This window comes from Aphelocoma coerulescens, chromosome 3 (genome assembly GCF_041296385.1).
Source record: "Aphelocoma coerulescens isolate FSJ_1873_10779 chromosome 3, UR_Acoe_1.0, whole genome shotgun sequence".
In the NCBI taxonomy this organism is placed as follows: Eukaryota; Metazoa; Chordata; class Aves; order Passeriformes; family Corvidae; genus Aphelocoma; species Aphelocoma coerulescens.
The window spans coordinates 40,122,672-40,194,214 of NC_091016.1; the positions used below are offsets into that span (position 1 = coordinate 40,122,672).

Genomic DNA, 71,543 nt, shown 5'->3' on the forward strand with positions numbered 1-71,543 from the left:
TCTGTCACGGGAAAGGCTGAAAGCAGCCAGAATATACCTGTGAATCCTGCCTCTAATTATTTAGAGCAAAACACACTGTGCTCCTGGTTTTCCCTCATCTGTGTACCTTGCATACACATGAAAAATAACAGCCAATAACCAGAACAGAATTTCCCCTTTATGCCTTACTGAAATCCTGCTCAATAAACAGGCTTATACTTGAAATAGGCTATGGGAGAATACAAGGAAAGACACACAGATGCCCACATGTCTTTTCATGAAGAAACTTGCTAATCAGCCAACTGGATTTTTCTACTTCTGCTTAACCTCAGCTGCCTCTACAGCCCCTATTTAAAATATTTTGCCTCTTTACAGGATCTGTCTGGCAGCCCTCCATCACTGCCTAATTGTGCTGGGGTGGGATGCGAAACAGCCTGATGAGAGAACATAACATTTTTCCCTTAATTTCACCAAAGCCAAGATTTCCCCTCCTTGCTGAGGGTGGCTTGGTGTTAGCAAGAATGCCAGCAGTGAACTTCCTGTGAACTGATGGGAACAGCCCTTCCCCTGGAGCAAGGAGACAATATCTGAGAGCTGTGGATGGAAAAACGAGGTAGTCAGCTAATAAAGAAAATTAACCCAGTGGACATGATTTGCCCACATTCTCCAAAGCTGGAGTTCTTTTATAAGGCTTGCCGCAGAAAGCTCTTAAGGATAACAACTAATCCCTGGATAAGGGTCAAAGTTCTTGTTGGGCATTAAAACTTGGTGATGTGATTAAAGAAAAAGTGAAAACTCGCTGCTCAGAGCAGAGCCTCCAATGAGGAAGCTGCAGGGTGCCAGCGCTCTGGTCGGTTCTGAGTGATCCCAGGACACTGGGGATGAGGAGCTAATGGGTTTGGCTCATGGTGCTGGGATGTCTGGGGTGCCTGAAGGGGATGTAAAGATACTTTGGCGTGAAGCAGTGTAACGGCCCTCTGAAATGGCCCCCGGATAGGCAGCAGGTGATGTACCCTGGCACAGAACAGCCGAAACGTCACCTCTTCACCAACGTTTCTTGAAGGTCCCCTCTGGAAAAAAATATTTAGCAGTTGCTGTGGATACCCCTGATTGGATGTCTGGGGTTTGTGTGTATCTACAACCCAAGAGGCAAATAGAGCTCAAGTGACTTAAAACTGGGTGAGAAACTGCAAGATATCCACAGCGAGGCAAGGACGTATATACAGCTCCCTTCCAGGCTTAGGAAAGGTCTGAGATTGACAACACCAGAAGATGGAGAGTGGATTAAAAATAGGGTGGAACCTGGATGTAAAGGGATATGGCAAGAGCCTGAACAGCAGAGTCTGAAGCATGCCCGAGGGGACTCACTGGCAGGATTTAAGGCTAGGAAGAAAAGTCATTGCTGGCAAACCACCTGCCCAGCTGAACTTCACAGCAGTTTGAAAACTAATGCAATCTGGGCACATTTGCCTTCTGAGCTTTTTAGTATACTTGGGTCATGTTGGATTTCATGTTTTCAGGAGCATGAAGGACCAAAATGTTTTTGGTTTGGCTAAAAGCAGGTAGTCTTTCACACCACACTGGTCTCGTGCTGGTGTAAGCAGCACAAGATTCTCAGCGTTGGCCATCCTGGGCTCTAGCAGGTGCCTCTTCACCTGCATAGCCAAGAGCCACTGGATCTCACGACCCCCTGTCCGGAGCAGGGCTCTCTGTGGCAGGGCTTGGCCAGGGGAAGGTTCATTAGGTGCTGGAGAGGATGGAAGCTCAGGCCCTTCTGCAAACCCTCACCATGAGTCTTCCGCCACTCAAAGCAATTCACACCAGTGAGAAATGTGTCCATGGGAGTGCTGGATATTTCATAACTGGGAGGGTTCCCTGCACCTGGGGCTGCCAGATAATCTCAGACCTGCCCCACCCCACTCCTGAGACACAGCCAGCCTACTCCTCCTCATCTTCCCACCTCACCTCACAAGGCATCCCTTACCTTCCATCCTCATTGGCCTTGAACTATGTCCTACCTCTCCCAGCCAACAAAGCCCCTCCTGAGCTGTGCTTTGTTGTTCCCCCTCCACTCCACCCCCCTACCCTGTTTGCTCCTGTCTCCTTCTAAAGAGCAGGTGAAGGAGATGCTGTTGGTACCCAAATACCTGTTGAGGTTCTCTTTCAAATGATGGAGAAGAGCAGGAGATGTGACTGCCACTGGGACTGCGTGGTGAGGGGCCAATGACTTACCTGCTTTGGGCAAGGTATACAGAGAACCCTAACAATTTCAGCATGATGGAAGCCTTCTGCTAACTGGAAATAAAATAAGAAGTAGTAAATGGCACTTGGTGTCTGTCAAGGGTCCCAAAAAGGAGGATGGGGTTTGTCTTATGCATGGAGAAATCAAGGCAAGGGAGGGAAAGCGAAGTATCAGTGATCCAACTGGGAGCTGAATCCAGCTCCCTCTCTTCCCACACCTCTGCTCTGTTCTACAGACCAGGACTCGCTGACTCCCACGGTTCCTTCAGCTGTGCTAGGCAATCCCTATCTGATGGTGAGGCAGAAACACGGCTCACCAGATGATTGAGCATAGCTACGTGCAGGACCGCACTGCATCCACTCCGTGGGCACCACCACCACTGGCAGCCACAGCACCCTCCTGACTCAGCAGCACCAAGGAGAAGGTTCTCCCATGAACTCCCTGAGCTGGCACCTCAGTGCAGTTCCGCAGAAGTGATTGCAAATTCCAGAGCAAACTGAGAAATCCTCCAAAAGGATTTAGAGAGATTAGAAATGAGCAGGAAACAAAATGAGATTTAACTTGAAAAAAGATAAGCTAATGTATCTGGGGCAAAGCTGCTTTGCAGTGGGAGGGGACACCCTGGAAAGCAGAACTGCCAGAAGAGGTTGAGAAAGAGCAGCCACGGAGAGATGCATCTAGAGAGAGACATAAGGGGATATATTCAGAGCCAGCTGCCTCTTCTCTGATTTTGGGGTGATCCACCTTTGAGCGTATTCAGCAGTAAACAACTTTTGAGGGGAAAGGAGTATTATTTTCATATATGAAAGGTGTTGGGATATAAGAAAGAGGAATGATTAAGGGCAGGACTCGATGAGCTGACACCATGGGCTTTGAAGATCCATTTTATGTCACTGGCCAAGAAATTACTCCAGAGGAGACATAATCAGACTCCACAAGCATATGAGGGGTCTACATCAGAGAGAAAGGGAACACACCTACTGACACATTTGCCAACTTAAGGGTGACATCAAGTCAGAGAAAACAGAGGGTAAAGATAAGGACAGAGTCCAGGCAGTGCAACAGGTTAGGCTGTTCAGGACAGCAGCCCATGGTTAACAAGATGACCTAAACCCACAAATTGTTCCTCTTGGGATGTCTCTGAGTCCGTGACTGGTCCCAACAATTCAGCAAGGGTGTGGATTACACTCAGTCCCACAAAGTGACTCACAAAAGTCACAGCCACTTGCACTGTACATCCGGCCACCTCAGTGGGGTACTGGTGCAGAGGGCAGTGCCACTCCCTGACTCATCAGCACCTCCTCCGGCAGCTCAGCCAGTTCTCCCAGGTGCTGTGTATCAACTAAGTCTACACTGCACATCCACAACACAGAGCTCTGGGAAGCCAATCTTGCAACAAGAAATTGGCCCTCGGCCTCAAGACCAGACTCAGATTAGTCACTAAGTAACTCAGGATGATCCTATGACTCAATTTATTATGCCCATGAAGACTGGAAACAATCATACGCTGTGCTGTTGACCCCCATTCACCACACTTCCAGTAGGGAGATAAATCAAACTAAGTAGGAGTTAGCTTCTTATCCCCAGGAGCCTTCAAACAAACATGATCTGCTCAGGAGTCTCCAGGCTGCTTCTCCCAAATGTGAGACTTGAACCTTCCTGCAAACTGCCCAACGTAAGGAAAGGGACTTGGAGGGGGAATGGGCAAATCGGAGCTGGGAAGAAAAAAAGTAGAGATGATCAACAGGAAGTTGCATTTCCAGAAGTTAGTATCTGCACAGGCCTCTGAGCAACAAGGTGAGGGGTTTCTTTGAAAGGAATGAGTTCATCATAAATCTCTGTTGGGGCTTTTGCTTCTGCACTCATGGCATCAGATCTGAGCAGAGGACGGGCAGGGAGGGATGCTGGTGGGAGCCTTGCTTCTGGAGAAGAGGCCAATGACACAAACATCTACTCCCTGGTATCCATATGTTAGTGGCAGCTTGGACACTTTTCCAAAGTGTACACCATGGCTCAGGTAGGAGTTATGGGCAAACGAAGGTGATGGGCTCAGGCCTTAAGATCTTAGAAGAGGTGATGGAACGGAATTACTTGCATAAGTTGATCATTTTACTCATCTTGTGCTGCCTCTCTTGAGCTGTCAGTAAGGCTTGCAGCTCAGTGGTGAGGTCTCTCCCCTTTTTATCTCCCTTTAGATAATGCTCCCACTGAACAGGGTTGCAGGGGCTCAAGGGCTTGCATCAATCACACCCTTCATTCTCCATAGACGCATTTGACCAAGATTCAGAGGTAATGCCATCTGCGGCCAAAGCTTTTCACCTCCAACTTACCACACAGGCTGGGAGCAAGGCATCCTGACCTGCATCCAGATTGTTTTGGGATCACGTGAGTCCCCGTGGGGAATGTTCAGCAGGAAGCGACACTCATTACCAGTCCTGCAGGGGGCTAAGCAGAGCCAGGCACCCTCCCTAGCCTGGGTCCCACCACGCAACACACTCCAAGCATGGAGCACACCAACAGCTCTCAGAATAGCTGTCAAAGGAGGTGTCAAAGCAAGCCCCAAAGTAAGGGCCTGCCGTGCTGGCATCAGGCTTGCAGGATGCCTTCCCCCTGCTGCATGCACCAGGCTTGGCCAGGAGATGGGCAGTGTGGTGGGGTGGGCAGCAGAGGCGCCTGGGTGCTAAACACACAGAGAACCCCACGGCAGCTGGCTGCAGTGGGCAGCCCTGATGCCTAAAGAGATGCTTGGGCACACGCAGGGTAGGGAGGGATGGGGCTTTTTTTTTCATTCCCAAAGAAGTGTTTGGGGCATCTGAAAAAGGTAAAAATACAGAGCAGGAAACAGAAAGATTAGCCCTGTGTCACATGGTACAGATATAGCCCAGAACTGCAGATATTTCCGACATGTCTCTCCGTTGTGGATGGGCAGCATCGCTCACCTGGATGTATGGAGGCAGCTCAGGCAGCAAATTTAAAGAAATCCTTATGGAAAGGCTTTTTTGGCCTCGGGAAGCCAGTCTGGGGCGAGTAAACAGGTGGCACTTGCCCAACAAGCCCACTTCCCTTTGTATGTCTGTAATGACCTCACACAGACAGCGAGTTGCACCTCGAGACATACTGTCCTGATGTAGGCAGCCAGCAAACCTCTGACATTTGAAGGGGAACCTGACCCTTCTCCCCTTCATGATGTAAAGCCCCTGGGGTCCTCCCACCTCCCCACACCGAAGGGCAAGCCTTCCCCAAAGCTGTGGCCAGGCACTCTTTGCACTCCTTTCGCATCCTCCTTCACTGCTGTGCAGGGGATATCGCCTCCCTGCTCTTATCCACAGCTCACCACCTCTTACGAGATATGGGGTACTTGGCTGGAGGTCCAGGCATGAGTGCCTGGTTGCTCTGGGATGGCCAACAGCTCAGCCACTCCATGATGCAGGGTGTCAGGCGCTGTGGGGCACAGCAGGGGCCAGCAGCTGCTTGTGGGGTGGCACAGTGCCACCAGGGCCACACTGGCCTGGCCCCAAATGGGGAGCTGGGAGCAAGCACGGTGCATCACAGAGCAGGACTGCAGACCTTGTGCTGGATGATGGGGATTAGCCTTGAATTTCAGCCATCCCAAACACAGAAAGACTGCCTGCACACTCACCACATGGACTACTATAAAAATACCCATCTCTCACTACCAAAGGTCCCACGGGCAGACAGTGGAGGGCATGGCCTGTGAAATTAATTTCCTTTGGGCTCCCAAGGTCCTTTGTGGGACCATGCTGAAGGACAGGAGCTTTATAGGCATTTCTAATACAGCCACTGTAGGTGGTGGTGGGGCCCAAGCACAGCCTGTCTGACTTACAGACCTGAAGAGCGGCACAAGACATCATCAACAAGGGGTTAAACCACCTAGCAGGTGCCAAAAGGGAGAGACAGACAGGGTTTCCAACCAAAAGCACCCTTTATTCCATTGCCAGTGGGGTTTTCTGTTGTGTCTGCCCAGGGCACCCTTTTCTGCTTTTCATGGTGCCTCCGCTCTCTGAATCCCACAGAATAAATGCAGCAGGCACGAGGAAAGCATCAGCTGGCTGCCTGAAGATAGCATTTTAATTAGCCAGCAACCAAAACGTGGACGTGACCAGAAGCCTTTCAGGGAAAATTCTCGTGCACAGGGTGAAAGGCTGTATGACAAGATCAGAGTGCCAGCCTGAAAACCTGGCCTCCCTCCACGTGTCCTCGCCTCACCTCGGGCCAGGGCACAGGCGAGCCAGGTGTGAGCTCTGGGCAGGGTGAGGGGCAACTGTGCTCCTGTGTCCCAGCCTCTCCAAAGGCAGGGTTCTCAATCATGTACAGCCTCTCCAACCAGCCTGAGCTTGCTTCCAACACCAAGCTATGATGACTTTCCTCACAAGAGATGACAGCCCAGTCACACCCACCCTGGAGAATAAAGAAGGGTTGGACTGCTTCCAGAGCCACAAGTACCCCTGTCAGAGCTGGCTTGGGCAGGGCAGGGTCTTGCTGCAGTTGTTTGAGGCAGCTACTTTGGCTCTGCTGCCTCCACCCAAACAAATTCTGTCAGTTGTCCCATCTGAAATATGCCATCCAGCCACTGTCTCATGAAATAGGTGGCTACCAGGTCACCTGGCTCTGCAGATATCCTACTTCTCCTGAGCCCTTAGAGGTAGGAAAGGAGAAGGGCACCAGGAGCAGCCAGCCCAGCTTGCCATTGGTGGGACAGGGTTTGATGTGTTGTGACTGACAGCAGGAACATGCTGACTCATCCATCCGGGAGACCTGGATCCCCTTACGCTGAGATTTCACATCCACCTCAGCTCAGGGGAGAAGCACTTACCTGCTGGCTTCCATTTTTCCAATTTAATGACTTGTAAACATTTCCCAGGTCTCAAAGAGGTAGAGTAGGTCTCCTGAGGATAGGCTTGCTGTCTTCATCACCTTGCACAGCCACAGGCGAAATAGCCCATAGATCCACAAAGAACAAAAGCCAGTGGTGAATACACAAGGGAAGCAACTTCTTGGGTTCCTCATGCAGAAACATCCAGATGGCTCACCTTCTCACCTCACTGCTGCAGTCCACAAGACGTTACTGAACACAAGGAACCAAAGCATCCTCAGGTACTCATCCTCTTTCCTCCACTTCACCCTCTGCTGAGGCAGCGACTGCAGGTCCACCTGCTGAGCTACCTGAGTCCATCCTAAATAGAAGCCAGAATCTTTACCTCTGCAAGAGCAGGAATGATGCAGCCATGAACTCAGTGGTCTGTATTACCCTAAGTGAGTCACCTCCCAGACATCCAGGAAACATCCTGCATGCTCCTTTCCAGTGTGGCCAGATGACTGACACATGACACATTCATCTCCATGGATGACGAGGAAATTACACCACTGCCAAAGTTTTTCCTCCTAAAGACCCCAAAGCACATCACAAAAAATGCAATGGTATCAAGATCCCTCATGAAGTGATGAGCACTGTCAGAGCTGAACAGTTTTGTTCAATGTCGTCCAGGATGGCAAGGTCTGGCTGAGCCACCACTGATAGCGAGTTACATACACACAGGTCCAACTGCAAACACCAAGTCCATTACCAGAAAGGGCAGGCTCAGAGCATTACTTTCACCTTGGATTGTAAACTCCACCAGGATTGCATCTACTCATGCCTGTACAGTACCCAGCTCACAGGACTTGGCTCCTGATAGGAGAGAGGCAGGGTTGGGACCATCACCACACTGCTTGGCATCAGGCTGGGAAGAACCCAGGAGTCCTGCCCCCTTGGTCCTGCCCATCACACCACCCTCTTCTCACCAGGCAGGGAACTCGGGCTGAGCTCCACACAAAGATTCTGGTGCCTACCTCCCACTCGTTTCAACGGGTTTTAGGTACCTAGATGCTTTTGGAGGCGCTGGGCCCAAATCCGAGAGTCCAGCTGGTAGGTTGCTGATGCTCTGTAGCCTCCAGAGGCAATGCTGGAGAAACTGTTACACAATGAAAGAAAACCAGGATGTAAAGCAGAAGGAGAAGGCAAAGGAAATCAAGGTCAGAATTAAATTCTTTAATACAAAAAAAGTTTGTTTGTCGTCGTCGTTGCTGTTTTTTAAGATATATCTGTAATTTCTTTGTTTAAAAATAAATATGTACTAAGGAATATCTTGAAAAAATTCACTAGACACAATATGTAGTGTTAATATCTTTTTTCCCCGCAATTATTACAGATAAACAGTAGCACCAATAAATAAAATGATAACAAATATTAAAATTAAAAAGGAGAGAGATTCAAGATGTAGAATTTTCTATTTTTTCCTGTTTCTTCTTTTTACATATATAAAAAAATCGTAGTGTCTATTTAATCCGAATCACACATATACATAAACATATATATATATACAAACACATAGCCAAATATATATATAGTATGTAGATGTATATCTAACCGTTGTCTCAATAGGAATGTGTAGGGGTAGGTGTTAGAGAAATTAATTAAATAACTGCCCATAACATGCTACTGACTCTGCCAACAATTGGGGAGAGACGGGATGGGACAACAGGAAGGTTAAATTTATACACAACAAGTACAAAAAAAAAAAAAAAGAAAAAAAAAAAAGAAAAAAAAGGAGGTACGGCTTATAAATAGTTGAAATTAAATATTAACAAAGAATACTGAAAAATCCCTACTCTTTAATTAAATTATCTGTTTAATTTCTAATTTAAAAAGGGATATTAAATAAGTATATAAAACACTTTCTCTTCCCTCCCCCAATCGGAAGCCTCTGTCTTGCACACGATGCAGCATGAATATTCTACATTGCAGATGCAAGCACCCACCCGTGTGTTTTCTCTCCTTCTGAAAGCCATCAGTCGGATGGGGAGATCCTAGTGGTTAGTAGTCACTTGTTGTGAGTCTGTTTTTAGACTGTCTTGTCTTTTTGGAAGCTTTCCGTGTTGTACATTATCAGGCGTTGAAAATTCAATTGCAGATGATGTTTGGCAGCATTCTGACACAGACCGAGTACCTTTTTGATTATTATTATTATTAATAATAATTTTAATCACAGAACTAGATTATATATATCCACATAGATGTACAAACACACTTTCAGGGGGGTGTGTGTGTGCGCGCGTGTGTAAGGTGGGTTTCACATACACCACAGCCTACACTGCAGATACACACATAGCCAAGAACCTGACGACACAGCTAAGGGACTCCAGCTGCCTTCACATTTGATTCCCCAGCCCAAGACATGGAAAACGGGCCTGATATTTACAGTATGTCATTTTCAAAAAAAAAATCTTGACATTCTTAAGGGTCATTCACACTGGGCACGCAAACTGAAGGCAGCAAAAGTTGCTTTCTTTTTTCCCCCCTTCAATCTTGGCATACATATATATTATTTTTTTATATATATATATGTATAAAAATAAATATATATATATAAAAAAGAGAGAAAAACACATACATACATACATACATACACACAAATGCATACATTCACATACATACACACACACACCCCCACTACTGTGTATATACTTTTGATTAATATCCCTTTCCAGAAATGTTCCATAAGCATCTTGGATGCTCTTGAGTGGCAGCTCTGTGCATGAAGAAAGCAGACAGTGCTGAACAACTGTGTGGCTATGCACCGGTCCCCATTCTTGCTTCAGCACACTGTAGACCTTGTGTCCTTCTGCAGCCACCAAGGGCAGGAAATCTAGACTCCTGTGATACTTCCTTGAACGGAAAGTTAGTGCGCATCAGCTGCCCACCATCCTTAAGAGAAGCCAGCAGGTTTCTCTGGCAAAGGTTCTACAGCAAATAAAGTCAACGCAAAATGTACACTGACATCCCATGTCCCAGCAAGGCAGGCAGGTTATGAGACGAGGAAGGGCGAAGGTTGGGGGAAGAGAGGGGAGGAGGAATCCTTGATCACGGAGATGGCCATTTCCTTGGCCTTTGACCCATCGCACCCTAGGATGCCGCTCTTTGGAACTCCCTGCCCATCCTCTCCATCACCTCTCCTCCCTGTCCCAGGCAAGGAGAAGGTGGTTTGTGGTACAGCACACTCTACAGAGAAACAGCGGAGGCCGCACAAGTCAGTTAGAGTTAAGAAGTTTACACCCAGCGCTTCTACTCAAGTCCAGTCTTAGCTTGTTTCTTATGCCCCAAGTAGCCCGCTTGTGTCCACAGCAGTCGAGTATTATCCAGTGAAGACACCAATAACATTAGCAATGTTAAAAAAAATAATCAGTATATATATATATATATTATATATATGTGTGTGTGTGTGTGTGTGGTTAAGATATACATATATGTATATATAGATGTGGTTAAAATATATATACATATATATATATGTATATGCATGTATACACACATATATATGTATGCATGGGAAAACCCATCAAATACACCCCTATAAGTCTTCCTGGCTCTGTTATTTAGCAGCATAAAAAGAAAAATAAAATAAAACAGTTCAAAACCCATAGGTGAATTCTGTGCGGCGGGTGCCTTGGGGAATGTTCCTTCCGGAGTCCATCGTCCGTACTGAAAGTGCTGTGCTCTACCGATCCTTCATTTTTAGGGTTCATTTGGATTAGTGTTTTGTTTTGTTTTATTCTGTCCAGGCGAGAAATCAGGCTCCAGAAACAGGGCTGTTCCCCCTTCTTTTCCGCTGCTCACCGTCTCGGTTTTTCACATCTGTCAAAGAGGAGAAGGAAGGAAAAAAAAGAGAACAGGGGTTAATGTTTCTGATGGGGGTGCAAGTAGGGCAGGGAAGGTAAGGAAGGGTGGTGGCTAATGTGTTTAAGAGCACACGGTGTTAAGGCATGGCATGACATCACTGGTGGGGTGAAGTGCTGTGCAGATGGGGCAAATCAGCTGAGAATCTTGACCCCACAAACGAGTCGATGAATTCTATTCCCCCAGGCTCACTGAGACAGAGCAGGGGGGATACTCAAACAGGGCTAAATTTAGGAGCAGAATCAGTGGCTTCCTCACAGATAAGCCGAGTGTCTTGTTTGCACCTTTGCACACCATACACACAAACACAAACACAGAAAAACAAGGCTAAGCAATGCATGCAGAAAGACACACACCCTCGGCTCTCCACCTAGCCTCTTGTTTGGGTTGGAAGCAGTGCAGACAACAAGGCCTCATGCAGGCAAGAGAGTGAAAAGTGAGTGCTTTTCATTCCAGTAGCTGCTGTGAGTGGGGGTTAGCACCAGAGAACAGCAGTGGCCTGAAGAAGCAGCAGGAGAAATGAGAATTTACCCTCCCCTGTAGGTCCCAATTCTAATTCTACAAGAAAGAGCATGAGAAACTTCAGCTTAACCAGCTTTTTATCTGGAAACTGATAAGCTAACCACTCCTATGACTCCTTCCCATTTTTCTGGCCAACACACCGCCTCGGGAAACCTCCCTTAGTGCTAATTATGCCACCACAGAGAGGGACTAGTAAGAGAAACTAGTAAACCCCTTCTGCCATCATGACTTCTTTGGGGTATTGTTTGGTTTTTCATTGTATTTGTTACCATTTCTCACCCTTCAAACTTTGTGGGGTAATTATCAGTTACTCTGGACTTTGGGAACAGGAACAGAGAGGAAAAGGCCAACATTAAGTCTGGTCTCAGACTTCAGGGGTTTTGCTCACTAGGAGAAGTTTAACTCCAGAAGTTGCTCTCTTCTGGCCCCTCCATTAATTACTTTCCCACTGACATTACAGCACCCCAGAAAAATTCTCTGTATACAGAGCAGTTTCCACCTGCTGGCAGTGCCAATGCCTCTCTGGCTTGGACACAAAGCATTTTCACACCCAAAGGAAGCACTTGTTACTTTTATCAGCCTTAGCCACCTAGCCAATGGATGTCTCCTCTTTTTAAGACATAGCCACAGAGGACCCTGGATCTCCCTTATTTTCTCCCCCTGAGCCACTGCCACTGCAATACTCTCTTAACAGGAACAATCTCCTAGATCTCTGGGAAAGGGGTCTGAGTTCAGAGTCACAGCCAAGTGCTCATTAGCAACCCCATTTCTGTCTCCCTCTAGACAGGTAGGATGACCCCACACCAGAGGTGCACATATAGCTTGTGCGAGTTAAGATACCCCACTGAGTTCACCAAAGTGCTCAGGTGAGAAACTGAAGAATCAGTTTCTTTACATGTCTGTGCCACAGATGGTGTGTGACAGCACTCAGATGACACACGGATCTCTGAACTAACAGCATGGATCTCTGAACTATCACTAACCCCACAGTGCCTTTGTGTCCCACCTCACACCTGAAATATGCACCTCTGCCTTCACCCAGGGTCAGACTTAAACCTGTTGTATTCCATTCACAGTCCAGAGTGCAGCCCCTCAAACCACAACTCTGGACAGGACACGGACGGGGAATTGTGAGCACAGTATAAGAGGACAGGGTGCTCTCCCTGGCTTTTAGAAGAACAAAAAGGCAAAGGAGAATGTAGGCTCAGCCTTGAGCGGTGCTCCTAATGGCTTTCCTCATTCTGCACACAGCAGAGCATCTACAAGCCACAGAAAAAGGGCTTGGAAGACAGGGGTGGTCAAATCCTAGTCAGTTAAGGATTTATCTTTGTCCAACAGTATGCTCAGAGTTGCACACAGATACTGTACAGAGGGATACAGACCCTCCCCTGCCTACCTCAGCAACATGAACTCCATAATCCTATTCTATGATAAAGAATACCTGAGATACAAACGCCCTGTCTCTGGGAGCCATCCCCATCCAAGTCCTGAGAGCACACCTGAAATGCACAGCTGCCCTCTGACACAGGGAAACTGTCCTCACCCCAGTTAGCCCCTCTGCCCTCTGGCCCACATAGGACAGAGAAAAGAAGTAATCAAATAGCACTGGTGCCAGAAGTCAGCAGGAAGCAAGCTCCCCCCCTTTCTCTTTCTCTCTCTTTCTCTTTGTGTTTTTCATCCTTCAGGACACAAACCTGCAAGTGCGCTCGTTTAACTCAAGCTGCCTCGACTTGCAACGTGAGTCTGTGAATTTGCAGGAACATTTACAGGTCTGGGGATCTTGTACAAACAAGTGCTTTCTCCTCTCTGAGCAAGGCTCACAGTGACTGCAAAAAGGCAAAAGGAAAGATGTCTAAGCTACAGCGCTTCAGCAGAAAGAATATACACATGCAACACCCTAAACATCAAAGCAATCCCCTTGCCCCCTCCCGCAGCCCCCAAGCTGCCCACTGGAGTGTCACAGGCTGATGGATTTTCCAGCAGCACCCTGACAGCCCCAGGACAGCAACCCCTTGCATTAGCGTAGAGAAAGAAAACAGGCCTTCTGCACAGTATTCACAAATGCTGCATTGGATCCATTGGCTCAGGCCAGAGGGAAGAAGAAGGGGAAAGCAAGGATGGGAAGGTGAGAGGTCCCAGCCAGCTATTGACACATCAATGAAAGGAGTCCTCTGAAGTGGACTATTGGAGTAGAAAGAGGCCAGCAGCTAAACGAGTTAAATACACAGGGTCTCTCCTCCCTTGGAAAGCAGCTGGGCTCCAGCATCACATGCTTACCCCTGCAGCCAGCACTGCCCTCTTTTCTGTAAGCCCCATCCCAAACTTGCCGCCTAGGAGTCTCCTATGGAGGGGCCGTGAATTTACAATGCAGAATTTTGTGAACTACCATGAGAGAGGCAGAGCAAAAGAGACACCAAATCCAGCAGAAAGAGAGAAGAAAAAACAGACAGAGAGCCCCCCCCGGCTCCCCAGCGCCCCCTCTCTGGCTTCCCACAGTCCCACCTCTCCTCTCCGCCTGTGACTCCACCAGACACACACGCACATGTGCACACGCACACACACACACACACATGCATGCATGGCAGATGCCAGCCTGCCTGTCACCAGTCATCATAGCAGTGAGGGCACGAGACAAGTGGGGGAAAGCAGATGACAGAGTTACAACAAGAAGGTGTGAAGAGGTGCAGGGTACTCATCCACCCGCCACACTCTTGTGCCTTGGGAAAATGGTTGCCACTGATGATTAGAGAGCCAAGCAAGCTAAAGCCACCTTCCCTGAGATAGCCTTAGTGCCAGAGCAGTGCCACCACCAGTGCTGCCCCTGCAGGATCTGCAGCCCACCAGTGACTGGGAGGGGAGGGTGAGATTTGAGCGAGCAGCAAGCAGGCAGATTGGTTTGGGGAGAGGGAGGGAAGAGAGTCTACAAGCAGAGGACACAAACGTACAAGCTGAGTGGTTTGTACCGGCCTTTCTTGCGCTTTCTCTTTTGACCCTTCCCCTTTCCTCGCTTTGATTTTCTGGAAGAAAAACAAAAAAAAAAAAAAAAAAAGAGAAAGAGAGAGAGGGGGAAAGAAAGGGAGAGGTAGAGAGAAAACGGAAGAAAACGCAAGGAAGAAGAGAAAAAAAATACAGCCATGTGCCTTGCTGGGAGGGGAGAAGCACATGAGGCAGGACTGGAGGATAAATCCCAGGGCCGAAGCACAGATCTCCACCTCACATACGCATTCACCGGCTCCGGCGCTCCTGTCAGCTCTGCAACCAGCCTCCCCACAGCCAAGCCAACACCAGGGAACTCAGCAGAGACCAGCTCCTGCAACGCTGCTGCGAGCAGAGGTGGATCTGCTGGAGCCTCAGAGGGGCACCTGCCCCCTCCAGAAAGGGGCAGTGGGAAAGGGACACAGGGTGAGAGGGAGAAGGAACAGAAAGCTTTGTGAAAGCATCACACCACCGCAGTGAGTGCAGACAACCATTCCAGGCGACAAGCACAGGCGCACAACGACTGACAAGAGGCAACCTGAGTGACAGGGCTCTCTGCAGGGAAGAGGAAATCACTCTGACCTGATGCACTGCCCAGCACTGGGCCTAGGAGGGGGCAGCTGAGCTCCAAGAGCTCTGCTGCAGGGCTGGTGGCAATCCTGCCTTGGGATGGGAGCACTCCACAGACAAAGGAAGAGATCTGATCTACACAGCACTGTTGTGTGGGAGAGGGCTATCCAACCTGAAGGCTTTGGTCATCCACCTCACCTCCTGCCTGTGGTTCAGAGGATTCCAGGAAACCTTACTTGAATGTCTGTAACTCCTCTGGCAGCCTCCATCCTGAGTACTGAAGAGTAAAGAGGGAGAAGAGGAAGGCCTGACCTAGTTATTTTACCCGGGAGATAACCAGCAAGCAGCTTTCAGATCTTCCCTCCTTTCCCTCCTGTCACCTTCCACGTGGATCTGCCAGACAGACTAGCAGACGGAGCCAAGGCACTGACTCCATTCTGAAAAATTCACCAGTTGCCTCTGATTCTTGGGCAGGAGCTGAGGCAGGCAGAGGCTAGGACATGCAGTCCTGGACATTAACCATGGATCCCTATGGGCCATTGAGAGCACAGGGAGGAGGGAGGCTGGAGCCTGTACTGCTCCTTGAGCCACATTAGCACAGGAGCAAGGGAGAGACACGCAAGGAGAAGGCCCTAGGCAAAGCACCAGGGCTTGTCAGGCAAATGAGTCCCAGCTCTGAGGCAGTTCAGCAAAGGCTCCCTTGTTCCCTGGTGCAGCCCACCTCGGGAGAGAGCTATCAAAGGGAACTGAGGGGACAGAAGAGAAAGCACCATAGGTGTCTCCTAGGCCCTGTTCAAGTTGTCTCACTGGAACGAGTGTCAGAGCATCAGCTCAGTCCCGGTTCTGCCCTACATGTCAGGCAGGAGTCACAGGGAGACGGTGAGGGGAAGAAAATCAACCTGAGGGGAGGAGAGGGGTACCAATATAACAAGACTTTCAATCAAGCACAAATCAAAGCACACCAGTCTCTCCCATCCCTTCCCTTCCTTCCCTGGGGAGTGCAGAACCAGCAAAGAGCAGGCAAGGTGCTGTTAGAAGAGGAAAGTGAATGCAACACAGTCCGAGCTGGCTGCTACACCCACACCCCATCCTCACCAGAGCTCACACAGACCAAACTCTCACACACCTTCAAACTACAGAGCCACACAGACCAACCATCCCCGACATGGCCCTGTGCAGAGAGCACCGTTGGCTGCACGCAGTCTGATGCAGCTAGGAGCAGATTTCCAGGGGGAGGAGGAGAGGCTGGAAGGCAGCTAGAAATATACAACCACCAGGAGAGGGGTGAAAGAAGCTCCCTCACTCTCCTGTTTGCTCCCTCTGTCTCAGATTCAGCCTCATCTCCAAATATTCACTCCTTCCTCTCCAACTCCACACCTCTAAACGGCAGAGTTGCTTTCCCAGTCATGCACAGTCCAGCTGATCCTCTCGCTCAGAGAGATCACTCACTCTTTTCAACATTGTTTCACATTTTATGCTCGTCCCTGCAACTACTGCAGGATTAGAGCTTATTCTTCTGCTTTCCACAACCTTTTTACTTTGGGAAGGAAGTAAAGGGAAGGTTGTGACTTAACCTCCCTCAGGCCACCGAAGCAAATCCATCAGATTAAAAAAAACCCTCGTGAAAGCCTTCACTGAGATCCAGCTAGGACATCCACCTCCCTTTACACCCTCCCAGATCCCCACCCAACCAAAACCAGTGTCACATCCTGCACGGCATCAGTCCTGCCTCCACCAGGCCTCTATTTCCACCTCTCCCTGTAGCCAGCAGTTCCTACCCAAGCTGCTGTGAAAGAAGCCAGCAAATACTCACTCAAGCAGCAAGAAAAAAATTAATAATAAAGAAAGGCAGCAATTTGCAGTAACCAGAAACACCCCAGGAAGAGGGAAGGGGAGAATGGGGGCTGCACCTTGAATCCATTCTGGCAGGACAGACACGATGGGACTTCCCTGACTCGGGAAAAAGCATTAGGATTGATTGCCATGGCCATGGGTCATGCAAGGTCCATATCTGGGGTATGAAGGAAGGACCATCAGATCTGGGGTTTTGTGCCCACCTGGAATGGATTCAGAGCGTCGCCCCATGCACTACTACCATATGCCATTTCCAAAAACACCTTCTTGAAGTGAGTGTATCCAACCAAAGAAAAGGGCAAGGGGCAGTGGGGAGAGGAAATGCCAACCAACCACCAAAAGAGAAAGGAGGAAAGGCTTGTCACTTACTTTTCTTGTTTGTTTTTGACATCTTTCTTTGGTCTGTGGGGAAAGACAGAACAAAGGCCTCATTAGAAGAGAGCTTATACTTCCAGTATTCTCCCCAGCTCCCACCAAGTCCAGGGAAAGACCTGTACAGACAGCATTGCAGGATGCCCATGGCACAGGTCAAGTGGTCCATCCCAAAGTGGTTTTGCTCTCCTGTTGCACCTTGCTGGTAGCCAGTGCCATAAGATCCCAAGTTGCAGGCTAGCACTGTCCACCTGTGATAGCTAGAGACAGAAGAGCCCTGACAGCACAGGGCTTCTTTTCCCAGGCTCAGCCATCCCACTGCAAACCAACCGAGGACACTGCATAAGTGTCTGAACAAGAGTCCCAACCCAATGGCAGAAAAAAGGAAAGGCTCAAAGTTGATTGCAAGAGGAACCAGTGCTGCTCCATTCTCACCTGCAGTCACATTTACTGTGCTGTAAGAAGCTCATGTGTGCTATGTGCTGACTCTGATGGGGTTTAATTCTCATGATCTGGAATGAAAGAAACAGAGAGGGTCACCGCCTGTTCACTCTTCATACTCACAGCTCCAAATCAGGCCGCTGTGCACCAAAGCACTCGCACCCCAGCTGCTCCTGGGAAGAGCAGGGCAGAGTTCGAGCTAGCTCTGAGGCCCCATTCTCCCAGTCAGGGAAGGCCTTTGATCACAAGCAAGCAGCAACACCAGACTCGTGCCAAAGCTCTGTTTGCTCCTGCATGCCCAGTGCCAGCACTGGTGAATTGCCTTGGAGACAGGCATGGGAGAGGGCATACCACCACAGCAAGGTTCTCAATGAGCCCTCCCTGGCTGATGCTGGACTGACAGTAGCTGAACATCCAGCCTGCTCGTGCAGAAGCAATGCTATAGTCTCACACGAAGATCCAAATCAAAAATTCCATATCCAACTCCTTTTCCTTAAGCCACCATTCCTTCCCAGCTGACATCTCACTTTCTCAGTGACTCGACACAGAAAATAAATCTGGAGATCTATGTTTGTAAGAGCCCTGCAAAGCTCACCTGCATCACGCAGGCCCCAGCCCCAGGTACCTCCAGAGAAGTTAATATGGAATATTGTCACATTCTCTTAACCCAGAACATGACTGGACCACTAGCTCTAGTGATCTGCTTAAGTGCCTCTGACCCCTTACAGGCATGTGGGCATACCAGCCAAGAACTGTAGTTCAGCAAGGAATGGTAGGAAGAAAACCACCCCTAGCTACACCAAGCTAGTATGTTCTGGTACCCAGGCTGGAGCCTGCAAGAGGAAAAGCAGTATGGGGAACCATGAAAGGGCACAGACAGGTTTTCCAACAGAGTTCAAACACAGCCCAAATAACAGGTAAAAGGACCTGCTGCTTAATCACTTAGCACTGCACATCTCTCATCGATATTAAAAGGTGACAGCAATATTTACAGTGGCCATGCAAAAGGCTGAGGGACAGAAGTAGGTGAGGAAGCTATGGGTACGGGTAATGGGCACCAGCATGATTTTGGACATGACCTGGGATCCAGCCTGACAGATGAGGGCAGTAACAAAGCTCTCTAAAGCAATTTGCATCTTCCCCATAGGCCCAGCCTTTGCTATCACGGCCACCTCTGTCTCTTCCAAGAAATGAATTCAGCAGCCTCCAAACAAAGGAGGAAGACGCCCAGAGGCAGAAAGGCTTTTCCAGCTGACACAGAAGCAGTTTGTTTCTTAGAGCCCCTTTCACCCCTGCTGTGCCAGGGTAGCTATGACCCAAATTCCCTGCTCTGTTGGTACAGGCTGACCTCACAGGAGAGAGTACTGACAGGTTCTCCCCTTTCACCCTACTCAGCTACCTTCAGAACAACAGCTGTGTGTAGAGTTAAGGTGGAGCAAGGGCCCAAGGAGTATCTTCTCTGGGAACTTGGAGATAATACCATCGGAAATGCTCCTTTGTATTCTCTAAGCACAAAGTGCTTCTTTGCAGAAACGCTTCTTTGCATGCTCCTACCTACTGTATCTGGGCAAGAGCCAAAAAACAGACTCTCCTCTTAGCCTTAAATAGACATAGGCAACTCATCTTTTAACCCTGCATGGTGGAACACTGAGCATCAGAGTCAGAAGAGAGGTTCCCTGGGGTAGGTTGCCCTTCCTCTGAATTAGCTGGGACTTGGGGTGGCTGTGATGGCTGACTTGCTTCCTTCCAACCAAGGATGGCAGATTGCAAGCTGGACCCTCACCTCCATTGTGACGTTGTACACATCCACAGGGACACATTCTAGGCCCTCATCGCCGCAGCAACCCGCACATCTCATCAGAGGCACACAGGATGGCTTGAATATGTACTCCACCTCATCAGGGTACTCCTGAAAAATGTCCACCAGGGTCTCAATAGTCCTGCAGAAGCTGCGCTCGTAGACTTCCAGGAATTTGATAACTAGAAGAGGAATGGAGGGAATAAGTTAATGCAAACTTAGCTCAAGAATGTCTAGTGCTTTGCCCCTTAAAGTGAGCCAGATAGTTGCAACACAACTACCCTATGCTCTTCACTAACAGTCTTGCAGGCCTAAGTCCTTTGTCTGTGCTCTACGTACACACACATCAAAGTAGGAAGGGAAAAACACCATCTCTTCCTACGGCTGCTTCAGGACAAAGGCAAGATGGACAAGAGAGCCTCATTATTTGCCTCCCTGGTACCATGATGCACAGCTGACTCTTCCCCAAACCCCTTCTCTGCTATTTCCCATACTCCTGGGTATGCTGCCACCAAGAGTATCAGCTCAGCCAAAAAAAACCCTGAAGCTGTAGCAGGTAATCTGCACTCTGGATTAAGGCCCTTCACCGTTTGCCCTTTACCCCCTTTCAAAACAGCCAGTGGATGCCTCAGTGGGTTTTAAAGCCAGAAGCCTCCTTTGTACAGACCTCAGCACACAGACACTTCTAAGAGCAAGCAGAGGCTCTGAACCATGGAGCTATGTATCTTCACCCTTCCTGTCATCTACCTCTTCTGGCCATGCAGAACATCCACCTCAGCAGGTCACCACAGAACCATGACAGCATCCACTACAAGTCACAGCCTTGGTGTCTCCACACTGACCACTTTCCCAGACCAAGGAACCAAGCCACCCACTGAAAGATTCAAAGTAAGCTCACAGCACCCTCAGGATTAACCAGACGATATATTTGGCTACTGAACCACAAAGAGACAGTGTGGGAGGGGGAACAGGGTGGATCTGCCATTATCCCATGCCTTCCCTACGAATGGAGCAAACACTAACTGCTTGCGATCTGCACTGATTTCACAAGCATTTCTCAATGTTTCCCAGTCTCTTGCCAAAGCTTCATTTTGCTGCTTGGTCAAGGGTTGGAGAGATTTAAAGAGATGAGAGATAGTATAGATAAGTACACACACACAAACCCCAGGCACTAGTAGAGTACTGCAAACAGTGAGTACCTGGAGCCCTCCAGGCTTCCTAGCACTAGCACCACACTGGCAACGGAGGACGTCTCACATGGAGCAGAGGATAAGAGTATGCACAAGGAGATAGTACCTGCCCCATGCTGTTATGCACTACAATGATCCACCTGTACAGTATGCAGAGTCCTCCAGCAGCAAGGTTGATAACTCAGAGTGATAAGAGCAAACTGCTTGCATCATGGAAAATAATGGTCTCCCGTAAGCGTTTCTATAGTGCCCTGAACTTGTGACAAACTGGCATAAAGGTTACTTTGCCACAAAAATGCAAAAGCTGCAGGGCTTGGAGCTCACAGCCCGCAGTTAATTGTTGAAAGTTAATTCTAGGTCATGCAGGGCTGACAGTGCCATAGTACTGAAGTGCTGAGATCGGGTACAAGAGGGGAGGAGCTTCCATCCAAGGAGTTTGAAGTGTCAGAGAGCGTGAGCAGCTATTAAAAGAGAAAGCGGCTTGTGAAAGGGAAATGCAGCCTGGCAGGCATGGACTGCTTGTTGGTATTCCTTGTCTAGAAGACAGTATGTTTCTGTTCCTTGTTCCTTCCCTTCCTCTTCCCTCCTCTCCTAACTGCCGTATGTCTCCTGTCTCTTCTCCTATCTTGTCTGTGACTACCTCCTTCTTCCTGTTCCCCTTTGGAGTGACCTTAGTCGCCGCCTATGTTCCAGCAAGTTGAACAATTTAATATGTGGGAAATTCTGCAGGCACAGTGATAATCGCTGAACTGCACTGTTGATTATTCACACTGTGCCAGACACAGGATCTGAGAACTCTGGCAGTAAAGGCATAGTTCAGGATAAAAATGCTTACAGACCTACGTCAAGGGGAGGGATGGAAGGTAAGAGGGAGGGAAAGCAGCAGTTACCTGTGCAGATGAAATGCTGCTCACCACACCAGTCTGGGGCATAAAGGAGGCAGAAACCGAAACAGAGTAGAAACGTGAAGTGAAACTGACTGACATCTGCCATGCTTTCCTAAATGTTTGCCCTACCCAAGCATTTGGATTACACCAGAGAATCCAAATTACAGATTGGTCCCAGAACAGCACACTCAACTTCTTTTGCAGGGTCTTTACTTTCACAGCTGCACCCTGACAACTATACTTGAGATCTGGGAGATTTGACAGGACTAAATCCTTCCCACGAAGAATCTGGGAGTTTCTACCTTTAATTTAACACATGATGGTTTTCCGAAGTCTGAATCAGCCTCTGAAAAGGAACCAGGGAATCTTTCCCTAGCTGGCAGTCAGAAAATCCTGCCACAAAAGGCACATTGCCGTATTTTGCTGGACGCAGAGCATTCACATGGAGACTGTGCAACACTCTGTATTTCATTTGCACAGTTACCACCCAAACCAAACTGGAGTGCATGACTGAGGTACAGTCATCCTCACAGCAAAATCCTGCCCCTTCTACCATACCTATGCTTACTCCTATGTACTGGGAGTTAGTTAGATTCCATGCTTTGCTGCGATGATTCTGTCTGTGCTTCCTTTCCATTGGTTGTGTCATGAATGGAAGGTCTCTTTCAGGGGAAGCACAGGAAGGTCACCAAAGGACTAACACCACCAGCTCTGCTCCCTTCCTGCAATTTGGACTTCAGCCCAAATTAGAAGTTAATCCCACAATTAACTCACACTCCTACCCTGCAACACACCTCCAGATTTGAGTCAGAGCTTCTTAATTGTAAACGGAGGGGGAAGAAAGGTTAAAACGCAGACAGGACCCACATTAACTCTTCAAGGCAGAGTTTAAGTTCAAATTTGGAGCAGTCAAGTGAGAACATGCTGGACTACAAAAGGAGAAAGTCTATGATCATTTTGTCTCCCTCCCCATCAATGGCTTAGCAGCAATAGAGACACACTGTTATTTTAAAAATAAAAGTGCAGCCACAAGTGCTGGTGGTTTCCTTTATTTATACCAGAAAATCTTTTCCCGTGGAACAAAGAGTGTTTGTCTGACTCCTCTACAACTTCCTGTCCCACAAAACATGTGGAAGCCTCTCTTGAGCACAAAAGGGTAGGGGCTGATACTAAAATTACAGTCTCCAATCAGAGTTAAGTCCATTCCAAATAAAAACCCATCACAGCTTGACATCTCACAGAAAGCATAAAATGGCCAAAGACACAAACCCACCTTTCACCCCAAGCCCCCAAGAGCTTCAGTGGAAGGAACTACAGGACTGCCCTTGGGTAACAGAGGCCTGCCATCATCTCCTCTTCACACAGGAAAAATTGAGGTGTAGAGAGCGGACCTCTAAGGTCAAACCACGGGACAAAAGTAGAGCCAGGAAGGTAATGCCAGGAGTCCTGACTTCTAGTTCACATATATATCTACATTACAGAACCTGAAATAGCACCAGGACAGTAACATCAAAGTCTCACCACTTATACTGCCAGACCAGCTTCTCCTGCAATCCCATCAGCCTTCTTGTGACAGAAGTTAATTCTGTTTGATTCTTTCCCTCCCCAGGAAGGATTTGTTGGACACAACAAATGGCACAGATGAGGACACTAGCTCTTTTCTACCAACAGCAGAGAACTGGTTACCAAAATAAGCCTCACAGCAGGCTCCATCTTGATCCCTCTGGAGTCACTGAACCTTCTTCTGTTGACTTCAGCAGGAGCAAGGGTCAAGCACAACAGGCGGCAGCCCGCCAGCAAATCAGAAATTTTGCCCATGCAAAATGGACACCTATCCCAAGCACAGCCTGCTACAAACCTCTGGCAACACCCATGGAGTCTGTCACACCAATAAAGTTACAGAAATTGAAACTGACTGCTACCAAAAAAAAAAAAAAAAAAAGAAAAGAAAGAAAGAAAAAAAAATCAAACAAAAAAAAACAATCTGGGCCCACACTGCTGGAGCCCTCTGCTGACCTCCGGCTGGAATAACGCTGAAGGTCACAGCCCGTGGGGACCCTGCAAGGCGTCTGCCAGACAGACCCTGCCATGCAACAAGTGATCTGCTCTGCTATGCACGTAAGGGAAAAACACGGTCAGGATGGTCTTAAAGCAGGTGATGATCACCTCAGCCTGAACGTTCCAAAGTCCACAGCCCTTTTATCCCACTGCTGAACTGAGGACTGCGGACAGAAGCCAACCACCTGACATGCACAGGGCTTCACCAGACAGGGCGCTCACAGGACGCGTCTCTGACTAACCCAGGGGCTGAATGCCCTTCTGGTCTACACTTACTTGCATGAACCAACGAGGCAGAGGACACTGCCATAGCCTGGCCTTTGGGGAACTGGAAAGACACAAAATCACAGCAGCTGCAGAGGCACCACATTGTTTCCTCACCAGGAAATGGTCCAGTCCATACTGGACCATCAGGAACAAATTAAGTAGAACCTATCAGATCATAGTGCTGTTCCCTGAATCTGCAAAGTCTGCTAGCCCAAACCAGAATAAAAGGTGTATTTTTCAAGCCTGACTCTGTACAGTGCTCAGCAATCTCCTGACTGGGGGGGTACCTGGGACTGCTGGGAGGCATAAGCCCAGAAAATCATCCTGGACTGTCCTTTTCTCCTTCTCTTCCCCAGAGACCTGCCGTCTGGGGGCCCCTCCGGCCTTTGTTCGGGGATCAGACGTGGCCACCCAGCCGGGCATCACCAGCACCGCTGAGAAAGAGGCGAGCAGCAAAATTTGACAAATCCCTTCCTACAACACTGTGGCGAATCCCCAGCAAACTGCTCGCCGCTATTCAGCTCTTTGTGTGCGCCCGTGTCTGTGTAGAGATATATATATATTTATATATATAAATGAGCGTGCGTATGTGCACTGGCGCACGCACGCAGTTTCCCTCTGAGCTGCGGTAAGCCAGGGGCGGGCTGGGCCAGCCCTGCTGCCCGCCCTGGCACCGCGGCCACCCCCGGCCTCACGGCTCGGCCCGGGCCCGCGGCGTGGGGCGGGGGCGCTGCGGCCGCCACGAAGGGGCTGATGGCGGCGGCGCCTCCCGCCGGCAGCCCCCGGCCCCGCTGCCCGGGAGGTGGCGGTGTTGGCCGCCCGCGGCTCCGGGGGCTCCTTCACCCCAGCACCCGCCCGCCGGGAAGCCGCCTAGCGCTTACCTTCATTGGGTTTCCGCTCCCCATCCCCCAGGGCAGGCGCAGCCTTCGACAACTGCAAAGACAACAGAAAATCAGTCACAACACGGCACCATGACGTGATCCCGGGGCGCGGGGGGGTCCCGGGGGTCCCGGTCCCGTCGCCGACGCTCCGCCGGGCAGGGGGCGGAGGAAGCCCCCGCGGGAGGGGGCGCCCCCGAGGCGGAGCTGCTCCCCGCAGGCCGCCCCGGCGGGCACAGAGGGACCTTTTGTTCCCCCGGCCCCCGGGGGAGCCGAGAGGGGCACGGGCGGGACGGCCCCGGGCTGGGGGACGGGGCTGGCAGGGCCGTGTGGCGGGCCCGGGAGAGGCCCTAAAGGGAGAAACGCGTCCCCGGGGGATCTGCTGTCAGTGACCGCGGGCAAACACCGGGAACAAATCCGAGCCCGGCGGAGAACAGTAACGGGGTGGCCTGCTGCTGCCGACACGACCCGATGGACCTGGGCACCGCTTCTCTCCGTAAAGGTGAATCTGGCCCGGGAGGGCAGAAGGGGGAGGAGGGCCGCCAGGCACGGAAGGGCATTGCTGCCCTCTCAATGTCACAGATGCCTGTCACCCAGCAGTGGTGGCCACGGAGGTGTCGGCATCTGGCCGGGTGTCAGGGCGATTAACTGTGACAGCACCACTTTGCCGACGGACGCCGCCAAACCGCCCAGGTCTTCTTCCTCCCTGACGGAAGGGAGGGCGACGCGCGCCCTCACCTAACGGTCCCCAGTCCGCAGCCCCTGCATGGATCCCATTCCTGCGCTCCACAGCTTCCCCTGGGCCAAGAACGAAAAGGCTGCAAGCTCTGCAGTCACTCCTGCTGCCTTTTGGGACTAGGGACATTTCCAAAGCACTGATGCAGGCAGGATTGGTGACAGGTAACCCACCCCTAAAATGGTATGGAGAAATATTACACCACTTTACTAAGGAAGCCTTTTTAATTCCAGGTGAAACAAGAACGCCACTCTTCCTGCTCTTCGTGAGGGCTTTAGCTCTGACGTAACTTTCCAGCCAAGTCAGGCTTCCCCCTGCCGTTCTGTTCTGAACCAAAATGGAAAAGGCCCAGCTTTCTTCACTTCTCTGAGGTATGTTGCCACCTGTGTGATCCACCCCAGAACCTGCTGCCTTTCAGCAGAGGCCCATAAGGAGCATGGTGATCCATACAAAATACTGCTTTGTCAGCAATATGCTGTGTTTAGGCTTAGAAAAAGGCACTCTGATCTTGTAGCTGAAGATAGAACAGAATTAAGGCCACGTCCACCCTAAGCTCACAATAGGAATATGCCACCTATGGTCTTCTAGGCAGCCCTGGGGAAGCACCACCATCCAAGCAGCCAAAAGTGTCAGCTTTTAAAAGGAGGGGGCCAGAAAGCCAGCTAGAAGCCCCTCTCCCAGACATTCCTTTGTGTCTGTGCATAGTTCCCTTTGTCTAAGGTCCCCCTAACCGAACTTCTTTCTCATTTCAACCAAAGTCTTTCTGTATTTGGGCATAACTTACCAGCCCAGACCTGAGCTGCCCCATGTGTGGATCTAATTCTTCTCTGGGGAGGAGGCAGCTGTGTGCCCAGTCTCAGTGCTGTGACAACACTTGAAAAAGCAGGTTCCTAGAAACAGTTTCATTCATGAAGTGTGAAGGTCACTGCAACAGCAGAAACAAAATGGAGGCAGCGGAGGCTGCAGTGGCCTTCCAAAGCCACTCAGTGCCTGACAATCTATGGGTAAAAAGAAAACTGCATCAAGGGCAGAAAAGCCTCAATCTGCTATGGCACAGGAAGAGGATCACGAGCCAAGTCAGTTTATTCAAGTCACAACACCCCCAAGACTTTTCACGCGGGGATTTCTGGTTCACACACAAAATGACCATGACAGACTGAGTAAAATGAGCTTGGAGACACCTTGAGGATCATTTTTACCCATTCTCTATGCAAAACTGCCCTGCCAGCTGCCAAGCCCACTGCCTCTTCGCATGCAAGCACACAGGCTGCACAAGTGATGAGAAGCAGAAGCAGGCCACAGGCTTTCGCTACTCACCTACGCCTAGCCAGCACCTCGCCCTGCCCCTGATGTAGTGGAGCAGGAGCCAGAACACTCTCGCAGTGCTCACCTGGACCTGGGATGTGATCCGACCCCAAAGATGGCAAATGAGATCGGTGCAAAGTGGGCAAAGAGCTTCTGAGCTTTCCCAGGGGAGCTCTCAGCAGAAACTAGAAAGGTTTCCCAGAACTATCAGTAACACGCTCTCTGCTCACTATTCCAAGAAACTTTTCTGCCCTTTCAGCAGTGCCTTTCACCTGTGCCTAGTGGCCTCAAAGCACGTCCACTAGAATAGCAGGTGAGGCAGGGACTTGTGCCTCACTTCAAAACAGTCTGCTATATATCAGACATGGGGAACCAAAAACATTCCTCAGGACAAGCAGGCCAACCGTGCCCTTCGGTAGGAGCCTGAAGGTCATGCTCTCCTCTGCTGGCTTTTGGCATTACCCAACAGTTCTGTATAACACAATTTCCTTCCAACAGATTTTCAACATTTCACAGTAGAGTGGAAGCAACCCCTGGCTTGGCCTTGAGAGTAGGATAAATGAGCCCAGAATAGGGCTGACAGAGGGAAGCTCCTTTCTGTGCTCTTTGCAGGTTGTAGCAAATGCACATCCCTCCCTTCCCGAACAAATAAACCCACTTCACACCATCCATGTGTCTGCACCTTCCCTGTCTCCGTTCTCCCCCAGTCCCTGTCCAAAGCAAGCTTTTCTCTGAAGGGAGAGAAAAGGTTAATCAAGTCACTCCTCTCTAACCATCACCCCCCTCACCACCACCACCAGCACTCTTTCTCTCTCTTCCCCTCCCCCTAATCTGTGCAGCCTCATTAAAAGAGCTTTGTAACTGTTTAGGACTGGAACAAACAATCCATCCACTTTGAGAGGGACTCTGGGACAGGAGTTAAGGCACTTTTCGTCTTAGGCACTAGAAATTCTCAGCGTTTTCTACTTAGGAGAGGGGGGGAATGGGACTCACTGCACTCCTTCTCCATTGTACATGCAGACAGAGGTCAGTAATCCTGCAAGCTGCCAGCACAGCCAAGGCACCTCTGACAGAACAGATGGGAGAATGGATTTGGGGTTGCTCAGGAATCAGTGAGCCCCTCAGACATCCCTCTCCCCTGCTCCCAAAGGAGTGCTCCTCTTTCCAGCCTGTCCTCAGAGCACAGGAACTGGGGAAGGTTGACCTGCTGCATCCCAGCTGCCTATGGGCTGTGGAAGCAGGTTCTGGTGGCTCCCCATCGTGGCGTGGTGCAGAGGCACACCAAAGGCAGGCAGCCTGGCGGGTGTGCGATCATTAACAGTCTAGTCACAGGCTTGTTCTCCCTCCCTCAGTGTCTGATCACTGCCTGTTCCCTATGGCAGTACAGCTGGTATATCCAGGTCCTGCTGCTGTTCAGGGCAGGAAAGGAAGAGCTCCCAGACCGTCATCAGGGGTGACCTGTCACCAGGCTGCCAGCAAGACCTGCAGATGAAGGAAGATGGGGAATAACCACCTGTCCCCCATTCTCTAAGAAAGGTAGGACTGGAAGGGGACAACAGTGCAACCTCTCTAATCCCGTGGTGCGTGAGGACTGTGCACACCGCCCAGCACAATCAATCAGCTGGGGAGGGTGGCACTGCAAAAGCACCTTTCCCTCCCTTGCCTGCATGGAAAGGCTGTTGCCACCAGTGGAGGCAGACACCTGTGGCATCAGTGCTGCCCAGACCCAACCATGAAGCAATTTCCCACCATCCCAGTCTTGCTGTAGGAGCAACTGTAACAGCTAGCTCAGTAAGGAGTCATCCCCCTGAACCTTCACCAGAGGAGCACCGTGATTCCTTCATCCCTTCTCCTTCACTTCCAGGAAGCTGCCTGACACATGCTGGACTCTGCTTCCCCAACTCAGACTCTGTCAGGGCTTTTATTTAATGCTCTCTCTCATGTGCCTGGCTTGCTAGATAGATCAGCCTGACAGCCAGATAAATATTATCATCAAAGCACAAACCCTAGTCCCGTGTGAAGAGTCATGCCTTCTGCCATGCTCAGAGTCATCATCAAGCTGCCTACGTGAGATCTGCTGGTATTTCTAACGTTCCCATCACCGTAGTGCCCGGACAACCAACGGACAAATAAGGACAGAACCGAAGGGCAGATCTCACTGTCGATCTGCCTGAGCACTTATATGGCCCACATCACCCAGGTACCTGAATCTCTAGCCATCTCTTGTGTCTGTCCCTGCAACATTTCCCCTCAAACTCCTGTAATTCTTCCCTACCATTTTTTCCATTGTTGTGCTATTTTCTCATTTGCACCATCCTCCAGCCTAGGAGAAAAGGCAGCATGAGGCTTTTTATGCAGCTCCTGAGGACAGACAGATCTCACTCTACCTGATCTGCTGTTTCCTCTTCTGGGGAAGAGGAAGGGGAGGGGAGAAGGAACAAGGGGAGGGTTAAAGGGTGTTATCACTGGACACCAATAAAGAGTTGTCTCACCTAGAGGTGGGGAACAGATGCTACTGTACAAGTTTAGTGAGGAGCTGGGAGGCAAAGAAACCCCTGTTTTGGGTGATGGTGGAAAAACTCCTGGAGAGCAGAAAGAATTGTCCCACCAGCCAAACCTGGCAGGAAAGCAGCAGGGAGCTGCTCTGTGCCACACTCAAGTGAGAGTGCGCCTCAGTTCCCATTGAGCACAGCCGAGCACAGCCTAATGTGCGGCTGTCACTGGTTAAAGTAGAGATATAACAGGCTAGAAACAAAGCGTGCAGTGCTTGCATGACTTCAGTTACAGCTGAAATGGCTCCTAATTGGGGAGTTGCCTTCCAGCATCGGTGCTGAACAAACAATGTGAATAACTGATTAGTTTGCAAGCGACGTTTATTTTCACGATTGTGGGAGATGATCTGGCCCGCACTCTTTCCAGGTGCCGAGCAGAAATGGCAGGAGAGAACTAACCTGTTATAACCTTTAAAACGTAATCCATGCCTGCCTCCCGAACAGCCACTTTCACGTGGGCACTCTGTCTAAACCCCTTAATATCTCTTGGCAACACAACCCTCTTGACTCTTTAGAAAACAGATTTATAGGACAGGTTTGCAAAGAAAGCTGCCTTTCTTTCTTCTTTTTTTCTTTAAAAAGAGGAAAGGAGGAAGAGTTGATTTGTAATTCCTCAAGAATGACAATGAGGTAAAAGTGACTGAAGAGGAAGAGAAAAATCCTTGGTTTTGTAATCTCGGTGCAGGAGATCTGCATTTTGGTTAATTTTTTTCCCAATCTAGAAGAAATTCAGGATCCATTTTGTCCTCTTTGATCTCTATTTGTTTTTCCAGCTAGGTATTTTGAACTCCACTCGGCGGCACGAACCCGAGCTGGGACCCAAGGCAAATATCGCCGAAACAGCCTTTTGCAATGTCAGGAGACCCGAGGCTGATGCAAGAAGGCAGCGCGCTGCCTCCCTGCTCGCGCCCCGTCGACCGCAGCGCCCCGGCCCCGGCGGGACCCCACGGTCGCGCCGCACCGGGAGCCCCGCGCCGAGGCGCGCTCATGTGCGCGGGCACTCCGCACGGCGCTGCCGCTGTCCCGGGACCCCGCGGAGCTCCGGGCAGCGCTGTCCTCCGCTGCAGCACCACGCACGCCCGCACACGTGTCTGTGCTGCGGGCACCCACCCGCACCCGGCGCCAGTGGCGCGGCCGCACCGCACCGAGCAGGTGGGAGGCAAAGAGAGGGGGGCGAAAAAGCAAAAAAGGGGGGGAAAAGTATTTTCGGCCGTCTGCCTTCCCTCCCCCTCCGCTACGCGGGGCACAAAAGCCCCAGTCCCGCCGCTTACCTCCGCGCTCTGCAGATAGAGCAGCGCCGCCAGCCCCCAGTGGATCCAAGTGAGCAGAAAGTTCATGGTTGCCGGCGCACGCCGCGAAGCGGGGCCCGCCGTGCTCCGCCTCGCTGCCGCTGCCCCGCCGCCGCCGCCCCGCCGCACTCTCGTCCGCGCCTCCTCCGTGCCCGCCGCCGCCTCCTGGGGTGCCGCCGGCCGGGCGCTGCGAAGGGTTCCGGGGTAAGGGGGGTTCCTCTTCGGGGTCTCCGGTTTCACCCCTCCATAAACCCGGCTCTCCGCCGGCCCCCGCTGCTGCTTTCCGTGGGCGCTCCGCCGGGCCGAGCGTAGGCTCCGCGGCCGCCCTGCCGCCGCCCGGCCCCCGCCGCCGGGCAGTCCGTGCTCCACAGCGGCGCCCGTCCGCGGCGCTCTCCCCGCGTCGGGGCAGGCAGGCACCCGCGCCGCACTCGCTCGGTTTCGCGCACTCACGGCAAAGTTTGCGCGGAAACTTTCAATGCATCTCTTTTCCTGCGCCCCCTCTTCGCGGCGGCTGCCTCCGGCGGCTCCCCGAGCCGGGGTCGCCTCCCCGGGGAAAAGGGGCTGATTCCGCCGCCGCTCGGCCCGACCCCTCTCCGCAAGTCGGGGTGGTGGTGGCGGAAAGGACGAACAGAGCGTTTTCCTCCTGCCCTCTCTGTTACTGTCTCTCCCTTTCTCTGTCCACCGCTTAAAAAAAAAAAATCAAAATAGTAATATATGAATAAAAAAAAAAAAAGAAAAAAGAAAAAATCCAAGCTGGATAGAGAGGGAGGGAACTGGGGCGTGGGAAGGCTCTGTAGGAAAGGGAGGAAAAAAAAATCCCAGTGGATCAAAGTATAGGTGGGGAAAAAATAAATTAAACGAGAGGATAAAGCAAGGCGGCAAGCTAACAGCAGGTCCCGGTGCCCGGGGAGGGCTGCTCTCGCGGCGCGCTGTCCCCCGCCGGCGCGGCGTGCGCTCCTCGCCCCCGGCGCGGCAGCAGCCCCGCTCCGCGCACTCCAGCGGCGGCTCCGCGCAGCGCCCGCTCTCCGCGCAGCGCCCGCCCCACCGCCCGCCGCTCGTCAGCACTCTGCAACTGATCGCAGCGGCCACGGGGAGAGACGCTCCGCGAAGTCCCACCTCCTCAGCGATGGCCCGGCCTTCCTCCTCGCTCTCCAATCCCGTCGCGGAGTAGCCCCGCGGCTCGTGCATTTCGAATCCAGCTCCCTGCCCTGCCTTCCCGTCGCGCTTTCTGCGATGCCGATGGATACATGTTCGGGTCAAAATTCACTTTGCCCGTGGGAATTGTTCCAAAGTCCAGCAGAGCCATTTGGGGAGAGGGGCGGCGGGGGACAAATTGTAACCACAGCCGTCATCTGACCACCCCGCAGGACTTGGCTTTTCAGATACAGTGATTTCTTAGCACCTATGTGTTAAAGGGCTGAAGGAGCGTTATCCTCAGGTGGGTTTTATTTCTCTTAACCCAGTGCTATTCTCCCGTGGCTCAGGGAGCCTGTGCTGGCTGAGTGGTGCCCTGGTGTTCAGAAGGGGTGTCATACTGAAGGGGTGAAGGTTTTGCCAGACAAACCCCACCCTGCTTTCTGAGAAGGTATTTGAAGGGCAAAGAGGCAGCTTTGTCTCCCTGAGTTTCGCGCGAGCATTCCCCAACTGAGCTACTTGGTTCCTGTCACACAGAAAATTTCTTCATACGGCATACGTAGTAACAATATGCGTGTGTCAACATACATAAATCTTTCTCCTACTACCATCCTCCAAGGACCTTATGTGGCAGATGGAGTGGAAATCCAGACTGGCAGATCCCAGGGCTCACCGTGGGCTGGAGGAAGGGGTAGGGGAAAAAGATACTGAAGAAAGAAAAGGCTATATAATAATATAAAAGCAATTATTCCAGTGCTGTGCCACAGACTCATAGTGATACAGGCAAAGCATTGGCTCTATAGAGGCACCTGCTGGCTGAGAGAAACACATGAAACAACCCCACCCCCCCAAAAAAAATCTTTGCTTTCGGTAGATCTTAGACCTGTTCTTCCCTTTGTTTAATTTTTAAAGATTTTGTGTCATCCCTTGGTGCACTATGTGGGGGTGTTGCCCAGGTCACACTGATCCTGAGGAAGGCTGGGAGATGAGTGACAGGTCTCCCTGAGCAAGGAGCAGCTCCCATATAGCCCCTCCGCTGCCCCAGCTGCAGGTCACACCCCACACCCCTTGTAAAGACAGCCTTCCATCTGGGCAAGGGCAGGAATTCGGGCCAGACCAAAGCCTAAAGGAGAATATAAACCCTTTCTCCTCAAGGATCACGTTTCTACAGCAGAGTGGTGGGTGTTTTTCAAACATTGCAAAATAATCCCTTTTCCTTAGCTTTTTCTATAATTTTTTAAACAAATTGTTGCAGAGGGTTTCTGAAGAAACAAATACCCATCCAAAATAACTGGAGTTTCTCATACTCAAGATGCAATTGCCAAAAATGCCTTCCAAGAGACAGGGAGAATTCAAGCTCCCCCAGGAAAAAGAGGGGATATTTCATTAACTGAAGGGAAAGCCAATTTAAAGTTCCTGGAGGCAGGTACTGCTTCTGACTCTGTCCCAGTTCACTGTGAACAGCTCTGTCTTTATGCCAGGCCTCTGCACTTCAGACCAGCAGCAAGCAGATTAACTCACTCGATCCTTTTATTTGGTGGAAGGTCTTAGGTGCCTTTTCTCCTCCTGCTAGATGAGCATTCTATGAATGAAGGTAGCTCTACTGCAAATAACTTCCAATTCTAACTCTCCTCTGGATGGACTAAATCTCTGCAGCTGCTGCTCTGAAGAAAGTTCCCCACAGAAACCTCACAGAAAAAATTAAATCCATGAGTGGCAAGGGGCAGCCTTATCCCTGTAAAGCTACAATGTACTGTAAATAATGTACAGAACCCAGCTTCTAAAATTACCACTACGGGATTGCTCATCTCGTTTTATGTTTCATCTGGATCCTGTGATCTTCCCACCTGCCAACATCCTGTTACCAGGAGAGCAGTGTATGTGAAGTTTGTGCAAATGGTCATGTACTTGCTGAATTCTGGCACCAGCAAGGACATTCATGTGCCTTCCATGTTAACTTTACACCGTAATAAATACTGACATTGCTATAGAATCTGCAGTGTTCGTGCTAAGCACTGCTCACCAAAAAAGCAAATCAATCTGTGTCCCAGCTATGCTTCTTTATTGGCCTTATTATCATTCCCATGTCCATGGCCCCTGAGACAGGAAGAAAAACAGCATCAATAGGCAGGATTTTAAATATGGAATATCTAAAAGCACGAGCCCCATGTTTAGCAACTTAAGGGAAGACGCATGATTTACAAAGCAGCAGGGTGATGACTTATTTGGAGCTGTGAGACGCTGAGAACTTTTAAGAACCTGAACATAATTTAGGACTTCATCTTTCAGATTGAACTCAGTGGAAGCTTTGGCATTAACTTCAAAGGGCATAAGATCAAGCCTTATTTAGGGGCTCAAAATACAAAATTAGGAGCCTAAATTTAGGCATCCATATTTTAATACCTTGACCTGTGTTAGTAATACCCTTCATCTAATCCCTTTATTTAACCTGAAAAGAGATGAATGTCGGTAACTTCTTACCAACTTGCCTAAGACAACGTGTGGCAAGAAATGCATTACCCGCACTTCGTTTATTTTTAATCCCCTCTCTCAGATCCCCAAAATAACAGCCAGAGCAATGTTAGTGGAGGAGCTCAGACCCACTTTGAAATTGTAACAGGAAATGTGAGAAATGTGGACATCAAAAAACAAATTAAACAAAACAATATTTTCTTAGTATTCCATCTTGTGGGCAAGTCTGGGGGGATAATCCAAATTAGGAGAGAAGTCAGAGAAACAAAGAGTAATTTTAAGCATTTTAGTGCCAGAGCTATTTCTTAACACACAGCTCACTCACTGATTTCAAATATAGTCCCTCAGCGCTGAGCATGGAGGGCAGCACGAGAAAAATCAACATCTTGCTACAGCCTTCTAGCAGATATGGACAAAAGACCAGAATGGAGTGAACTGTTGAGAGAAGCAGCCAGGTGAACCGATCCTAAACATCCTGAGATATTTCAGGAGTTTCTTTCCCTGTAAGAAATCACGGGGACACAGGATGCAGTAACTAAGCTATGGCCAAGCTGGCTGCAGTGGTCGCAAAATAGTGAATCAATTAACTGCATGAGTCTTATTATTGTGATTATTTTTGTGTCGGTTGCACTAACAGGGAAGGGAGCAGCTGTAGATATAACAAAAGGTTGCTCCTCTGAGATGCTTTGCCGACGCTCCCTCTGCTGTGATGTAAATAGAATACATGTGACGGGTAAGGGCAGCGCTCTGCTCGGATCTGCAAGCATTAGAGATGCCCATGCACCACCCACTGGCAGTTTCACTTACCTCTGTCACTCAGGAGTTTCCCGAAGATCTTCACCTTCTGGAAAGAGAGAAAAATGCTCGTTAATGTGCAGCACCGTCACTCATTCTGTCCTTCTGGGTTGATTTTGTACCCCAGACACTTTCCCATAGTCAATAATCACATAATGTTATGAGGAGTTGCTTCTGTTTTCCTTACTATTTGTCTGTTTTCCTGTCACTGACTGGATCTTTGTATCATCCTTTTGCAGCAAGCAGCAGAGGCAGTGACAAGTGAGTGGAGGTAACAGGACAGGTCCTCAACCGTCAGCAGGATTGTTTTAACATCTACAGAGAGATCAAGAAACTCAAAACAGATCTTCCTGCCAAAACTATATGTAATGTCAGCCTAAGGGTACAGTCATCTTGACCCTGACTTTTATTTCCCTGGCTAATAGATCTGGTAGGAATATACACACACAGTTATTGTGATAGTACTTCACCTTACACTTACATCACATTCCCTGGAGAAGTATCTGATGGGGCAGCCTTACTTATTAAATCATTTCCTAGAGGGGAGAATTCATTTGGGCTCATTTATTATCATTTGTCCTGGAGCTCATATTTTACTTTCTGAGCATAAGGAGTGGGTGTTATTCATGGCTATGGGTCTAAGAACCAAAGGCTAATTTCAGGAAAACTGTTCTATTGTCTGAGGTTGATCACTTGATGTTTGTCCCAGGTGCTGGACACATGTTGCTTGCTGAAGGAGATATGGCTTGATCTCAGATTTCGACATTTTGGTAACTACCAAACAAAAATAAAATTAAACTCAAGTATGCTTATCCCTCCCCTGCAAATCGAGGGGCATTTAGCAATATTGACTTGAACAATAAATAAATCTATTCAACAATCAAATCAGAATGACCTCAATGAGGCACCAAATGAGTACAATAACAGAGACACAGAAGCTGGACAGTCCTCTGCATATGCAGTCCTCTGCAAAGACAAGCAAACAGGACTTCAGTCCAGAGGAACCCACAAAGCATCCATGGGCCTCAAAGTCCCCCCAGCACCTCTCACCACACTTCAGAGATGTAGCAAAGGCCAAATACCACAAACATAACTCACCACAGAAAGAGAAGAGGGCGAGACTCTCTCCAAAGTCCTGGCAGTGGCAGGCTGTGGTTTGCAGCGGTGCCCCACACAACTAGCGCCACAGCTAGCACCAAAGAGAAAGGTAGCAAACCCCAACCAGTGGTGTCTATCTGATCCAGGAAAAACTCCCTCCAGCCCATGCATCTGACAGTCAGGATAAATGCTGGGGGCACGGGGATAGGATCATGAGCATACCTTGCCACAGATTGTGTCTCTCCTCTGGCCACTCACTCACCAGTGCTCTCCTAGAAGGGAGAAGCTGCAACAGAAACCCAGAAACCTCATTCTCCTTTAAAGGGAGGCGACGCCCCTCCCGCCTCCCTTTAGGAAGTGTGCCACAGAAGGCCTGCCACACAGGCTTGGTGCCAATAAGTGCTGACCCAACCTACTCTCGTCTGCTTGGTGAGACCCAAAAGCCCCTCTACAATGAAAGATGGGGGTGGAGTGGGGGGGAGGGTGTGGGAGGTATAACTAGCCAGGGAGCAGCTATGGCTGCCATTTGTGGTTCCCCATCCCAGGGTACCAGAGGGATGTGAAATGTATATGTACCAAAACAATACCTGTGCCTCTTCCCCAGTAATTAGGGTCTGAGGTAGGGAATCTCCCCGTCCCCAAACACCACTTCCCCACAGGTGACTGTAGACCTCCCTGCACCATTTCCTCCTCCCACTCCCTTTCCCACAAGTAACTTGTGATCAGCCCAGTTTCACCTCCACGAATGGCTTGGGACCTGATCTGTTCAGGAAATCCTGCCCACTCAATTGTGCGGGCTATAAACCCCAACCAAAGGATGCTCCAATCAAATCTGCAGCTGGATGCCAGTTAAATATTTTCATACTTATGCTAGATTATTATCTGATGTGCAAACCACAAACCATATATACAATTGCAAGGCTTCCATCTCAGAGGCATATTAGTGTCTGGCTCTACATTACAAAAACATGCAATTTTTTTAAAATAACAGACCCTACAAATTGTTTTGGATAAATGGAAATTTTATAACTCTTTTCAATTGCAGTTTACACAAGATTGTATTTCAGTTTTGTGAGGATCTTAAGTAGAGCATATTGAATACAGTTCAGTGAGAAATTTCATGAAAGCACATTGGGTTGGTCAAAGCAGGGGAGTTTTCTTAAATTCCTTCTCCACAGATGCCCACACACCTTAGTGGCTGTCTGCCCAGAACCGCACCCTCACACCCCAAAAAAGGTTCAGTAATACTCCAACTAATTAAATATCAAAATAAGGGCAAATAGTCTGTTAGAAGGTTCCTAAATTCTCCAGCTCTCAGTCTCCTGGGGGAGCACTTCTCAGCTCTGGAAGTGAAATGCAGGGTGTTCCGCATTTCTTGAGAAGAGAAGCTGAGAGAGAACCTTCCTCATCCTTGGCCAAACTCATCAGCCTCCTCCTTGCTAATTATAATTTCCCAAATTCTTTTTTTCCTCTTAGCATTTTAAAACTGAGTTCTGAGGCCAAATCTTGGAGGAAGGAACTTTGGTCCAAAACAGCTACCACTTGAGACAACAATTCACTAGTGTCACTTCTGGGAAAACCTCACTTACACCAGTAGGACAAAATGTAGCCAAGGCTTAGAATGCCTGAGATGTCAGAAAGCCTCCTTTCTTACAAACACGATATTCATAAATAGAACTACTTTTGAAGAAGATTGGCAAACTCTGAATTGGGTAATAGGTTTTCTGATGTCACCAATTCACAGAAAGGTCAATATTAAAAGCCCAGATGATTTGAAACAAAAACCATTGAGGCAGCTACTTTTACAAATGCCATCCATCAACAAAATTAAGTTCAAACATATGATCAGTTTCATCATTTCCAGCTTATTTTCTGCTCATCTGAAGAGAAGTGCTTTTCTGGAACTAAACTATAGGTCAAAGAGCTTAGCTTTTGACATCTATAGTTTGATAGAGACGTTGCTTTTCAGTATTATCTGTATTCCCAAAGACACAGTATTAACTCTTTCAAAGGTCAATGGACAGAGGCAGAGATGTGAGTTTGTAAATCAGCAGTGAATCTAACATATTGTCTCTATCCTGGTAGCTGAAAACACAGTGCAGGTTTACCCATCCCCTTCCTGGACATGTCACAAGAGTTAAGTTGTGGGTGGACAAGCATCCATCTGTACTTGTGTTGTAGGATAGCAAAAGACCAGCAGGCTAGTGCCCCAAACCTGCACAGGGCAGTGCTCTCTTGTCATTACAATGTGAGGCAGCAGCAGTCGTGAAAGAGCAAGCCACTTTCCTAGCAAAGGAAAATCCATAGCCCTTGCTCCAAAACCACTTGCTATGAGGTACCTAACAGTTTATTTTCCCTGAAAGTGACTCATAAAACAGCTCTTACAGAAATGCATTTATATGTGGATAGCCCATGTCCAGAGCCAACCAGCTTGCATATACATACAAGAGAAGTGGGCCAGCTAGAATAAAGTTTCCCTCACTCTTTAAAAACAGCAGTGTGCCATTTCTTTCCATCTTCCTTTCTCATTTACACACTCAAAAGTTGCAGAAGCCCCAAAACGCCCTCTCTACCCTGAACTAAATAAATGTTTAAGTCACTTTACCTGTTAATGCTCATGACCCTGAAGCTTGGATAGCAAAAAGCCCCTCCTACCCATCCAAAATATCTCTATGCTACAGCTAGAGTTGTGTGCCATTAGTTTTGGGGAGTTTCATTTTTACATCTCCCAGTGCCATGCACAGTGCTGTGCTGGGGCCCCAGGACATGCCTGACACTGGGACAACTGTTCTCTGAGGCAACATCCCAGGTACATGTCACTGGCTGGGGCCCAGGGCTGAATGCAAAACAACTTTTGCTTTACTCAACATCAGCCCAGTTAGGTGAAATAACACGAGCTGAATTCCGTTTTCAAAGAAAATGATTGCACAAACCAGTGCTATCTGTGAAAACAAATAATTAAGCAAACGAAGCCAGGCAGGAAACTCAATGCAAGAATGAAGAATGAAGCACCATGCCTAGCTAGATAGCCTGGCTCTGGAGACCAGCAGTTCTGTCTCTGACACGTCTGCTCACTCTCCTCTTTGCACACTGACACATTTCACTGCATTTCACTTGGGGAGTTTGCTTCGATCTTCTGTGGTACTCAGCAGAGGGACCCTGCAATGGTGAATGGCTCCAGCTGCAAAGCTCTGCCGAAGCACCATTTGTGCCTGTGATTTAGCTGGCCTTTTCTGTTTGAAAGGAAGGTGCCTTTAAAGTCCTTGAAAGGAAGAGGTGAATTCTAGAAAATAAATAATTTACTTGTTCTGTACTTCAGTTCTTTCGCTGTTGAACATACCCGCTGTGCATGTACCCTTGTTCCTGCCCTTTCTGGGGCTGAAGAGAGGTCTGAGCACACAAGACTGGGCTGGGCAGAGAGCATGATGAGCTGATGCAGAGCTTGGTAGAGGAGGTGCTGGTAAAAGGTCTGTAGCTCTTCACCCAAAGGATGGTGCCTGGAGGATTCCATGGGAGGAGGGCAACCTTTCAGTTCACTATGTGACAGCACCTTTGATGCAATAAGAGACATTGAGAAGCCCAAGGGCTACCACCTTGAAGAATGAAGGGAATTGCCTTCTTTAGTAACATGCATTCTTGACCCAGGTGCAGACCATGTGCAGACTGGCCTTGCTGCTGGACAGCATCCTATGTGACAGAGAGCTGAGGCTGGTGGCTGGGGGCTCATGCCAGGTTTCAGTCAAAAGCACTTGCCTTTCATTTTGTTCCAGACTGAGAAGTGTAAGTGAAAGAACTGCGTCAGCCAGCACCAATTTCATCCAGTCAAAAGTCTGGCAAATTAGTACGAGTCAAAATTCATTAAGCAGCTGCTGAGGTTGCTTGAGCTGGCTGCATTTTTCTCCAACAATGTGCATGTGTACTTCAGAGAGCAACTACTCAGCCACCTACCTGTTCTCCCAGGTCCAGGGCTCATTCTGGCAAGGGGAGGACTGAGACAATCATGCTGGTACTGCTCTCCTGGCATCCCACCTCTGTATCTGGACATTTGGGAGGACAAAGACTTCTGATGGGGTCATCCCAAAGGCAGGCTCCCAGTGCTGGAGTCATCTCCTCACCAGACATGGCCAGGTAGCAGAAACCAGACAAGAATCAGGATGTGGGCCACATGGATGTCCCTGCACACTGACAGACAACAGTTAGATGGAGGCACCCAAGCACACAGGTGGAGCCAGCCGGCACAGCCTCTCTGTGCCTTCTTTCAGAAGATGGACTGTGCTCTGTCACTGTAGACACTTTAGGGTCAGTCACCTTCTGGCAAATGGGAAAAAACTATCCAGGGTGGTTTATTGCTGGCTGCTCCTGTCCTGAAGGCACCAAAGCATGTCCAACTCCGAAGCACTGCAGGATTAAGACCAAACAGTCATCTGCACCCCAGAAGACTGGTACATATTTCACTCTGACCAGCACCGGTCATGCCTAGGCTAACATGGAAGGTGACCTCACAAGAGATGCACACACCTCTGTGGGCAAAATGGAGGCAGAGAGGGGTAGAAAGGGTCAGGATAGACCTTCCAAAACACTTTCCTCTGGAGGAAATTCATTCCCTATTGGTATTCTGCACTGGAGCAAGACTACTAACTACAGAACTGAAAATTAGTTATTGATTAGTTAAAAGGGAAACGAGCATGACTCAATGTGATTTGTTACAGGCAAACAGAATAAAGTCCAAACTGCTCATATACAAACCTGAAAGTTTAAAAAGGCCAGTTTTCAAAGTAGAAAACAGTTCAGTTTTGAGCTAAATGAGATGGGAGAGAAACACGAACAGAAAAAATGGAATAGTTAGGAAACGGAATATTTTTATTGGTGCTGAAGTATCATAATTGAGAAAGAATGGTGGCTTGGAGGGAAAATAAAGCAATATTTAAATATGTAGATGTTGGTCTCTGTATGGATTTGGGTATATGTAGTTATGGGTGGAAGAGAGAAACGAGTAGCAATAATTAATGTAATTTAATTGATTGCAACTGTATAAAATTGATACAGGGATCAAAAGCACACAAAAATATCAGTGAACAGGAGACTTAAGGGTAGTAAGACAGCTTTTTTAAGCAGAGTAAAACCAAAGGATATCAAAAACTAGTTCTAGACAATTACTTTTTGGTACTACTGGTGAAGTAATTATCTTACAATGATACCAGGAACAGCTGTAGCCAACAAATAGGATTGTTGTAGAGTTTGGACAGTGATGACACATATTTTCTTCCCAAAAGGGACTATAGAGTTTTTTACAAATGTAACAGAAGCCTAAGGAACCTGAAGGCAGTGATTTAGATTGAACACACGCAAAAACTCCAACCTGTGAAGCACTAAAAAGAGCTGTTAGGAAAAGATTCTGAGGGGCTTTGATACGTTTGAGAGAACAGGTTCCATATGCCTAGAAATAAGGTGGCACTGTACCAATATTACCATGAGTAGAACAGGAATGTTGGGTGGCACTGCAGCAAGATACCCAGAGAGCTGGTGAAGTCTCTATTCCTGAGCTTTTCAATTAGGAAGAACTAATTCAAGGGGATAGTATAATTTGCATCAGTGAGTCTAAATACAAAGAAAATGGATCAATTTGGTATAATAACAGCTTTTATCAGTGAGACTACAAGTTTGCTTAACAGAGGTAAAAGGTTTGATGTAATTTATTTTACTTCTTCAGGCCATTTTAGTTCATGCCATAGAATGATAAAAAAAATGCATGGATCTTATTAAAAGGATTAAAAGCTGGATAACTAGTAGGTCTTGGGAAGTGATACTGAAAGTGAAGAGTCACTGATAGGTGGTGCTTTTGGCTCAGCTCATTCAAATCCAACTCAGAAAGGTGTACAAAATTATTCCAATTGAAGTCTGAAGATGGTGTAAAGATGGAACTATTAAGTGATGAAGAGGATGTTTTTGGTGCAGAACAATACAAATTGCATGGGCTCATGCAAACATGATGTATTTTAATGCAGAAATATATGACTCAGCTATAGCAGAAAGCAGTCCTCCTACCAGGAGGGGATTTCTACCCAAGCAAGCCAGAAATCTGGAGAGGACTTGGAGGTCATGGACATATCTGCCAGAGTGAAATACAGTGTCAAGGGTAACAAGATCCTGGGCTACAAACCAGGAATTATTAAACAGGAAAAGAGAGGTTGCATTATGCCAGCCTTTAGCACCAAGAAGACTGCTGCTGGGATCACTGCACAGGCAGGGAGGAGTTGGAAGGGTGCTGAGAAGAGCCAGAGGATGACTGCAGCACTGAAAAAGATGCTGTGGAGAAGGGTTGCCATGATGTAGCCTGGTTTTGGATGAAAGAGAAGGTCATGGGTGATTTGGTAACGGTGTGTAAGAGTCTCACACTGGAGATAGGAATGCAACAACAAGGTTCTCCTTGGTTTAGCAGTTATAAATATTGAAAGAGCCAATGGGAGGAGAAGATGCAAGGCAATCTTGGAGATTAGAAATGAGGCAAAAATACAACTGAGGAAAATTACAAGAAGCTCTGGTGGATTTTTTGAAAACTGGAAATCTTTCTAGAAGAGAGCATGTTTCTCTTTAATCGAAACAGGGGCAAACCCAGGAAGTTTCTTTGTCAGGTGTTATACAAATCAGATGAGATGGTCACCACGGTCCTTTCTGACCTGTACTTCTGAATCCATTATAGAAGTTGTATTTTATGGCTGTATTTGTTGCTTGCTCTGATTGCAATAGGGATTCACACCTACCTGCTGGTCAGTCAGTGCTGTTTCTCTGCATCCGGTAACGATTCCCTTCCTGACAGCTTCTTTTCCTTCTTCATTGCTGTAGCCAGAAGCAGCAGTCTGCTTCATCACCTTCCCTCTTGCCTTCCACAAGGTTCAAATTCTCATAGGCCACTCCTGGCTCCCCACCGCTCCATTCCTGTCCTGGTGTCCCCACGTCTCCACATTCCTCCAACCCTACTCCTACTGTTCAGTGCCAAGAGATGTCCCTGGAAGAAGACCCCACAGACGCCTGGGAAGATGCCCGTGTCTCTCTCTGTTCAGCTACAGCTAGCAGCTGTGTAACTGCTTCAGACTTGAGTCATGGGCATTTTGGGGGTGGCTAAAGGCAACTTTTGAGCAGGTAAAGCGACTTCCGTGGCGATCAGCTTGCCCACGTCATACCCCAGGTTTATGGGAGGGCGGGGAAGTGACCCAGGGCAGACTCCCGTCTCATGCACCGGCATTCACACCCGTGCAGCATTTTTGGTGGGCTAGCCAGGTTTTCCCCGAGGAGCGGAGCGCCTGGCTTTTCGTGCTGCCCACACTCCCCCCTGCTGGTCGCAGCGGGCTGGGCGCTCGCAGCAGCCTGCCCCATCTCTGACTCCGTCCGCTTTCTGCCTACTCCAAATTCTGAGGGTAAAATGCTGCAAAAGATCACAATGGCATCTGCTCCGATGCCTTGGAGGTATGTGGGATTAAATATCCCTCATCCACGTGTTTCGACAGGGCATGAGTTTCAGCCTGGATGAGGGGAACAATGAGGAGTGCCTCTTTTCAGCTGATGCTAAAAATTAAAAATGCCCCTGAAAACACAGGCGCCTGAGCCAAGGAAATCTCTGCCTGCAAATGCCACCGTGGGAAAGACTCAACAGCACCAAAGGAGGCCATTGGGCAGGTGTGTGAACAGGAATATCATTAATGCCTTGCATGACTCATAGCTGGAAGTGCAATCCCATTACCTGTGCTCTCTGACAGGATGGTCATAACCCCAGCAGAAGGAGATCACTAAAAATTAACTTATTAGTATTGTTATTGTTGTTATACCTAAGAAGCCAGATAGAGGACTCAAAGGAATGGCCTGTCCCCTCCTGACAGCCACTCTCTGAAGACAGGACTTTTCTGCTAAAGATAGGGATTAAGGAGAAAAATGAGTGAAGATTTCCGTTTCTGAGATAGCTGGTAATAATTAACATTCACTAATGGAGGGGCATGCTAGTTGGGCTTTCCAGGGAATGTATTCTAGCTGCAAGAAGACAGAAAAATTCCAGAATGAAATCCAACTGGCCTTGCACCTCATATTTCTTGTGCTTCCCAGATCCAATCAGGCTGTTGGAAGGCCTGACCCTGAGCACACTGAAGCTACTCTGAGCATTTTCTTTGTGTGTAGAGGACTTTGTTGCAAGGCTGCTAAACTCCAAAGATGAAAAACAGGATTAAACTCCAGTTGGAGAAAGCTGAGGCTCAAGAAACCCATGGGATACCTCCATCTCTCTGGCAATATCTTTTTGCCAAAATAAGCCTGTCGCTCTTGCTGAAGTTCCTCCTTTACACCAACCTACTCTCTCTTTCAGAATTTGGTTCATGAGGAAAAATGCATCTCAGGCTTTTGCACAAAAAGACCCTGATATGCTTACCAACACAACAGGCCAGTGTGTGTGACATGGTCTGTGGACTGCACATCGCCACAAACCACTCTGAATAAAGCAGTAAGGGAGCACAGACCATGCTGTAAAAGGGACAGAACAGCTTCACCAGCAATAGGTTAAATTTTCAGTGTATCTCTGGCCTATCTGGTAAGGAATCCAGCACTCCTCTCTGGTAGGACATTTCTCACAGTGTTAACCCACAAAACACTACCAGTTTTCATGCAGGGAAGTGAAGAGCAACTTTTCCCAACAACTGGGACTAGGCACATTTATATACAAAGAGTAAAAAACGCTATCAGTTTGTGTTGTTGTTTACTATTGCATATGCAGCAGTAATAGCTCAAGATAGTGTAAGAAAAAATAGTCATACAAACATAGAGATTCTAGGGTATTTATGAGTGAGGAAGGACAGATAAGGTGGTATAGGAAAAAAAGAAAATGAAAAATTTTGCCCAAGGCAGTTGAGAGATTGAGGAAGACATGAATTTGAATGAGAAGGTTTTGAACATCAGATGATCTCCAAAGAATATAAGTATTTCTCCTCTCTTCATAAACACAGAATAGGGGGAGGGAAAAAAATATGCTGAAATCTTAACTCACGTTACGGCGTATAAAAAAAAGTCTCACTCCATGCAATTACTTGCAACTCTGTACAGGCAAAGACTCACATGGGAGAGGGGACTGAAGGTCCGTTAGTAATCACAAACCCCAATCTCCTGTAATTACCATCCAACCTTTAAACAAAAAGTATTCACAATTTGCCAACCATAACCGTAATTCTGTTGTCTTTGCTCCTGGGTCCCTTGGCCCACAGTTGCAAGACCACTCATGCAGAACGCCAGGTTATAATTGTGATAGCTGGTGGAGACAAAGAGAAAGTCCACCAGGGAAAGATAAATATTGTTCTATAAAGATCACCAACCAAATCTACTCAAATTCCAGAAGATAAGAATCGTTAATAATTTCCTGCTCAAAGTGGCCAGCCCTGGCCTCTCTTGCAACCTCTTGTTCCCATGAAGCCAACATTTTTGAATAATAATTTTTTTTTTTTAAATTGTCCAAAACTAAAGCAGTTTTCCCCTGGGTAAAACTTCTGTCCCTAATTTAGCTGATGTTGGCTTTAGGCCATCACACTTTTTTCTTCTCTAGTGGGTCATACAGTGCATTTGGAGAAATGTAGTTATATCTGAAATGCTCTCACACTTTATTTTAAGCAAAAATACAGTTTTCATCCACCTCCAAAAGATATAAGTATTCCAGTAAGTAAAAACTACCCATTCATTCTACCAGAGTGAAAACTTTTTCAGATGTCCCTGAAGAACAAAATAACAATAAATGAATTTTGAAGTAAATTCTGTGTTTTAAGGGCTGATGAAACATTTTGACTGCAAATATGCAGAATCACTCTCTGGAAATGTTATCTACCAGTGGACTCCAGCACAATCAGACTTTTTCTCACACTCCAATACCTGGAAGTTTATAACTCTGGTGTTATTTTCAAGCATTTCCAAGACCCTTTTGGTTTGGTGATATATTCTCTCCAGTTAGAGAAAATAATTTGCAAGAGCTGCTTTCTGGCTCTTCTAGTTCAGCAGAGCAGCTGCAGAAGTGATTTTCCTCCTAAGAAGACCTATAAACTCTTTGCATCCCAGAACAGGGAAAACAGGACCAATCATTACTAGGACAGCATTGTATCATGGTCTGCAAAATATCTGTACCCATGACCTCTCCTTATGTCAGAGCTGAGCTGCCTGTGCCTGCCTTGTGCTTCTTACTCTTGAAACTCCCACCCAGGGCATTCCCCTCTGTGCTATCCCCACAGGAGTCATCCAGCTATGAGAGACAAAACTAGTTCTGCTCACCAGAAATGTGGCATTTTGCTTATTGCCATGCACCAGGGAGAATTGGGAACCAGATCCAAGGGAGGGCTTGCACGGTGGGCATTGGAGGTCAGTAAGTTATCGCTTTATTTGTAAACATGAGAAAACTTCATCTGGAGTCAATAAAAACACAGAGTCCCGTGGGGCCATTTTCCTGGGTAGAAAGCAATAAATTCAAAGAGCTCATCCTTACAGAGAAGGGAAATTGGCAGTGAACAGCGGCATAATAATATGTTACATTGTATATCTACAGGCCCTTTGATCCCTGGATATTTACAAATATTAATGAGTCATGCTACTCAAGCACCTTTCTGGAAGGTATCATTAGACAATTTTCCAGATGGGGAAACCCACAGGAGAAAGAAGTGATCCTTCCATAGCCACACAGAGCGTCTGTGATACAGCCAAAAGCAGAAACCAGATATTCTTGCTTCCAGTCCTTTGTTTTTAATTATAGCAACATTCTTCCTCTCATATTTTATGCTCTATTTTATAACAAGTCATATATGAATACACCTATGTAGGACATTTGTTGCTGGTTTATTTTCCACCAGTCACGCTGGTATTTTACTCCTTGCAATAAATGAATTTTAACTGACTCTATTACAGCAGAAAACTCAGTACTAAATATATGCTGTGGTCACACAGAGGGCGTTGCTCATACAAAATAGTAATTGCCTTTACAAGCAGCAATAGGACACTGAAAATTTAAGAACAGATGCATCTTTTATGTTCAAGAAGGAAATTTTAAGAAAAGAACAAGAAAAATGCATCTATGCATATGAGTGAACACCAAACAATGTGTTGTGCTGTCTTGGTCAAGTTCAGCAAATCTAAAGCTGCAGTGTCTGAGGGACCAAATTTAAAGAGATAGAATTCAGTGTCTATTGGTTTGATGGAAGAGTAGGTGTAGAAAAGAAAGAAATTTAAAAATCGTCAAGTATTCTCAAGTATGTGAGAAAACAGGTATTTGTAGGCTCCTTTGTTCTGGAGGATCTGACAAAAAAAAGCAGTCTTCTTTGGTGACACACCACCTAGGATTGATTTTTTGCTCCTGTTGTGGAAAAACAGAACATTTGTCACTGGATGACCTAAGCCATAGTGGCTCTGTGTTCCTCTTGAACACCAAAGCATTTTATTTTAATTTTTTTCCATTATAATTTTTTGGGGTTTTTTTCCTTTTTGTTTTTTGCCCAAAATGTTTAGATCATTTGCATATAATAGCTCATGTTTTAAAGCCCGAGCACTATCATAGAGTTTAGGCTAATAGGATAGCTTCATTTACATACAGGGCCAGTACTTGTTAGCTTATTCCTGCAAACCGTATCAAAACATTCAGATCCTCCTGTCTCCTCCCTTTGAAATCTATAAATTCTTCCTACCAAATCCATAGATAAGGGGATGAGCCAGGCCTCTGCATCGATTCTGATCCTTACTGGCCTTGAAGTGGTGTGGAATTTGATCACTTTATCATTTTCTCCCTGTATTTCTCTTCAACTTCACTCTTCTCTGCATTCACCCCTCATTTGGGTGTTTGTCCTTTCAAGAAAACAAAGTAATTGCTCTGGATTTTACCAGGGACATTTTGCTGGTGGGATAAACCTGTCCAGATGTTGGCATTTACATCAGAGCTAGACGTCTAGACATACTTTAACAGTCAGCAGAGAGAAACAGGCATTCTGGGACACGAGTAATCTCATTTTAAGGTAGATGTTGAAAAGCGCTCAGATGAGCCAAGTCCTGGAAGTGCCTATCTCTCTCCATTGGCTATAAAGATTGCCTGGAGCAGAAGCTCAAACATAAACATCAAAAGTTAAGGGAGATGAAAGTGTATGATCCTCAAAGTGCCTAATAGAAAGGCACTTCAATAGTCACTGAGCTTTGGGTCTTTGTAGTGCATGAAGTAATATCTATGTGTTTTCCATGATGTGATCAAATAGAAACAGCAAAGAAGGAAGAGTATTTTCTATGAAGGAACCATGACCCTTTAGTCCTTTTTTGAGGTATCTGCTCACATGCATGAAGACAGCCAGCCTTAAGCCTCAGCCTCAAACCCAGTAACTTCAGTTGGAGTATTTCTGCTGCCATCAGTGGAACCAAATTGCCTTGTCTCAGCAAGAGTACGAATGACTTTACAGCAAACTTCATTCAAGAGAAGAGCTGCTTGTCTGGCATCACTGAGCACATGCAGTCTTCCATAATGCCAGCTCGTAAGTCCCCAGAGTAGTGTGATGCAAAATACTTCATTGTCTCTAAATTTGTATCAAAAAGGTGTATCAACTCAGTTGCCTTCATTAGCACAGTGTACACCTTGTCACCAGTGAGACCTCATTTTTTCCATCTCATGAGAGGAGGCCACACTCAGGCTCCCCCAAGAATAGACATTGCAATTACTATCTGCACTGATGATGCAGACCAGAAACCCCAGATAGCAGGCTTTTAATCAAGCTTGTCATCACAAAATACTCTCATTTAGAGACCAGAGTAATTGTAATGCCAATATTATGATAGGTGGTAGAATGAAGGTCAAAAGCCTTGACACCCTCCTCTCCAAACCAACCATTTCTTCATGTTTTTCACACAAGAAAACAGACAAGCACTGGTGCATATTCCTGTTTTTTCCTTTCTTTATTAGCAGGGCTGACTGTCATTTTATCCATATTCCTTTCCAAATTTACCTACATTCACACAATGTCAGCATCTCAAGAAGACTATTAAAGACACCAATGTCATTTCATAACTGCAATGCCTGGTTTGTTGTGGCGAGTCTTGTTGCCCAAAAGGACATTTTCCAAAAATGCCTGAGCAAAGAGGAAGGTTTTTGTGAGTTCCATGCTCCAAATGACCATCCTAATAATTTGGAAGTGTCAGGGGGATTTTTCACCCTGAATGATCTTCTGCTCTACAAGTATCCAACACTGTTTTAATTTAATTTGTGTCAAAGGCCTAATGGAGTTCAAAAATCTATCCACAGTCCTAGTTCTTCTTCCTTTCACACAGTCTACTGCTAAGGAGTAATTTCCCTTCACTCTCTCTTTGTGTTATGAACTAGGATTGTTTTTCTCAGTTTTGTTTTTCTTGTTCTCTAGGAACACTTATTGGCAGAAGTGTCTTTGTTTCTTAGAAGTTCATCAGCTCTCACCATCTGTTTCTCCCATGATGTCACTGCTGTCACTTTTGCCTCATCGCTATTTCCACAGCAATCAGAATTGGATGCCTCAAATGTCTGACCTCCACTAGGAATTAAAAACCAAAGCAGAAAGGATATGAAGAAAAAGAAAAGGATAATGGGAATCAAAACCAAGGAAGAACAATTGCTCGAAGTCTCTGATTGCCTCAAAATGTGATTCTTCTGCTAAATTTCTGAATTACAGCATGGTATTTTAAGAATGTTTTCAACTTGGCCTCCAAAGAAAACCTGTTTGAATTTATAGACTTTAAGAGGTAGATATTTAACAATGTTTTCATAGAATTTTAAAATGAGTGATTTCATTTTCATACTCAGACTCCTATAACCTGAAAATCAAGACATGGTGTGAGAACTATTGGCACTTCTTACATCATAAGAAAGAGAAAATCATGTTGACTTTTAAGTCAAAGGACTAATTTCTTTTTCTTAATATTGACACCTAATAAAAAGAGGAAAAGAATAGTATCTTTGTTAACAACCACTGTAAATTTAGACAGGAGACATCTGTAGGTTCTGAAACATACATCAAAATCAAGGAAAATGCCAATGCAAAAACTTTGTTGTTTCTTTCTGAGAAACAGAAAACCTTTCCCTCTTCCCATTTTTCCTGATTACACAATGTCAACAAACAAACAAGGCAATAAACCCAGTTGTATTTTCACTTGGCAGGGCACCTGTAGCATGTGCTTGCTCTTACATAAAACAGAGCTTTTTAGCCAGTTTTATTGCTCTCTTCAGTATCAAGATGCCCACAACATTCCAGCCAGGAGCTCTCCACTGCTTCTGGGGTTGTAGCCATGCCAGAAATACCACCGCAAAAAGGAAGGCTTCCTTTCATACACCAGAAATAATATTTTGCACAGATCCCCAGCTTGCACAGGTTAGTGTGACCGCAGGCTTCTTCCTCAGCCCCCTGTAGTGTCTATCATGATGAAAGCTTTTGAAAGCGCTTTGTACACTAAACTTCCTGGAGGCGACGGGAGGGCTCAGTGTGGCGTTCTGCAATCTGAGCATCCATCTAAGCGGCCGTGTTCCTCATGGAGTCCCAGCGCTGCGTATGCTGCATATCTGTGCTAGCAATTACTGCAAAGGGGTGCAGCTGAGCCTGATCTCAACACAGCTGAAGCTCAAGCACTGCCAAGAACAGAGTGTGTTCGGCGCTGTTTTAAGAAGTATGGCTTGTCTTCGTATGCAGGAGCTCTCCTTGTTCTCATTACCTCTCTTGAGTGCCAGAGTCCTTGAGGTAAGCAAGAGACCCTTCTCCTCCCTTGCTCACAGTGAAAACTGCTTGACTCAGTTTGGAACCTCTTTTAGCTAGAAATGATGCCCTCTAGGTATTTGTCTGCAACCTGGTACATCCCAGAGTATATACCCCTATATGTCTATCCAATGATCTCCAGAAGGAATATTCTCTTTTTGCTTGTGGAAACATCTCTCACTATATCCCCAGTTTCATCTTCAGGTTGTTTCATTGGTCTTTGATTTTATCCTTTCACCATCTCAGAAGGAGATTCCTATTCTCTACATCTCATATTTGCAGATGGAGATGAACGAGTACAAAGCTTTTCTTATGGATTATGTGTCTGTCTTGTTAGCAGCATACCTATCTTGGTGCATCAGGACAAAGAGGCTGTTCTGAACAGATGGTTTATTTTTTTTAGTGAGGGAGAGAAGCTGTGGTGGAACAATTCTTTGCTGGGTTGTTGGCTAGCATAAGCCAAGCAGAGGTAAAGGACGATGTATTGTCACTGCATAGTCGTCATAACCTCTCCAGGTGGCCCTTCCCAGGAGTCCCATATTCCCTTGTACAGCTTCAAGCAAGATGCCCACCAGTGCTGCCCTCTTCTTCAAACATTACATGAGTGTGACTGATCCTTTGCAGTAGTTATGGATGAACACACAAGTTCTGAACACTGAATCAAAGAGAGCCTCAGTAATCTCTAGCTGCATAATCTGTCTCCACATATGCATAATCAGACTTTCCTCACCTTCCATTTCACTCTGTCCCTCATCCTTGGTTTCAGCTGCCCTTTCCCTCATCAGTTACTCTCCATATCTCAATTTACCCTGGAAGACTCTCTAGCCATCTCACACCATTCATCCTTACATTCCCCAGCCCTACCAGACTTAAAAGTTCAGGGCACAGATTTTTCCTCGTGCGTGTGAACAGCAGTGGGTGGAGTGGCTGCTGAAATCCTACTGGATCTGTAATATGGGCAGTGTGGTCTGTATGCACTTAAAAACAAAATCTTGAGGGAAATTCCGGAGCCAAGCTAAAATGTCAGGATTTTGCTCAAAAGGCCAATAGATCTGCAGTTGAGAGAATGAATCACTGGCACCAAACAAGATAAGGAGGAGATGAGGAAAATTAGGCTGTTTGCCTAGAAGCCCTTCATACTAATCCCAGCCTCTGACTTTGTGACCTGACAGAGGGACTGTTAATTTGCTTCTAGATGAAGAGGCCACTTCAGGAGGAGAAGTGAGGAAGAGAGCATTTTGGTTTTTTGCTTCACCTAGCCTGGCAATGGCCATTTCACTCTCAACTTCACTGACCCAAGTCTGTCTCATCAAAAGAAACCAGAGTTCAGTGTCTATTCTGGGAAATACAGATGGGAGTGAAGTGAAGGAGGGGGGAGACCCGTTTCCATGGTTTCAAGCTCTTTCTTTCTCGATGTTGCTTCCCTCCTGTTACACAGATAATTTCTCCAGTTTCGATGCTCAGGCCCAGCTCTGCCTCCTGCGGCAAGGCAGGGTCTTTCACACCTTGGCAAGTTGCTCACTGAGGGGCAATGGCAGGGAAGCTGGTGGTCTGCTCCTGCTCATGTCAGGGCAGGCTCTACCAGGTACTGCACCTCAGCTTTCACTGAGTTTTCAGGTTGCTGTGTCCCACTGCAACTACCTCCTTCAAGCTGACCCTCACAGAACTGAAATCTAGCCAGATGTCTCCCTTGGCCACTCTGAACCATGGGGATACCTCTAAGATAAGCTATAACCCTCCTCTGTCTTTCTTTCCCCAGGACAGGAGGCTTATCAAATCCCTCCATATCCTTCTCTTAGCCTCACTGAAAGGATGCCCTAGCAACCCCATTTTTTCAAGGACATTTTTTCTAACTCCCTTAAAGGCTGCATCCAAGTAGGTCCTGCTGGTGGCATGTAGGGTGTCCTTCTGGCAGGGGCTGAGCTCAGCCCACGCAGTGCTCTCCCTCCCTACTGGCCTGCAGCAAAACCTCCCTGCCACTTTCCTCCTTGCCATTCCCTCATTCTTCCCCCCCTCAAGCCCCTTTCCCAGAAGATCCTCCCCCAAGACCAGAAGCATATATTTCTCCTGGAAACTCTGTAAAGGAAAGGAGACAGCTCAAAGAGATCTGTTGTATTGCCCTGAGCTGGGGCGGAATTTTCCTGGAAACACCTCCAGCCTGCTTTTTCTAGGAAGAAATTAATGTAGAGAAGCCTAGAGTTGGGCTCATGGCTTCAAGTCCAAACACAAGAAAAGTGAAAAAGGGACTAAAAAGATAGCTACCTTATCTTTAAAATATGAAAATGATTAAGCTTATCTTCTTAGGAAATAGGGGAAAAGCAAAGCAGCAGTGTAAGGGGCCTGCAGTTGAACAAGCTTTGTTTGTAGGATAAGTGGCTTTTATTCCTGGTGAGGAGACCTAAGCTGTGTTTACAAATAATGCTGACAGTCCAGCCCTGACTGTGCTCCAAAAACTCAGCATCCTTACTCCTGGATTGCCTCAGCACCACATCCCCAGAGGCAGGGAGAAGCAATAAATCAAGAGTAGCAATCCAAAACATGACACAACTTTTGAGCAATATTTTTTTGTGCTTTGTGGTATGTAGAGGGCTTGCTGTCTCCACATCCCACTAGCAATTACTCTGGTAACAAAAATATTATTGTCTACACTGTCCCGGACAATAAAGACCCCTCAGGCTCATTGTTTTAGTGTCGGGATTTAACCCAAGTATCCTTACCACGCCTTGGCCTCTAAAGGCTCTGATTCAGTGACTTGGCTGTAGGGTGGTGAGTCACTCCCTTCCATCTGCTGCTTGGGTCAGCCCTGCAGGTGGGACAGAGGTGATGTGAGGGCCTCGGGCTGGCCTGCAGCACAATGGCAAGTTACACCCCTGCGGAAAACTGTGCTTCAGAGCCCTTTGGATTAGAGTACTTGTGAGGTGACCGGTGTGTCCTTCGCACTCTTGCCCGACCTGTGGTTCTGTTCCCATGGACTCCATCTCACATCCGTTAGTTCCCAGGTCTGTGTCTTCTGAACCCTAGAGGGTACTAGAGAGCAATATTCAGCTTCCGGAGGAGCGGGACACTTGCCTGTGGTCCCAGAGGTGTCTTCTGTGAAACTAGGAAGCAGTCCTACGTACTTTGGAGGAGTCTTGGCGGCACCAGGGCCTGCACATCCCTCTCATTCATCATTGCTTTCTGAAGGAACCCAAGCAGGGACCAGTCAATGTAGGGAACATGCAAAGCCTGACAAAGGATATATTTCCCTCTGGAGTTTCAAGAGAGGCGAGTCTGGGCCCCAGATGAGGATAAAAGGATGCTAATGTATGCACCTGTCAGCACCACTCTAATAACCAGGGGTGCCTTTGTTACCAACTCCTCTGCTTCACCAGATAAGTTGCTCAGATATTGTGGTGATGGGGACCAAACGAGAAAAGACACAAGTGGACCAGGCAATCATTTGTACCGCGTTATTACAGCCCTCCGAGCAGTGACTGCACATATTCCAGCACGCAGTGTGAGCACATACCCTGCCCTGCCTGGAATCGTAATGCAGAATGGGATCATCCTGAGCCCATCCCATCAAGGCACTCACCCAAATTTTAAATGTTCTGCGAGTTCAGACACAAGAGAAACATTTCTGCCCTTTCTGCTTTGCCCAACTAGGACAGCAGAACAGCAGAGACTGAGTAGGAAGTAAGTCAAGCAGACACCACTAAATGATATTTTTGAGTGTAATGACCAGTCTTGGTGATTCTTTTCTGCCTCCTGGACCATGCAGAGTCCTGACATCAGTGAAGCCCTTTTGCTTCCAGAGGCAGAAGCATCTCTGATTCCTGACAAGCCAGGGTGACAGATGTTAGCAGTGCTGTGGAGCATGCTGGCCGTTTGCCAGCTTCTTGAGGTTGGCATGTTAATTACACCTGAGCATAGAGAAGATTTGAATCAAATCTAACCACTCACAATTATAACCTTCTACTTAGGCAGCAAAAGCACGCAGAATTTCACAAAGCATGGGTGAAAACAAAAATATGCTTTCAGAGCAGCAGGAAAGAACCTAAACAACTTTCTAAAGAACTAAAGAGTCCTTTGCAAAACCTCACTCCCATCTTAGAATGCTAACAAAGGGTTCAGCTTCAAGGTAGAAATGGATCTGTCGTTGAACAGCTCTAAACAGTTCAGCAAAGTGATCTTCATGTTGCCTGTGCCAGTCAGCAGAACTACTGCTGTCACCTTGGTATTGCCTGAGACTTCAAAAGAAAAATGAGACATTACTATGCAGAAGTAATTTTCTAAAAAGTCACAGTGGCTTTTTTGTCATCTTGCAAGCAAGAAAAGAAATAACTCATCCTTTGGCCCTGAAATTTGAAAAAGTAGTATAAAGAACAATTTCAGTGCTTGTAAAAAGACAGATCACCATATGCCTTGCTATCTTCATGTATTTTGTTCTTCCATCATTATAAAACAACAAATTCTACTAAAAATCTATGAAGCTCCTGGCAATCATTGACTGTGCTATTAGCCTACAAAAAGTGTAAGACCACTGTGATCAGCTCTCTGCTATCTGAGAGGCTTCCTTGTGTGAGCAGCCATTGAGGATTTACTGTTTCTTACATCCATCACCTAAAGCACTTGTTTGTGGTCACCTGGATGAATTCTTTCTGCACCCACACAGCTCAAGGGAGAACCTGCCAGGAAGTGGTCTGAACCCCAGCAAGCTCCCCAAGTCATACTTTATACAGCCATCCCCACCCATATCACAGGATCACCAAATCACAGAATCATTAAGGATGGAGGATACCCTCAAGATCATCTGGTCCAGCCATCAACCCAGCACTGCCATTATCACCCCTAAACCATATCCCCAAGCACAACATCCAGACACTTCCAGGGATGCTGACTACACCACCTCCCCGGGCAACCTATTTCAATGCTTAACTGCTCTTTCAGTGAATTTTTTTTCTAATATCTAATCTGAACCTTTCCTGGCACAACGTAAGGCCATTTCCTTTCATCCTTTCACTCGAGACATGGTAGAGATCAACCCCCACCTCAATGCAGCCTTCTTTCAGGTAGTTGTAGCGAACAGTGAGGTCCCCCCGAGTCTCCTTTTCTCCAGACAAAACAACCCCAGTTCTCTCAACTGCTTCTCACAGGATTTGTTTTCTAGACCCTTCACCAGCTTCATTGTCCTTCTTTGGACATGCTTCTTTGGACAGAGCACCTGCAGGTCAGCACACACATGGTCACACAGTCACTGAAACCACATCATGGTGAGGAAAGCCAAGTGGATCAGTGGTTCTAAGTGCAGGCTTAGGCCCAGACACAAGTTTAGGGGACTTATCCCTTATGAAACCATGGGAAAGGCAGCAGCTACCTTGACAGCACCAAGCAAAGCTCAGGTTTCCAGAAAGCTTTTAAAATTACCAGTCCTCCTGCACTAGCACTGAGATGAAGGCAGATTTAGAAGCTATTTTGCACTCTTCAGGTTCTGTTATCACTCCATAAAGAAAATAAATGTTTTGGACATGAACACAGTCAGTTATTTGGCTTTTGCTATGCATACACAGTGAAACTTCCTAATAACTTCTTGCACTGTCATCAAATACCAGGAATTTGTTCCTTTCCCCTGAACTAGGCTCAGGCTTGAATTCTCAATTCATAGACTTTGAATTCTATTCAGGATAACATTGTTTTAGCTGAGGATCACAGCCCCTTAAGGCCATAGAGGGCCAGCCAGAACATCTCATCTAACCTCATGCTGCCCCCAGGCCACAGACTTCAGCAGTTTAAGAGCTACACTTGCATTCATTAAATCTCTCCTAGCAGTACCAGGAAGATCTCCAAGATTTGGGGATTTTTTTTTTTTTTTTGTAAAGAGAAGGTAAGATATTTACTAGGTGGGGTTTTTTTCTAATGCAGCTTTGATAGAAGAAGCCACACAAAGACAGAACTATGGTAAAAACTCCATCACTCCAGTCCTTACATGCTATCTGGGTGAGGACAGGCCAGACCATTTCCAGCTGTTCTTCTGGATCTCAATACAGGCTTGGGATGAGGCTTCTCAAGCCAGTGATTCTGCCATTTCTGGAACACTTTCCTGCCTCCTGCCCCCAGTCTGATTCAAGCCCCCACTGTTTCCATCCCATCCTTCCCCACTGGCAAACCCACAAGTAAAAATGACACCTGAAAAAATATTTCTGAAGGTCAGTTATCCAGTCCTAATAAAAATAGAAAAGGCTGACATTTCCGTGTAATTGCAACCAAGAGGCCATGTTGTAAAAACTGAGCTCATTCATAAAGAGAAACAAAGGGGGAAGCTGTCTAAAAGGAACAATTCACAGAGCACATCTCCGTCAGCTTTGGCCCTTCAGACCCTCCACAGACCTTTGCTTTGGTACCCATTTACATAGGGTGTTCCAAGGAAACCTATAGGGGAGAATGGAGAGAAAGCTGAGATGATCTCTGCTCACATGAAGGCATGAAGCAGAAACTACATGAGGATTTATGACATACTTTTTTTCTTGCTTTCACCATCTTCAGAGATCCAAACAAACTGTCTAGCTAGTATGAATGCTCATGGTCAAATTCCTGTGGGAAATATTCTTGCTGAGTCAAGCTGGCAGAAAACCAGAAATTCTGCTTTGTAGGAAATTCCAGGACCTCTGTTTTCTCTCTAAATTAATCAGAAAAGTCAGAAATAATTTTTTCTGCAAAATGCTATTTCCAAGTATTTTTCTTGAATATTTGGAAGAAAAGATAGGCCGGTCTGAGTTTTACAAGCCACAGCTCTGTGAGATGTCGGCCAAGTATAAAATCTTTGGACATTTCTGTCTGCAATTCCAAAGCCACATCACACTGCAGTAAACAAGTGCAGCCACAGAGACAGTGCTCCTCACAGCATCAGATTGCCCTGCAGAAAACACAGTGTCTGTGCAGGCAGTGTCTGCAACCTTCCCCTAGCAGACACACCAGGCTGGGAGGAGATCCTTTTCCTTGCAGGGCCATTTGTGGGGCTCTCTTCTGGTATCTGTGCAAGGTGAAAGTATGTTTGCTGTTTACATTGTGAGTACTTTCTCCTTCCACTATCATTACCTCTCCCACACACTGTGTGTTCCAGTGACGTGCAAAGGAAGCTACAGCTGACAAAGGAAAGGGACAGGCTCTTAAGATCTCCCCAGAGCCTTGAAACAAAGGCTAATACAAGGAACTATGTGCTTCTTCCAGTGTAAAGTGCAGGTGCACCCACACTGCAGCTCCTGAAGCCCGAATTGTGCGATCCTGTACAGCACCAGTGAGGCTTGGAGCAGGTGGGCTCATATAGCACACACTGAACTGAGTTCATGAGGCTGAGCAAGGAGGACTTCAACCCTACATGCTTCCTCTGCATCAAGAAAAGGGAGTAGTGGTCAGCAGCAGATGGCTTCATGAAGTGGTGCTCAAAGGATAGGCCCTTTCCAGCACAGTAGGACATGGGACCACAGCCTCCAAAGCCCAAGCTGGAACAGGGATGGGAAGAGGGACAGGAATAGACCAAGATCTGACACTGCTCTTGTGTGCTAAAGCTGCACAGACTTTCTCTAAATCAAGACAGAGTCAAGCAGAGATTCCATTAAATAGGGCAGTCCCAGGACAAGGTCTCTCAAAGTGCTCAGACACCAGGGACAAAAGATTGTTTAACAGAAGTAGGATGAAAGAATTGTTCTGTTAAATCAAACCAGCACCTCCTGCTTCCATCCTGCTCTGTGGCATATTTGTAACAGCAGCATGCCAGGGAGAGTGCAAATGCAGGCATTAAAAGTTACACTGTGAGGTGCAGGAGAACTTTAGTTAGTTTAGGCAGTGAATTTACCGAGGACTGACTGGAACACAAAGGAAGTGGTGTGTGTGGGCTCTTCACTGGCAGGCAGAAACAAAAAGCGTAACAAATCACTGCAAACTCCTAACAGGAATTAGTAGACAGAAGGGCTGCAAGGCATATACATGGAGCACATGAAAAACAAGAAGAGGAGCCTCGGAAACCAAGTAACTGGATTATTTCTTCTTGAGCTGGAGTATGAAGTTCCTGTCTTGTAAAGGTTCTTTATCATCCATCACTCATCTTCAGCTATAAGAGGAAACAATACAACAAGAAGGGATTTCTAATTGTAGATGCTGCTGTCAAGGTGTTATAGGGTTACAAACACAAGCCCTGATTCTACTCTGTGTTTCTCACAGGTGCTGTCCCCTCCTCTGCCTCCAGATGTGGTTAGGTTAATTCAGCTGTGCACTCATAAACTGCTCTTTACAGGACCAGGGCCAGAGTTTTACCAGCAAATTCAGTTTTGGGGAGTGGCTTCATCATTCTCACTAATTCCCCCAAATAGCAGAATCAAAGGCCAAGTGACCTGATTACATCCCTCCTCCTTCCTTCTTCACAGATCAGGAAACAGAAACAGCAGCATGCCAGAGTGGTAAGAGTGACCTCCGGTTGCAGAGTTATGAGGAGTAGTGAACTCCCAGGAAGCTTTCACAGAGCAATTGCTAAGAGGTTTTTAGGGACAATATCCTACCCAAACTGAGGTAGTATAAAGAGAATAAAAGGAATATGCTAGAGTGACTGTCATGTGCAAAGGGCTAACACCAGCCTAATATGACATCTTAGCTCCTTTTGAATACATGTGGAGTACTTTGGGCCTAAGTGAGATGTCAATGGACTCCAGCCTGGTATTAATTTTTTTTGCATAGGAGAGAATTCCTACAAAAAACAAATAGACTGTTATAAAAAATTTCCTAGCTCCACTACCAAACCCCAGAGGGGAGAAGAAATGAAAAGTAGTAGCACTGGCAGCATATTGCGAGATTCTCCCCAGTTCTTCTACTGCAAGAGCCAATCTTTAAGATGCACAGGGTTTATGCCAGCAAGTGTTCACCCAAATGATGCAGTTAACTCATGTAGTTTACTGGCCAGCCTCCCTCTCCATTAGCTGACTTTGCAGAAGAGCAGCTGTGTCTTACTGGCTTCTCTCCATGGTTTTGGGGGCTTATCCCACAGCCCCATGTGCTGTGCAGGAAATGGCATGGCTCTACAAACCCTTTCCCAGAGGACTGGGAGGAGAGATGTCTGTCTGACCCAGAGGAGGGAAGAGAGCCTCTGGAGGACTTGGCAGCACGGGAGACAGGGTAGCTGCACCCTCATTGCTGAGCAGTTCTGTCAGCAGCCTTGGGGTTGCACTTCAGCCTATCTCCTTGGCTGGCCAGCCAGCTTGAGTCAAAAAGCATCTTCGATTTATAGGGATGTGGGTGTGGATAAGACACAAGTTACCAGCAACACTGGAGTTATAATCCCATTAACTCTGCAGTAAACACCCACGCTAAGCAGAGAGGCCAGCGAGGCAGGATGAATCCAAAAGAGGAATAGGGCAGTCAGGCTTGTAGTACTGGTCCCATTGTAGCCTTCCCTCTCTTTCCCTTCATCCCATACATCCAGTGGTCTCATTGCCAACCTCACAAAGTGAGTGCAGGCCATGGTTTTCCTGGCAGTGTCCAGGACACAGCATCTCAGCAGCAGGACCCCTTCTCCCTGCCTGTATTGCAGCCACTCATTTCTCCTCCACCTCCACCCTGAGACCCCGTAGCTGGGCCTAGAGCACACAGCCAGAAATGGAAGCTGTCAGTGCAATCACTGTTGGTTTCACAACCTCCTATTACTGCAGCTTTACAGTTTATTTGCTCTGTGTGCCAACAAATGTGGACACACGCTCTGTTCCTGTGGATATCCATGCATCTGTGTGTCATGCTACCCACCTCCTCAAGTAGAGGGGAATGTCAGGCCTGTGAAGAGGTGATATCCATGGTTTGGCCGCTGCACATTTTGTGGTCACTCTGTGTATCAGATGGGCATGGGAAATTCCTGCCAGACTCTGGCAACAAGTTTCTCTCTTGGCTAATTTTTAATGGCAAAGGTTTTGTAATCACCATCCGAGCCTGAGGAGCAGAAATTCCTGAGGGGTAATTGGCTTTGTCGGTCTGTTGGGCGCACTCAGCCTTGATCTCTTCAATTACTGTACGCATGTACCTACTCTCACACTGACACGCTGGTGAGGACAAGCCTGCCGGCTCCATGGATGGGTGCGTGTCTTCAAGCAGTGCAACCGCCCTGGCAGCTAATGCAGTGCACGAGGCATGGGGCAAGGCTAGCAAGAACCAACTCTCATCTCAGCTTGGTGGGAGCCACTTCAGGAGAAAGATCACTGAGGAGACAGGACTTGTGGGGACAAGGGGACAAATGAAGTAGGCCTCCAGTTGGTCCTCTTGTACCACTTGACTCACAGGTTGCTGACCATAAGCTTCTTCACCTGCTACCACACAGGGCACCTCATTCTCATTACCAGCGAGGAAAACATTCCCAACAGAGACTCAGCTTCAACTGGCAAAAAGTCTGCACACGCCAGGGTGGCTTATTTTGGATGAATTTTCTGCCAGCAGAGCAGCACATTATCTTAAGACTCTTGCCAGCATTACTGTATTGATGGGAGGGACAGGATGACTTTTCCTTCCTTTAATTAATGGGGTTATGGAGGCAAAAAAATTGTTGGGAATGGACAAGGCTGATGACCCCTTAATGCTGCCTCATCAGCACGCAGCACTTAAAGGATGTGTATGACACTGAAGCATGTTTAGAAGCCCCTCTGTGGGGCCCAAGAGGGTTACACATAGGCACAAATCTTCAGGCCTTACATCTGTTATATCAGATTACACACTGGGGTCTCCGGCACAACAAAGGAGTCAGGATACATGTGCGCAATCCTCCTCATGCATCCCACATCTTCATCATGGTCTAAACACTACATTTCTCCACCTTATCTCCAGTCCATCTCTGTCCCACCAGTCCCATGTGCTGTTCCCATCCTGCTCCATCCTCCTCATCTCCTCCCAACAGCAAACTCTCTACTATTGCCTTTCCTCCTCCAGCCCTCAGGTCTGTCACCCATTCCTGGATCACCCCAGGAGCTGCTGCCCCTATGGCAGTGGCCAACAAGTTGTTCTCCAGCTCCACTGTCCTGGAGTTCACTACAGGCAACTTTCACTCCCTCATCTCCTCTAATTGCGGTCAGCAACCCCCCCCCCCCCCCCCCCGGACTGGGGGAACTCGTAAATACCACAGCCTTGTGAGGGAGTCTTCCATCCAGTAATTGACTACACTTTCCAGATGCGCTTCCAGCAAGAAATTAAAAAGCAATGTGACCCTTGTCGAGGGTGTAGGCACCCCCCGCAGTGCAAACACCCTCTCCCAGGAAAGCCCTGTCCCCACAGACATGGGGCTGGCTGGGCTGGCAGGAGCCACAGCGACTGGAGCCACCGGGGGGCTGAGGGGTCATAAATCAGGCCTCTCCCAGCCCCTGCTCTCCCCCAGACCCTTATCAGCACCACTCAGCATGGTGGGCACTACAGGAGGGATGTGAGCAGGGCTGCCAGCACAGATAAGGGCCCCACTGGGGCAGGCCCTGCTCCACTGGGAGCCTCCAGACCCTGCAGGCACATGGGCTTGCCAGCAGTGCCCACCCTACACCTCTAGGGCAGCAGGCCTGGCACAGGGGTCTCCTCTTCCTCCCCACTCCCAGCCCTGGCTCCTGACAGCACTGAGGGCTGCAGCCTGAGTGTCCAGCTCAGCCTGCCCCTCAGCAGACCTGGTGCCTTAACCTGGGCAGGCTGTCACTTCCCCCTCCTTGCACCCACATCCCCTCTCCCCTTTGTCACATGAGAAACTGCCTTAATGAAGAGGCTTAATGAAAAATAAACAAGCTGGAAGCTTTACACTTGGGGAGCGAAACAGCCACAGGCTGACAGTGTGCACCAGTGCCAAGGCACCCCTTCCCAGCCTTGGCCATGGGAGTCACACTGAGTCCCAGAGGTCCTGTCTTGCTGGGGGCCATTCTGGCTGCAAAACCCTTTCCCTCAGCACCCAAGCAGTGCCATCACTTTCCAAATGAGCAGCTGCACCCTCCAGCAATGCTGTGATGGGAGACAAAGAACAGCTGAGTGTCTCTCTTGCTCCAGGCCTGATTCTTGGCTCAGGCTCCAAAAAATGTGGCACCACATGGCAGAGATGACACCTTGCTGGGCTTTGCAAGAGGCCAAAGAGCTGGGATCAACATGGGGTGCAGGATAAAGACGTGCAGGGGCAGAGTTCAGTCAGGGAAGGGTCGGGGATGACAGAGGTCCTCAGCAAGACTGCCAGCAACCAGCAGGGTCTGGAGCAACTTGGGGCCAGGGCCAAGGGACCAGAGGAGGGAGGCTTTGGGAGGGAAGCGTGCCCTCTGTGTGCTGGGCTCCTGCACCCCATACTCCCCCATCACGCTGACCTCCAGGGCAGAAATGACAGTCTCCAGCTGTAGGGCTCTCAGGCAGCAGGGGAGGGGGAAATCCAGTCTGAGGGAGGGCATCCTCCAACACCAGCGTGGAGTGGAGAGGAAAACCGTGTGTGTTGTGGCTCACTCCTGTCCTGCCACAGTTGGTGGCTGGGAAGCAGAAGCCAGGGCTGGTGAGGGGAGGTAAGACCAGTGATGGTGCCTGCGGAGCAGGACAGGGCTCCCTGTACAGGGCACAGAGGGAAGTGCCTGGGGAGCACCAGTGATTCACAGCATCGAGGGCAGGCACAGATAAGTGGTTGAAAGGTCTCTCACCCTGCTAATCCTGTTTCCTTTCGATAGCTTTAAATCCATCACTTAAAAATTCAGAGTTTCTCTGTTGGAGAGCTGGGTGGCCTACAGGATGAATGGAGCTCTTCACCCCTGGGGCAGCAGGGAGACTCCAGAAAACAGGGCCAGGAAGGTGATGGCATGTTAGCACGTAGCTGGGTTATAATTTACACGCATACGCCATATGCTTACTCCCATTAGCATCTTGGCTTGGAAGGCACCCAGTCTCCTTTCACCCCTGAAGGAACTGACCTCATTAGAAAGCACTCAGAAGTCTTCGGGTTGCCTGCAAAATAGAGGCAGCTACACCTAAACCAAAGCCTTGAACATCAGGCTCATTCCCCTTTGATGGAGGTTAGAAAGATGGCACTTTTCACTGTGGGCAATCTCAATCTGGCCAATTTCCCTGAGGGGACGCAGCACACAAAGACATCCTTGCTGCAACTTCAGTGACCTCAGGTGGCATGCAGTAGGGATCACTTGCATTTGCATATTTAAAATAACACCTATGAGACACTGCCCAAGGTTCCAGTGAAGATCAATTAGCTGGTAGGAGAGAAGTCTTTAACTGCATGGCTAGTCCACATAAGATGTAGCCTTGGAGGCAGTTAAAATGGGACTGAGACCATGCTTAAGTACAGTTTTACTATTGTCACTAGCACTGTTCACACTGAGTGTGACAAATACTGTCCCCCTCCTCCCCTCTAGGAAAGGTGCAAGCATTTCAGAAGCTGCAAGTAAGTCTCAGAGATAGGTGAGGTTCTCAAAGGTCAAACCAGCAGTCCCAGCTACACAGAAGGGCTTTGCCTCTGTGTGGACTTGTCTCCAAGAAGCTTACCCACTCTCCCACCATTCTGGAAGGCTACAGTCCCACAGCATCCCCTCCTGTCTTTTTCCACTGTGTTTCTACCATCTCCACTTAATGAGTGCTGTAAAGCCAGCTCCCTGATCTCTGTGAACAGGCCCAGAGTTCTAGGTGGAGAGCTGGGGGTAGGAGGGTTGCTGAGTTTGTGTATTCTTCCAGATCTCCTCCTGCACACTCCTCCATGCAGAAATATCCCTGCTCCTATCAGCAGTTTTGGAGCTGACGTCCTTTGTGACGCAGGTAACATCCTACAGGGGTAATGAGGAATGATCTCCCCACCCTGCACTCCCGGACCCTGCCTGCTCCAGCTGGGGAGACCTCAGCTCATCTCATTGCTGGTGCTCATGGGATGCTGCTGGGTCCCACTGGCTCGCTGAAGGCCAGGCCAGGTGACAAAGTGGAGCAGTGCAGATTTAGACCCACCCAGAGAGCTGCCATTTGATATTCTGCTCTCCTGCTCCCAGCAGTCAGCATTTTCCTTCCTTCTGGCTGTTAAAACACCATACTGTCGAAAGTCCTTGCATGCCCTCTTGACCAGCATTTCCAGCCACTGAAACCAGTACTGCAAATGTTGAAAGTGCTGGAGCTCAACCCCACACTCCCCAGCTGGTGCCTCCATCATGTTGTCACAAAGAGGACTTGGATCGCTTACAGGAGCAGCGGAGTGTATGCAGCAATTGCTCCATGAAAGGAGCAAGACTCTCAAGGAATGGCCTCAAATGTAGCCTCACCATCATGCCAGCATGCATCTACTGTGGAAAGGTGTTTCCAGAGACCCCATCTCATTCCCTGTCCCAGTTTGACCACATGGGAAGCTTTGCAGTAGAAAGAAACCAGGCACTGTAGGACCAGGGCAAAGGGAGGTCACACAGTGAATGCCTAAAGCAAGGTGCTGGAGTGCTTTCATGCCTTGGTGCTCAGGGTCAAAGCTCTCTGACTACTTAGGTGCTAAATTCCCTCATCAGCCCCAAGCTACTGCCTCAGGTAAAAAGCAACCTCCCGAACAGTGAGAGAAGAAGGTTCAGCTGCTCTTTAAATTCCTTCCTTCCTTCCTTCCTTCCTTCCTTCCTTCCTTCCTTCCTTCCTTCCTTCCTTCCTTCCTTCCTTCCTTCCTTCCTTCCTTCCTTCCTTCCTTCCTTCCTTCCTTCCTTCCTTCCTTCATCAGCACCCCCACTCTTCTCCCTAGAGGTCTTCCCTGTCATTCACTAGCAGCTGCAGGAGGGGACAAGCAGAGAAAGGGACATGAGGGAGAGTTCTGCTTATCTCTCCCAGAGGGAATTTCTCACCTCCACTCTGTTCTGCCCAGCTGTCCGGGAGGCAGCCCTGTCGCCAGAGACAGTGTCTGGCCGGCTGTGTTGACAAAGTCACAAGAGATGTGGAGTGCACATGGAGATCAAGGCAGAGCTGACACAGGCTTTAAGCTCATTCCCACTGCTCTGCTCATCAGAGAAAGGAGGCAGAGGTGGGAAGGGGAGAATATTTGTCTTCTGCACTGTGCCAAGACCCAGGAGCAAACCTGGGCTCCTCTGTTTCCCCAGCCCAGCTGCTCTCAGCTACTCACACTTCCCTGCCTGGTCCCAGCTGGAGACAGCACAGGGTTGACAGCCAGAGGCATCACTCCATGACCTTTGCAGAGAGTGCAGAAAATGTTTTCCTCATATTCAAGTAGTGCTGTCAAAAATTGGTGAAAGTTCCAGTGTCAAACACACCAAGGTTTTGCTACCAGACTTGACAGGGAAGCAAGCTCTTTGGGACAGGCATCCATAGAGCATGCTGTCTCCTTCCTACTCTTCTGCTCTCCTACTGCAGGGTTCCTCATCTGGATGATTCCTCATTCAGATACTTATCTGCTGAGTTTGGCATCAACCCTTAGATCTGAGTGCTCTGTCCACGATCCTGCTGCACCCCTGTTTGCATGGATCATGATGATATACACTGTAACTGCCTGGCAAAGGAGGGCAAGTTCGCATTTGTCTGGCAGTTTTCATGCACACATCTCGACTGATTGCACGTGCTCATCCGTGCCTCTCTTTAGCACCGAGTACACTTGCCAGGAGGGGTTTGCCCGTTTCCACAGGCTAGGACCAGAACCACTGCCAACACCTCCAGCAGCAAGAGCAAAGCTGCTTGGAGTGCCCCCTCCACACATCCTCCCAGACATCCAGGCTCTGTTGCCCCCTATTCACAGCCCCCCAGGACCTTGCACCACCTGCACCCTCCATGCCCCAATCTGCCCTTACAGCTCGCTTCAGCTAGGTGGGAAACTCAGGTGTGTTGGGTGCACTCAAAAAAGCCTTCCTCTTGCATTGCAGTGCTCCCAAGCACTTTGTGCACTGGTCTCTGGGTGCTGGCACCTGGTGAGACATCAGGGGAACCTGATGGGCTCCCAGGACTGAGTGCACATTGCCAGCCCTGAATGACTGCTGTCCTTGCCACTTGGGCAGATTGGGATGAGTTAGCAATAACGTTTCCATACTGGTGTATCCTTCAGTGGGTATCCTTCCTAGTAGAAATGCTGCTTGCAAAAAAAAACCACCTACCTCTACGTCTCAATTTCATTGTGAGACTGACAAAATAAAGGCCAGCTTAGCCTGAAATAGCTGTATTTTTAATGGTGCTCGATTCTCACTGAGAACGATAATGAATCCCATCCCCGGAGGGGCAGCAGAAGTGGTGCTGAGAATCTGGCCAGCAGTGCTGCCTCTGCCGGCAGCCCCAGACACGCAGCTGTGTGGATGCAGGACGCCTCACCGGGAGGGAAGACAAAGTAGGACTTCCCCTTCCCTGACGCTCTGTCTCCACCTTTGTGTTGCAAAAACAAAGAGGTTTGGGTGTGATCCCGCCCTGCGCCCAGCGGCAGCTTTGGCTGCTGCGTGCACAACGTGCCTGCTCCCGGTGCTGCTCATGGAGGAGGAGAAGGGTGCCTGTGCCATGGGCACGTTCCTCGGCCCCCGAGGCACCATGCTTCTCCCTCTCCAAAGTACACACGCCTGCACCACCTCCCATGTGCCGGCAGCGGAACAGTTGCTGGAGACTTTTCCATGCTGCAAGCCAGGTTGGATGAGGAAGGCCGGGCTCTTCCCAAGGTGTCCAACCCCCTCCTAACATGAAATCATGGAGCTGATCGATGCAGATGAGCACGTAGAACAGTGTGTCCTGTCTCAGCCTGACTAAAAGAGCTTATGGTTGACAGCCAAACCTGGATTGACCTCTTCCAAGATTACCCTAGGGAGCAGGGATCTTCTGTACTTGTCTCATTTTATTATTTTGACCCTTATAGCAATATCCAACTAAGCCCCTCAGGCTAGAAATCAAGGTGCTGCAGTTTTCCTCAGTGGTCAGTGGAAGCCAAGAACAAGGAGAGCCATGTACTAATTCACTTTGCAACTTAGAATAGCACATACAGGGTCAAGGATCCCACCACCAAATACAGAGGGAAGACCACATTTGTATGATGGAGAGCATAAGGTGTCAGAAGGAAGAAGGATCAGAGGAGGAAGAAAAATCCCCTGACGCTATTTACACGTGTGCCTAACTAAAAACCACTGCCAGAGCAAACTGTGAAGACCCCAGGCCAGAAGGAATGGAACTGTAGTAGCGTCTCCATCCAATTTGGCTCCCATGATGAGAGGAGGAGCCTGTGGTAAGCAAGCTGGCAAAGCCTGCCAGAGCCAAGCTATACAGTAACACTAGCTGTCAGAAGCAGAGCCTCTGGGCTATCCAGTCTAGGCTGCTTTTTTTTTTTGAGTCTTACTCTGCTTTTTCCAAACTCCTGACTCTGACAAGCATTCTGGACAGCCTGCTAGCTGTGAGCTAAGTTTGGCCTGAAAGCATATAATCCTAATGAGAATAGAAAGACCTAACTCTCTTTGGGAGCTCCTGCTAGACTTCAAAGGATCCAGGACTTACCGAGTGGTTTTGAAACACATCCATGACTTCTGGCCCACTTTCTGATTGCCTGTGAGGAGGGAAGGCTGTGTGCATGCCTGGGAAGTGGCATGGGGCTAGGAGAGGAAAGCAGGGGGTGTTCAGTGGGAGTGGGATGGGAGACATAGGAGCTTGCATGCAGCGGGGGCCAATGAATTTGTGTGCCAACAGGGGACCAGAAGGATCAGGAAGGATGGACACAAGTTTTCTTCTTGTTGCTGAAGAGTACATGTGGCATGGTGGAGATGAGAGGGTAGAAGGGGAAGGGAAAATATCCATTAGTGTCCAAAGGGAAAGACTTGAGAAAGAGAGGTGCAGAGCTGGGAACAAGGACTGGGTATCAAAGGAGGTATACAGACAGAAAAGACAGCCTGGGAGCAGATACATTATCCTGCATGGATGCCCACATGCATGCTGGGTTGGGACTCCTGGTTCTTCATTTGCCCACTTAGTAATAACCCCCTGGACCTTGCAATACTATAAAAATACCTCTCCCAAAGGAAAGTGCTTCCTAAGGCTAGAGAGGATCCATGAGAGCAGGTTCTCTTCCTCAAAACCCTTTTCACCTTATACTGGTTTTGCTGCATATGTCAGAAGGAAGCACATATGTGTCTGTTTCATCCTGGACACTGCCACACAGGTATTATTACTAGCTCAGGGTGGCATATGAACTGAGAGCAAGGGGGAAACAAGAGAGCTGGGAATGCAAAACCCAACTGGACAGAAAACAGCAGAGCCCCTGTTTGTATCCCTTCTGCCCTGTCAGATCTAACACTGCCCAAGTCAGGGCTGCACATGGATGTGCTGCTGACAGAGCACCATGCCAGTGAAAGCCTGGTGCTATGCCAGGAAGTATGTGTGGCACATTGCTAATGCACAGAGGGGCTATCACCCTCACAGGCACCACTGGCATTTCAGTGCCTGATCTCTCATGGATTTATACACATCTGGCCATCCTGTTGCTGGAGTGCCTTATGTGGAAAGGCAACTGCAATGCATTTATCATTTATCTCTGTGCAGAGATGCTCACCTGCCTGCAGCTGCTTCCAGCTGCCCTGCTGACTTTCTTCATCACTCCCTCCTGGCGAATATCAACCTTTTTGACACCAGTCAGCAGCAGTCATAGCTGTTACTTAATGACTTGCTCCACAGGAGCTGCTTGCTCAGAAATACAGAGGCAATGGCCTGTCTTCTGCACTCTCCATGGCTGCCAGACTGCATCCCTGGGGAGGCCAAAGCCCCACCACCCACTCCCCACTTCCCAGCAGCAGCGAGGTGGGTGGTAGCATTTCATCCCATGCACAAGCACTGCTGCACTTCAGTGCTCAGAGCTGGCAAGACCAGAGTGCACCACTGGTCTGTACTGCAGATTGTAACACCCAGCCCTCTTACCAGCCCAAGAGTGCAGAGACACACGCATACACCCTCCCATCCTGGGCCCAAGCAGAGCCTCCAATGCAGATGTAGTCTCCTACCCAGCACTCATAGAGAATGGGAATGGTCTCGTTAAAAAAGCTGTGGACAGAATGAATCACAGCTTCCCTCAGGCCTCATCTCTGGCCCTTCCCAATGAGATGAGATTGGCAAAAAGAAACCAGCCCATCACCCAGAGTTGCCTGCCAGCTTTATGCAGCACCAGGGGGAAACACCCTGCCTGCCACTCCGGGACCAGGCTCATCCCATTAAAGAAGTGGAAAGAAAAAGCACTCCATCAAGATGGTAAAGAAGCCCTGGGTCCACACCAGGGACTGCCAGGGAACAGCAGTCCTGAAGTCACAGGCTGTGCAAAGAGCCATGAATGTTGAGGGATGCAGGCAATGTTGTAACAGTGAGAGAAAACAGATCTTCACCAAGGGGAGCAGCCAAACGTTTTCCCCAGGACCCAGCAGTGATGACTGTGTCTTGCTCTGGGCTAGTCTGCTCTGTCCTAGAGAACATAAGAACTAGCACCTATTTTACTTGTCTCTCCCAGTTCTGGTTTCAATTGCTTGTAACTTTCCACTTTCTCCACTTGGGCTGACATTTTCCAGGCCAGGCATCTGCCTCAGCCTGTTACAAGAAAAAGAGAAGAAAAAAAAGAAAACAACCCAACAAAAAAGACCCATGCACATTTAGGGATTTTGACCATTTTCAGAGTACCAGAAGGAAAAGAGGTTCTTTTGTCCATGCTAAAAAAATCAACACTTACAACTCGTTAACTGAGAATTTGCAGTTTAAAGCAAGAACTTGAAATTAGGCAAGAGAAATGCCTAGCTGCCAAGAATATGTCTCTACTGTCCCCAAGAAAAATATCCCTGAATTTTGATCCAGTTATGAGCTCGATACTCACATAGAACAGATCTGGCAGAGTTGGCAGCTCCATGCTGCAAAGTTTCTGCCCCAAGTGAGTGTGCTGCATGTCCACACGGAACTCTCAAGCATCAAACCAAAGAGGTCCTACATCAGAACATCTGCATCTCTCTCTGTCAGCGTATGTGGGGTGGGGCATGTTGATGGAAATGTTACTTTCTCTGAAGAACATAAACATTTGGCTTGTAAAATCTTGCTGAATCACCCAGTCCCAGTTTCCAAACCTTACCTGAAAATACTTGCCAGGTCGACCCTAACTTCTTTCACTTCACACACCTTTTGATTTCTGCCATGACCAAGATTGTGTGTCACAAACACCTCTGGTTTTCTTCCCTAAAGGAGACAAATTCATGTTCAGCAATCCTAAGAACAATGTAAATCAGAAAAAACACATAGAAAAAATGTAACATGATGGTATTTCTATAGTTTCTGGTCTCCTTATGTCCAGGGAGTTAAATCCAAATCAAATAAGAGTTCTAGAGAGGAAAACTGACTAAAGGGAAGCCGTGGCCCTTTCCATCAAGGGCTACTGATACATTTTTCAGGGTATTTGGAGGTCCGGATTTCCAGATTCAGCTTTCACATCAGCAGTCCAGAAAGCAGAAAGCAGAGTAAACCACAGCATTAATGTACATAGTACCTTTCATATCAGGACCCCTGATTTTGTATCAGTTTCACCTCCCACCAGACCAGAGAGACTTGGTAATAATTATTACTTTTTCCTTTTGCAGAGTAGAAAACAGACAGTGAATATGAGCTGAATTACCCATAGACAACAAATAAACCATATGCAGAGTTATGAGAGGAGCACAAGTGTTCTGACTCCCTTCTTCCTGCTTTG

General features: G+C 48.0%; 1 protein-coding gene across 9 annotated transcripts; it reads right to left on the minus strand.

Moving 5' to 3' along the window:
- Positions 1–8,258: 8,258 nt before the first annotated feature.
- Positions 8,259–31,343, minus strand: VEGFA (vascular endothelial growth factor A). Of its 9 annotated transcripts, none has more exons than XM_069009886.1 (8): positions 30,633–31,343; positions 24,772–24,823; positions 19,474–19,670; positions 17,685–17,761; positions 17,247–17,279; positions 14,423–14,494; positions 13,172–13,303; positions 8,260–10,913 (listed from the first exon to the last, which is right to left on the minus strand). In XM_069009886.1, the coding sequence occupies exons 1-8, from the start codon at positions 30,696–30,698 to the stop codon at positions 10,892–10,894; spliced, it is 651 nt and encodes a 216-aa protein (XP_068865987.1). In that variant the 5' UTR covers positions 30,699–31,343; the 3' UTR covers positions 8,260–10,891. The 9 variants fall into 9 exon arrangements, with proteins under 9 accessions (XP_068865993.1, XP_068865987.1, XP_068865992.1 ...); XM_069009891.1 differs by lacking the exon at positions 30,633–31,343 and adding an exon at positions 26,289–26,528; XM_069009892.1 differs by lacking the exon at positions 13,172–13,303 and having other exon boundaries at positions 8,259–10,913.
- Positions 31,344–71,543: the final 40,200 nt, after the last annotated feature.

Excerpts from the sequence above, each read along its gene's own strand:
- VEGFA (XM_069009886.1), bottom strand. The coding sequence starts at position 30,698 with ATGAACTTTCTGCTCACTTGGATCCACTGGGGGCTGGCGGCGCTGCTC. Across the intron at positions 14,495-17,246 it reads GTCAAAAACAAACAAGAAAA|AAAATCAAAGCGAGGAAAGG; the intron begins GTAAGTGACAAG and ends TTTTTCTTCCAG. Across the intron at positions 10,914-13,171 it reads TTAAACGAGCGCACTTGCAG|ATGTGAAAAACCGAGACGGT; the intron begins GTTTGTGTCCTG and ends CCTCTTTGACAG.